The sequence below is a fragment of the Brienomyrus brachyistius genome, chromosome 11, assembly GCF_023856365.1.
Source record: "Brienomyrus brachyistius isolate T26 chromosome 11, BBRACH_0.4, whole genome shotgun sequence".
Taxonomy (NCBI): domain Eukaryota; kingdom Metazoa; phylum Chordata; class Actinopteri; order Osteoglossiformes; family Mormyridae; genus Brienomyrus; species Brienomyrus brachyistius.
In genome coordinates this window covers 1287195-1343676 of record NC_064543.1, presented here as the reverse complement: position 1 = coordinate 1343676, position 56482 = coordinate 1287195, and the positions used below count along the sequence as shown (strand labels likewise).

At 48.4% G+C, this 56482-nt stretch overlaps 3 protein-coding genes across 4 annotated transcripts; 1 reads left to right on the top strand and 2 right to left on the bottom strand.

Annotated features, from left to right (window-relative positions):
• Positions 1–5918: 5918 nt before the first annotated feature.
• On the top strand, positions 5919–46775 carry LOC125751357 (integrin alpha-11-like). 2 transcript variants are annotated; one of them, XM_049030048.1, is made up of 30 exons: positions 5919–6045; positions 14425–14536; positions 22066–22175; positions 23317–23408; positions 23790–23904; positions 24286–24413; positions 24773–24921; positions 25158–25302; positions 25912–26077; positions 26195–26262; positions 28611–28755; positions 29753–29901; positions 30707–30850; positions 34036–34239; positions 34379–34509; positions 35046–35212; positions 37376–37515; positions 37729–37839; positions 38036–38121; positions 38982–39186; positions 39578–39676; positions 42735–42811; positions 43053–43136; positions 43269–43359; positions 43857–43970; positions 44341–44418; positions 44510–44620; positions 44709–44804; positions 45351–45464; positions 45559–46775. In XM_049030048.1, the coding sequence occupies exons 1-30, from the start codon at positions 5973–5975 to the stop codon at positions 45631–45633; spliced, it is 3579 nt and encodes a 1192-aa protein (XP_048886005.1). In that variant the 5' UTR covers positions 5919–5972; the 3' UTR covers positions 45634–46775. The 2 variants fall into 2 exon arrangements, with proteins under 2 accessions (XP_048886005.1, XP_048886006.1); XM_049030049.1 differs by lacking the exons at positions 44709–44804; positions 45351–45464; positions 45559–46775 and having other exon boundaries at positions 44345–44418.
• A 165-nt stretch (positions 46776–46940) lies between these two features.
• On the bottom strand, positions 46941–51349 carry fem1b (fem-1 homolog b). The gene is made up of 2 exons (XM_049030051.1): positions 50365–51349; positions 46941–50084 (listed from the first exon to the last, which is right to left on the bottom strand). The coding sequence occupies exons 1-2, from the start codon at positions 50610–50612 to the stop codon at positions 48449–48451; spliced, it is 1884 nt and encodes a 627-aa protein (XP_048886008.1). The 5' UTR covers positions 50613–51349; the 3' UTR covers positions 46941–48448.
• Positions 51350–54444: 3095 nt separating this feature from the next.
• LOC125751360 (relaxin-3 receptor 1-like) lies at positions 54445–56091 on the bottom strand. Its single transcript, XM_049030054.1, has one exon. The coding sequence runs from the start codon at positions 55908–55910 to the stop codon at positions 54750–54752; it is 1161 nt and encodes a 386-aa protein (XP_048886011.1). The 5' UTR covers positions 55911–56091; the 3' UTR covers positions 54445–54749.
• Positions 56092–56482: the final 391 nt, after the last annotated feature.

Sequence of the window (56482 nt, the reverse complement as noted above, 5' to 3'; positions counted from 1 at the left end):
TGATTCTTGATTAAAGTGAAAGAGGAAAAGTTTAAGTGTCGCTAATAAAATCAGAACTTGGATGGTGCTTCAAACAGGCAGAATGTTTAGGCAGCTGCAAAGTTCTCTAGCAATTATTTATTTTTCTAAAAAAACAAACGTTTCATAATGCAGGATGTTCTTTTGCAATGTGATGTAGAAAGGTCTTTCTACAAAGTTTAATAAAAAATTACACTGACAGCAGTGTACACTGGAAAGTACAATAAATGGCAGCCACAGTAAATCTCATCGTGCATTTCATTAGTGTTAAATAGCGTACTCTTTTTTTTGTTCTGGGTGGTGTGTGCTATGGGTGAGTTCCGTGGCCCTTGTGCCGATTCTGGCAATTAGTTGAGTAGGTTTGGTAGAACAAGTAGGTCGGCTGCCAGAATGGGGATTCAGCCGTCCAGGCTGGAGTCTGCGGGCCGATTTTGGGGACTTCCTGGGGATTTTGGGGACTTCCTGGGGATTTTGGGGACTTCCTGGGTGCAGAGCTGAGATTGGGCCTGTAAATCTGAAAGGGGAGAAACTATGCAGCCCTGAGAAGAAAAAGCCATTTGTAGTAAATATGGCATCTAGGAATCTGATGTCCATGACGAGGAGGATCTTGGGGCCTGGATAAAACCTGATGACAGTGCTGAGACAGTGAGGTAGCGTCCATTTCTACTTTTATAGGTTTGAGCTTGGCTCAGTCACTCTGCAAAGCTTCCATGAGACTTGGAAAAGAAAGGTCTGCTGCATGGAAGACAGATATATGGCTGCATGTGAGGAGGGGTGAACACGCCAGGCCTTGGGGGGGGGGGGGTGCAAATGCTGTGGGGGGGGAGACGTCTGTCCTGCGGCAGAACTGGAGAGTGAGACATGGTGCAGCGGAGGACGGAGCACTGGAACAGCAGGTATCAAACTATGGGTTAGACCCCCCCAGGAGGTTGCCAATTATTGCGAGGGGGCACCAGATGATTTTGTTAATGCTAAAATAAGTGACTGCAGCAAAGTAAATAGTGGGGAAACCTTCTAGCTCAGTAAATTATATTGCTGGTCTAGGACATGAACTTGCAAATTATTTCTTGCAATGGTTTGTACCTGTCGTGTGGGAGGTTATTAAGGACCTTGACTGGCGTTGTGGAGCCTATGGAGTAAGACCCTAGGAAAGATTACTGCGCACACCACGAAGAGGCAAGGGAGTAAGATGGAGTAAGACCCTAGGAAGGATTACCGAGCACACCACGAAGAGGCAAGGGAGTAAGATGGAGTAAGACCCTAGGAAGGATTACCGAGCACACCACGAAGAGGCAAGGGAGTAAGATGGAGTAAGACCCGAGGAAGGATTACAGACCACACCAGGAAGGGAAAAGGGAGTAAGATGGAGTAAGACCCTACCAAGAATTAGTGAGCACACCACGAAGAGATGAGGGAGTAAGATGGAGTAAGACCCTAGGGAAGATTACTGCGCACACCACGAAGAGGCAAGGGAATAAGATGGAGTAAGACCCTAGGAAGGATTACCGAGCACACCACGAAGAGGCAAGGGAGTAAGATGGAGTAAGACCCGAGGAAGGATTACAGACCACACCAGGAAGGGAAAAGGGAGTAAGATGGAGTAAGACCCTACCAAGAATTAGTGAGCACACCACGAAGAGATGAGGGAGTAAGATGGAGTAAGACCCTAGGGAAGATTACTGCGCACACCACGAAGAGGCAAGGGAATAAGATGGAGTAAGACCCTAGGAAGGATTACCAAACACACCATAAAGGGAAAAGGGAGTAAGATGGAGTAAGACCCTAGGAAGGAGTACCGAGCACACCACGAAGGCAAAAGGGAGTAAGATGGAGTAAGACCCTAGGAAGGAGTACCGAGCACACCACGAAGGGAAAAGGGAGTAAGATGGAGTAAGACCCTAGGAAGGAGTACCGAGCACACCACGAAGGGAAAAGGGAGTAAGATGGAGTAAGACCCTACCAAGAATTAGTGAGCACACCACGAAGGGAAAAGGGAGTAAGATGGAGTAAGACCCTAGGAAGGAGTACCGAGCACACCACGAAGGGAAAAGGGAGTAAGATGGAGTAAGACCCTAGGAAGGAGTACCGAGCACACCACGAAGGGAAAAGGGAGTAAGATGGAGTAAGACCCTAGGAAGGAGTACCGAGCACACCACGAAGGGAAAAGGGAGTAAGATGGAGTAAGACCCTAGGAAGGAGTACCGAGCACACCACGAAGGCAAAAGGGAGTAAGATGGAGTAAGACCCTAGGAAGGAGTACCGAGCACACCACGAAGGGAAAAGGGAGTAAGATGGAGTAAGACCCTAGGAAGGAGTACCGAGCACACCACGAAGGCAAAAGGGAGTAAGATGGAGTAAGACCCTAGGAAGGAGTACCGAGCACACCACGAAGGCAAAAGGGAGTAAGATGGAGTAAGACCCTAGGAAGGAGTACCGAGCACACCACGAAGGGAAAAGGGAACACTGACAAAAGCTTTTGGGATTGTGTAGCTTACAATGTTTAAAAGACTTCCAGGCCAAGAGCAAACGTTAGTACATTAAAAATTATATATTTCGTCACCCTTGATGGTTAGAATGGTTATAGCTGTATTCCGCACATGCCGTCACTGAGTGGTTGAAATAGCATCAACAGAGTCCCAAAGTACATTCCTATTACCTAATCACCATGGCTCTGTAAATCACTGGAGTTCAATCATATAGACAGCTTGTGGGATTGTCTGGAGAGCCTCCAGGGACAGTGGTTTTTGCATCCATATAACTGGTGAAAATTGAAGGACTTGTAGTAGAATAATGTAGCATTCTTTTGGAACAGCTCTAGATCCTGACTGAGTTCATGTCGTCCCATGTTCTAACACTTTTGAGGGCATACATGTCTCCAGTAGTTTGCATGTTCTCCCCATGTCATCATGGGGTTTCCTCCGGGTTCTCCGGTTTCCCCCCACAGTCCAAAAACATGCTGAGGCTAATTGGAGTGAATGGTGTGCATGTGTGAGTGAATGGTGTGTGTGTGTGCCCTGCGATGGGCTGGCCCCCCATCCTGGGTTGTTCCCTGCCTCGTGCCCATTGCTTCCGGGATAGGCTCCGGACCCCCTGCGACCCAGTAGGATAAGTGGTTTGGAAAATGGATGGATGGATGTCTCCAGTAATGCTAAGAAAATTTCTTTGACTTGATCACTTTGGTTCCTGTTCATTTTGACCCTCCTGACATGCCATAGCACCACTGAATATTCAAAGCATCGTGAGACATGATTAAAAGTCATACCCTATGAATGTTTTTACAGTACAGGTTGGGGGGCGGTCCACATTTTTCAGTTCTGATCCGATTTCGTTATACAACTGCCGATACCGACACAGATTCCGATACAGGAGGTCTTTTACTTATATACTTTATACAGTAATGTTTTTAAACTAGTAAACACATATGAAAAAAATGTACGTGAAAAAATCCTGAATTAGGCTTCTAGAAACATACATAACGTACTGTTCCACCTCATTTGTACATCTTGTTCTAAGCGTTTTTGGGGAATTTGTAGTTAGTCTGAATCTTTTCCAAGAGACGATACGCAAGTGGCGAATGCTTAAAATGCCCCACAGTTTTTCTCCGACTGGCAACAGCGTCACTTCACTGTAATCGCAGCCCCTCGTGTATCACAAGCTGCAGCCAGTGTGCAAAGCCGCCCAGCTCGCGACTCCCAAATCATCCTTTGCTTATTCATATAGTCTCGCAAAATTGCGTGAGCTTTATTTAATTGGGTTTCCCACTAAATGCTACTTCCACCTCTCAAAATGTGCAAATCAAAGATTGCAAGTAGCTGTGCTACTAGTTGCTCTTAAAAGTGTAAAATACTCCCAGACCGTCACCCTCTTATCTGACGTTCTTACGCTCCTCGTACTGCCAAGGGTATGCGCGTGACGTCACAGCAGGCAGAAGTCGCTGCGCTCACACCTGCTCAGCGGCAACGATAGCGTTCAGCTTAAATGCTACAAAACACACATCTAAAATGGGATAGAGCTGTCGTGCGATAGATTGTACAAATGGATTTAACACGAAATAGGAGCTGTCTTTTTACAGACTGACAAAAATTTAATGAGTAAGTATCAGACGTGGATCGGTCACCTGTGGCCGATGACTAATCCATCAAATAGGTCTGCATCGTTGCTGATACCGATCTGAATATTGGATCGGTGCACCTCTAGTACAGTTATTATTGTCACCCACAACAATTATAATTGTAGGGATTTCAAAGCTGTTAGTCAAGTTGAGGTGGTGATCTGACTGTTATGGAGTTTGCTGAAGTGGATTAGACTCTGGCTTTGGTTAGCACACATGATGTCCTTCACGGCTTCGACCCCGGAGGCAGCCGCTGGCTGCGGGCGACACGGCGCAGGGACAGGGTAAACCCGCTTCACCGTTGCCGTGACCCCTTGATGTTCTCAGAACGCTTGCCAGTGCTAACGCACTCCTGCCAGCTCTTACTTGATGTACCACCAAGTCGTCAGCCAACGTAGAATTATACGCATTTGCCCCATGGCTTGATTTAGCACCGAAGAACCTGCCAGCTCCGAATTATATATGTTTATCCCGGTTCTGGATATAGCAGCAGACGGCAAGCCAACGTGGAATTCTGTTACTTTACTGCCAGGATTCGTATTCTCACACACAGCTCAGAGTTGCTTAATTACTGGGTCGTGCACATTGCTGTATCTCCCTTGCACGTGTTTTTTTTTCTTTCAATTGTATTGTCAGTGCACTGCAGTGTGTTTTTAGAAACGGGAAACGTCAACAGGCATCTTTGAAAGACTCCTGAAAGCAAAACCGATTCATAAAATGAACCCAGTATTGAAAAGGATTCTTTGCTGAAGCGTAATGTTAATATGAGCAGATGGTGCGGAGAGCACAAATGCAGACCAAGGTTTTGTATCAACCAATCAGTTGGATTCTCTTTCACTGAGACTCTTTATATTCAGCGGGTTGGTTGAAACAAAACTTTGGTCTGGATTTGTACTTTCTGGACCTGAATTTTCCACCTCTGAATATGAGCGAGTAACGGGATGTAACTAAGGAAACAGGCAGGAGCATGGTGACCCTAAATGACATTCAGGCTAACGTAATCTGCCCTTAACCACCGCCCCCCCACAGGCTGTGACTTCCAAATAAGTGGTTCCTGCAGTCTACTGCAGTTTCCACCTCAGCATCTTGACTCGAATTTTAAATGGGCATTTCCAATGAGTAACGCAGCATTCATGGTGGTCACAGTATTCGCGGTGGTCAGTCTCAGAGACCCTTTAGTTTGCTACAAGCCTTTAAAACGCCCTTGTCTTCGTTTTCTTGTAGTGCTGTGGTCTCAGTATGCAGAGCAAGAAGAAGGCAATTTAATTATTCTAGTGTGATTTTCGGTGGTGGGTGTCGTTTGTACATCTGAGGAAAATTGAATGACTCCATGTCCTATAGAATGGTCTGGTTTGCTGAAAGCCGGCACATTCCAGTCTGAAATAAGGAAAAGAACATGAAAAACAAGCTCTTGAGAGGAGAAAAACTGTACACATTGTGCAAAATTAAAGGCACTTAGGGAAACGTATGCTGTTAAGGAGTTAGAGTGATATCCCACGAGTGTAACCCCTCAAGTTCAGTAGTTCGTTATAAGGCTGGCTGTGCAGTGACGTGTGCGTGTGTGTGTGTGTGTGTGTGCGTGCGTGCATGCGTGGGGGTATGTACATGTGTGTGTATGTGTCTGTCCGCTTGTGAGTATGCTTTCTGAGGAAGCCGGGGGAGGCTTGTCTGGGGGTGTGTGTGTGTGTGTGTGTATGGGGGGGCGTGTGTGTGTGTGCGCAGCTCCTCTCGCCTCAGTCCCCTCCCACTGCCCTGCCATATAGTTAGACTTTAGAGTCGTGGTGAACACAAAACTAGCAGGATCTTTAAAGCAGTCTAAGCCGCGGGGACCTGCAGCCTCACCATGCGCCCTCTCCCACACGGAGCCCTGCAGGGCTGCTGCGTCCTGCTGCTGTGGACCTTCACCCTGCTCTCAGGTGAGGCAGTGCACGTCCGCCGGGACTGTAGGTGTCTCTCTGTGTGTTTGACTGTCAGAGCCAGAACAGAACATGTGCACAGACAAGGCAGGTCGCTTTTCTTTTTTTTTTACTTTGGATTGGAAAGTGTCTTTGGAAGAAATCAAAGGGCTAGAATGTTTGAAACTTCGAAACAAAACTTTGCTGTGGAAAGTCTTTCAGCATCGCTAATATAAGCTTGGTAGGCAGATGTCCTGATGTAGGTCTGCAGGACTGAACAGAACAAGGTGGAGCAAATGTTTGTACAACAAGGTGTGATTAGTCATTACAAACAGGGAGTCTCTGTCTGCAGTGTTTTCTTTAGGGCTGTTTGGCTGCGGAGCTGTTATCCCTCAGGAGAGGGGATCCCTTCAGGATTTGGGTCTGTCAGATTCCTTCATGTGCCGCATTGCCCTAAGTTTTCCGGTCTGGTGATGCACACAGTCGGTCTCCCTCGCTGATATGAGTCTCCGTCTCGGTGTTGTCTGAGGACAGTGAATTTAATCAGAAGACTGTGTGACGTGATACTGTATGTTTGCGTGGATATGGACTGACAGTCTGTTCCACTTGGTATCCTCGCATATAGAGCAGGCTGCATGCTTTCTTTAAACAATTCCAGAGATAAAGTACTGTATATATGCACCTGGGGGTGGAGAGAGGTATCATTTGTTTTTGGCAGTTAAGTACAGCAGCATCCTCCCTAGACCCGGGGAGCACATGCCAGCTCTTCTCTGTCACTGAGGAGCTTGTGAGCAGAATCTGCAGACGAGCTCATACCTGCAGCTCGTACCTGCAGCTCGTACCTGCAGCCCGATGCATGTAGAAGGCTGGACTCTGATGCTTAAGGGGTTTTATGTTTGCAGAGGGAGGGCTGACCTTCAGCATACAGGTATGTGGGTTTCTGCTCAGTCAGGGACCGGCTTGGTCAGTCAGGCTGGAAGGAGCATAATGGACGATGTGTGTAAGATGATGCCCCCCCCCAAGATTGGCCAGGTCAGTGGGAGTGAATAAGTGCCCCCTCATTCCCCCCACCCACGTGATGGGGGCTTTCTGAAAGCAGACGTGAAGGCCCCACCGACCAGCAGTCACCGGACCAAACGGCCACTCTGTCATACCTACTCCACCGAGGGGGGTTAAAGTTTATTTTATCAATTAATTTTAATTACATCTTGGATTCTTCACATGGAAATAATGCTACCTTTTCCAGCTGATAATGACGCTGAAGAGTGTCTAAAATGCGTCATGTTATGTTACAACATCTGTATAAAAATCTGCTTCTTTGAGGTTCACCTTGTCAGGTGTCTCTGAAGGACTGGATACACGATGCAGCATATCATGGTTAGGTTATGGAGAGCAGCACTGCGGGTTAGAACCTGTCACCATGAGGCTGTGGGTTCACAACTCAGCAGAATCCTCTCGCTGTACGTAAGTCCTCCGGAATATCCAGCTGTTTAAATGCATAAAGCCGCAGGAAATGCTTTGGTGTCTACGGAGCCATTTGGATGCAGTAATGACATGTCTGTGGAGCGCGAAGCTAAAGCCTGGCCAATCACGCGCAGCTGCTGTCTGCTGCGCACATGGGCGGGATGCCATGCGCCTTCGCTACGCCGCCGCTTCTGGCTCGGTTGCGTGCTGCACGTGCTGTCTGCCGCGACGTGCATCTCTCACCGGAGTTTCGCAGTGATTTCTTTAGGTTCTTTAGGTTCGGCAGTGTTTCACTTTTCCTTCATGAATAGCTCTGTAAAGTTAGTTTAGTCAGTCCACCCGCTCAAAGGCGTTTCTCTCTAGGTGTTTATCGGTGGTCCAGATTGAATCTCTCTGCAGTTCCTGCCCCTGGATGATGGCAGTGTTGATTTTTGCAGCCTTCAGGCTTATCAGCATTTAAGCCGCTGCTGGCAAGGAGGTGTGAGGATACATGTGATTCGTACGCCACTCCTCGCTGACTGTTCGCGATATCGCTGAATAACCGGTGGCCCAGACTGCTGCTCCGGTCCTCTCACCTCTGCCGATCTGGGACCAAAGCCCCCCCCCAGCTAAGCGGAACAGCAGCACGTTGCTTTGGCGAGGCTTCTACAGCCTGACGCGTGGCCAAGAGCAGCACGGGCGCAGTTCTGCATCTGGGTCCAGGAATCCGTACACAGGACACCCAGTGAGACTCGCCCAGCTTCAGGGGCTGCTGATATTACGCAGTGTATGGAATCTTACAGCCACACTGGGATTTCCTGTGGGTGCCCGATTTCCCCCCCCCCCCCCCCCCCCCCCAGTCTCCCTTTGCTTCTCCCCTCGTTCTGATCTTTTTCTTTTACAGGCAAAGCTGCTTTATAATCGAATCTGTGTAACAGCCCTGCTTTGTCAGACGCGCTGGGAATCGAGAAAGAAATGAGCCGTGCATCTCAAGTGTTTGTGTGCTCTCCAGCCTGCGCTCGTGTAAACGATAAAAATCGCACGTGGAAATATTTCAAACTTAGACTAAACCAAAGCTCTGTGGCCACATTCCGCTCTGCCTTGCTTTTTTCTGTCCCTCTTTGGTCCGATTGGTGAGATTCTTTATTTTTAAAGCGCGTTTGTATCAGCAATAAGCTATTTCTGCCCCCCTTTTAATGTATCACTTATTTTTCACAGCGGCGGATCGAGCCGCATGTGAGACTGATTAGCCACAGACTGACAGATACCGTGGGATAAAACGGCAGTGCAGCAGCGAAGCACGAGACCGTAGTCTCACGTCCCCCGACACGCATGCACACGCATGATTTACCGTCAGAATCATGTCCGTGGGTTCTGAGATGATTCATGTGCGTTTGAGATGGAGGGGTGAATGCTGAATGATGGGGGGGTAAAGGGGGACACGTTAAACCGACACGGGCGACGACTCGGAAAAACCTCGACGTTTGCTGACAGCGTGAGAGGCGGTGCTGTGGCAGCTTGCCTCGTGCTGCCATTCTCGACCCGAAACTTGAGGTCAGCTTGAGCGATGGCTTGGGGGGAGGGCAGACATCCTCACCCGGGCCGCTCTCGTACCTCTCCTCCTGGGTTTCTGCACCCGGGCCGCTCTCGTACCTCTCCTCCTGGGTTTCTGCACCCGGGCCGCTCTCGTACCTCTCCTCCTGGGTTTCTGCACCCGGGCCGCTCTCGTACCTCTCCTCCTGGGTTTCTGCACCCGGGCCGCTCTCGTACCTCTCCTCCTGGGTTCCCTCACCCGGGCCGCTCTCGTACCTCTCCTCCTGGGTTCCCTCACCCGGGCCGCTCTCGTACCTCTCCTCCTGGGTTCCCTCACCCGGGCCGCTCTCGTACCTCTCCTCCTGGGTTCCCTCACCCGGGCCGCTCTCGTACCTCTCCTCCTGGGTTCCCTCACCCGGGCCGCTCTCGTACCTCTCCTCCTGGGTCCCCGCACCCGGGCCGCTCTCGTACCTCTCCTCCTGGGTTTCTGCACCCGGGCCGCTCTCGTACCTCTCCTCCTGGGTTCCTGCACCCAGGCCGCTCTCGTACCTCTCCCCCTGGGTCCCTGCACCCGGGCCGCTCTCGTACCTCTCCTCCTGGGTTCCCTCACCCGGGCCGCTCTCGTACCTCTCCTCCTGGGTTCCTGCACCCGGGCCGCTCTCGTACCTCTCCTCCTGGGTTCCCTCACCCGGGCCGCTCTCGTACCTCTCCTCCTGGGTTCCTGCACCCAGGCCGCTCTCGTACCTCTCCCCCTGGGTCCCTGCACCCGGGCCGCTCTCGTACCTCTCCTCCTGGGTCCCCTCACCCAGGTCGCTCTCGTACCTCTCCTCCTGGGTTCCTGCACCCGGGCCGCTCTCGTACCTCTCCTCCTGGGTCCCCTCACCCGGGCTGCTCTCGTACCTCTCCTCCTGGGTTCCCGTGCAGGGCCTCATCCTGCCACATAGGTCTGTTGGCTTGGGAATCGTGCAGAACAGTACTGGAGACAGTGATGCAGTGGGTGGCAGCATTTTATATCTGCAATTATGGTGGCAGTATTACCCACCATTTGAAAAAGGAAAAGAGGAAAGTTTGGTGTGGTTGTACATTGAAATGTTTTGTATCGCGGCTTGGTTTTATTTTTACACATTTTACATTTTAAAAATATATTTCAGTTAATGGAACATAAACTCCGCTTGGCTTACAAATTAAGTTCTAAAGGTTTACAGGCTTAAAGGGAAGTGCATATTCATTCAGCTCTGTGAAATCTTTGTGGGTAAATAGCACAGTGTGTCGAACTTCGGTGTTGCTCCATTACACCAGACTCACTGGGTCCCTGACCTCACAGGGAGGTGTTTGTCAGGACACGCCTCCCCTCTCCACTCTCCCGTGTTTAGTCGCCATGGTGGACACAGACTTCCAGGACCTTCACAGTAGACTTGCAGTCATTTAAATAAAGGAGAACCTTTAAAGCCTGAGGTTTCATTCTGCCGAATCATATGCAAAAAGCGTGTATCGTTTGGAAGCCAGAAGCGCGGGGCTTGCATGTGCGTGTGCCTCTAATACGAACATGTGCGTGTGCCTCTAATACGAACATGTGCGTGTGCCTCTAATACGAACATGTGCGTGTGCCTCTAATACGAACATGTGCGTGTGCCTCTAATACGAACGTCTCCCAGTCTAGACAATACCCAGAACACATCGGAACCCATACATCAAACAGATATGGGCACAGACCGAATCGCAGACTGCCCTAAGATGCAGGAAGGGGCACGGGGGGGGCGGCAAAACAACATACTGGAAAGGTTAAGCAGACTCGGAAGGTTATGGAGACACAACTGTTAATCTCCACAACATGGTCCTTCTGGGTCAAAGTCAGGGCAGCCAGACCTCCAAATAGCATCCATCTGTCCATCCACCTTCCAGTTCTGCATCCAGTACATGGTCACGGAGGCAGCAGCCATGAATTTTCCAGTATTAAAGAACAAACACCTGGCGAGTGATGGTTGCATCCATAAATCCTGTCTGTTTCAGTACTTCGCTTAACTTCCCCTCCAGTCCATATTAAAATGATGTTGCTACCTTGTTTTTTACTCATTTTGATAAAAACCCTGTTCCAATTAAATATGTTTTATTTTGCAATTACTGATCCATGTATAACATATAAGCTGCACCCGGTTTTCAGTGGTTCCTGAATTGCTTTCACCTGTCCCAGCTATTTGTGTTCACATGAGACTGTAATCAGAAACACTTATCTAAATATCTGGCTTTTAAAATGGTGCATGTAGAATTACTAAATATGAAAGTCGTCTGTTAAAACCCAACGTGACACATACTGTCAGATAAAATCAGTTAATGCTGTTTGTACTTTGGGGATGTTCCTCAGAGTCCATTTCTGTACCTTCACTTCCTACAGCTAAGGGTACAACTGGCGGACCCTTAAGGGCACTGCCCCAGTGACACGCACAGGTATAAACTGGTACTCTTTTTCTGACAGTTCAGAGACTGACAGGATGTATAAGTCCCTCTTATTTAAGCTCTTATCTTCATTAATGTTGTTGTCAGTGAACTGCTTAGAGACCTTAGCTACATTGTCCAGCAGTCACGGCCTCCGTGTTCTGTAATCATCTTGCTACCTGTCACACCTGAATGTGCAGCTTTACGTTATGCGTGTTAAGGGCTGTAGGGAGACCATGTGCATCTGGTGAAATGGGAGTCAGTGCTTTCCAAGAAGAGATCCCTGTCTCTCTGGTGGCGAGGGGGGGTGTCTCAGATGTCATACACATCAAATGATGGGCCTTGCGGGGCCTGGTCTTTTCTGAAAGCCTCATCCCACTACAGCGGTATTCTTGGCCGCCCCCCACTCTACATGACCGTACTGGAATCACTGGTGTGGAATTTGTATATTCTTGTCATTCCATGTCAAGCAAAGCGTCCATCCCCCCACCTTTCTGGCATGTGCATTTTTGTTAAGCCTTATGTTTATTTTCGCCGACCCCCAGGATCCCGCAGCCAGTCTGCAGAGCTCCCCCCGTCGGCCAGGCTTCACCTCTCTGGCTCGCCGGCGCACTTCCCGGGTGCGGAGTAACGGCAGGGTGCCGTGTCTGCGCAGGGTGCCGTGTCTGCGCAGGGTGCCGTGTCTGCACTGGGTGCCGTGTCTGCGCTGGGTGCCGTGTCTGCGCTGGGTGCCGTGTCTGCGCAGGGTGCCGTGTCTGCGCTGGGTGCCGTGTCTGCGCAGGGTGCCGTGTCTCCTCAGCGGAATTTATCACGCCAGCTCACTCGAAGGCCCCTGAATGTGAAACATATACTTTTACAGTAATAATACACCGCTACTGACAGACTTAGAGGGATCTGTAGCTGATTAAATTTGATTACTTTCAAAGCTGTCTTTCTCGCTCTCTCTCGCTTTCTCACTCTCTCTCTTTCTCTCACTCTTGCTTGCTCATTCTCTCCTACTGTCCAGTGTGAAAAGGGCAGAAATGCACTTTTCATTGGTTCTGTTTTTTCAAATGATACATTTTCTTCCTTCATGTTAATTGATCGGACACTCGTGGCAACCTCCACCTCTGTGTTGCCATCACCTCTGGCTTATCGTTAGCTGTGGTTTTATTCGGTAGTGTTAGGACGTGACGATTCGCAGTGACGGCCCAGTAACAGAAGGGGAAGCTGACTGAGAATCAGGACGGACCAGAAGATGGAAGGAGAGAAGGAGTTCTCCCCGTCTTTGTGGCCCAAGCTAACCGGCATTTTTCTATTTTCACACCTGGTAAAAGCATGTAAACTGTCACGCATCCTCTGCTGTGTACAACTGGAGAACAGCAGCGAAACAGACTGGCGTGTGCATGTTCTCAAGGGGAGTCTGTGATCCATTTCCATCTTGTTTTTTTTCGTCTTTCTTTTGATGTAATTGACGTCTGGAAAAGCTCTGGCAATTGTCACGTTTTTAACTAAGCGATTTATGCTGCTTTGCTGTGCTCATGTTTCCTCGTCAGAAATCGCCCGTCTAAACGAGAGGAGCCTTTTCCCCCCTCCCCTCTGTAAGTCACCACTGCACTGTTTGTAGGGAAATTTAGCCTTTCAGTGAAGTGCAGCTGACACTGGCCATTTGTTCAGCTGCGGGTCCCTTCTTCCATACCGGCTCTTTCCCCAACCAGCAGTGCACCCACCAGCGTCACACCTTTCCTGCTTAATCCCCGCTTTCTGCCCGCGTTCATAAGCAAACCTAGGAGCCCAAGTGTCCCGCCGTCGTTTTCCAGGGAGGGTGTCCATCTGCTTGAATGCATGTCCATAAACAGCAGAAAAACGTGAGCCTGATTTAGTGGAGGGGTGTCACCCGCGCAAAGGCAGCTTTATTGATTGGTATTTTGTCAGACCTGCCACATCTTACACTGCTCCCCTTTTCTTGTGGACTTCAGAAAGCTTCACAGCTCTTAGCTTCCGTTTTGCCTCGGTCTCATGTTTTATTATCTATCCTGTGTGACCTGCTACGCTTCTGCCCTTTGCATGCCCCCCATCCCATTCCTACCACCTCAATTTTCTGGCTTATCAGCACCCCCCCTCCGCCCAGGTCCCTGCTTTCGGATCTGATAGGCATCACAGATTTGTGTTGTTTAGTTTTCTTTGGCCGGCATGTAAATGTCCCATTTATCCGAAGCGATTTCCAGTTAAGTGTCTTTCTGCACTGGGGTCTTTCAGTTTTTCTGCCGTAGTTCGCTTCTGCTTCCGCGTCCTGCACCCTTTCTTGGCTGCCCACTACACCCAGCCTAACCTCTTGCCACACATCCTGACATTTAATGTCCTAGAATATCTCCGGAAGAATAACATTTTCTCACAGTGTGTACAGCCAAAATTATACCAGGCGTCACTGAAATCCCCTGATATGTTTGATGCGGAACACGAGCAGAGCAAAGCTCTGTCCCGTTATAATGACCCTGTTTCTCGTGCCTTTCCGGTCTGCCTAAGCTGCGTGGCGGGTGTCCGTTCATAGCGCTCATTCATCGTTTATATTCCTAAGGAGCAAAGGCGGGACCCGCTGTTAGTCCTTTGCCTGTGTTTATGTACCATGCATGATATATCTGGCCTCAGGACGAATTGTAAAACAAGCCTTAAAACGTGGCCTTTTGGAGTGAATGTGCTCACTCTGGGAATATGGTATCCACTGTCACGTCATGTGTTGGGGTCAAGCGGAGCCCCTAGCAGGAAATACCGAACATTTTCTAACGGTGCTTCAGGAGACCACGGCCAAAATGGTTATTGCTGCAGACTCAGGAAAGCAGATCTGCCGCTGATATTTAGTTGATTCCACGAGCTGGATAGCATGTGGAAGGTGTCAGTCTGAAGAACGGTGCCAGAGTTTTTATAACGTCTAACGGCTAGAACTTGGGAAGCTTTGGAGCTTCAGCAGTTTCTGCTGTCAGCTTGACTCTTTGTCTTCTTCTGCTTTTCCAGGACTTCATGATTGTTTCAACATAGACACCCGCAGCCCCCGCATCATCAAGGGCTCCAAGGCGGCACAGTTTGGCTACACAGTGCAGCAGCACCAGGCCGGCGGGCAGAAGTGGTGAGTCGCCCCCTCTGCCCCTGCCGTCCAAAGGGGGGCTTTGGGCTCCCGTGCCAACGCCGCACGCTCACTTCCATGAAGTCACGTCAGTTTTATTGAGCTCCTGATTTCCTTCCACTTCATCTCCAAGGGTTTGTGGTCTTCAGTTTTGCAGAAGTAGCCGGTTTTCCTTAGCATTGTGTTAACCCTGCGCTCCCATGCTTCCCTTTTCCTTCAGTCACCCACTGCCTCTATATGTAAATGCTGCCCTGCAGAATAGGCACCTTTATCTTCATCCCCTGCATTGGTCATCTGGCCCATTATGGCTTCAGGCTTGTCTGCTGCTCACTTTGATGCAGGGCTGTGGGCCAGGCCTGTAGTTGCCCCTGGGCTGTGGGCCAGGCCTGTAGTTGCCCCAGGGCTGTGAGCCAGGCCTGTAGTTGCCTCAGGGCTGTGAGCCAGGCCTGTAGTTGCCCCAGGGCTGTGGGCCAGGCCTGTAGTTGCCGCTGGACTGTGGGCCAGGCTTGTAGTTGCCGCTGGGTTGTGGGCCAGGCCTGTAGTTGCCCCAGGGCTGTGGGCCAGGCCTGTAGTTGCCCCTGGGCTGTGGGCCAGGCCTGTAGTTGCCCCAGGGCTGTGGGCCAGGCCTGTAGTTGCCCCAGGGCTGTGGGCCAGGCCTGTAGTTGCCGCTGGGTTGTGGGCCAGGCCTGTAGTCGCCCCAGGGCTGTGGGCCAGGCCTGTAGTTGCCCCAGGGCTGTGGGCCAGGCCTGTAGTTGCCCCAGGGTTGTGGGCCAGCCCTGTAGTTGCCGCTGGGTTGTGGGCCAGGCCCGTAGTTGCCGCTGGGTTGTGGGCCAGGCCCGTAGTTGCCCCTGGACTGTGGGCCAGGCCCGTAGTTGCCACTGGACTGTGGGCCAGGCCTGTAGTTGCCCCTGGGCTGTGGGCCAGGCCTGTAGTTGCCCCAGGGCTGTGGACCAGGCTTGTAGTTGCCGCTGGACTGTGGGCCAGGCCTGTAGTTGCTGCTCTCTGGCTCCTATGGCTTCCTCTTTCCCTTTCTCTCCCTCAGCCTGAAATATCTCTCTAACCTAAATGCATACACCACGCTCTCCACTTACCCTGACAGATATTAATTAGAAGCATAACACATTGTTGTATGAAAGCAGGCTTTAATGCATTTCTGCACAAATCGTCTCATCGTGTGATAGTATAAAGTTACATTTTCATGGGTGCAAAACTTGAACAACTATGAGCCAAGAACCACTGTAATAATATAGTTATATCTGATAGTGCTTCTTAATCTAATACATCTTCTTTCCTGAGCAACTGTTGCCAATCCTCACATTACATCATTGCTACATGCTCCAGAATGATTCATTGTTCGCTGCGTAGGCTTGTGCAGTTCCAATCTGGGGCTGAACTAATGTTCTGCTGATCATGCTCATCACCTATGAGGAGGAGAAACTTCTTGAGCACTGGTAACGGCATCCTGGTACCAGAGGTGGGCAGTGTGACTAATTTATGCTTTAGGCTGATATTTATGACTTTTTTATAAGACTCATTATTAACTCCACAGACCGTATTATCCTCAAGGACATTGTTGGATGGATGTTTTCTAAGAAATGTTATATGTAACAAACAGCACATTTAGATACATGAAACAACAAGCACCTCAATGAGTTAGGGGCGTACATCTTAATTAAAATGTTTATGTGTTTCTTCAGTCAGTCCTTTGGATGCCTGAGCAATGCTGTCTCCCTCCTCACGCTCTGTCAACAAGAAGCGTCTAAGCAGAATTTCCGTGGAAGTGTTTTTCTGTGATCTGGAAGCAATTCTCTAGTTGAAGGAAAGTATGAGTGTAACCTCTGTGTGTGTGTGTGTGTGTGTGTGTGAGAGAGAGAGGGCAGGTCTATATGATGGCTGGCGCGGCCCTCAGGAATGATGAGAATCCTGGCCTCATACAGTGGCACAGTTCCCACAATCCCAGCCACAATGTGTTTATGGAGTGTGTGTGAAGCTCTCCAATACGTGCTTCTGAAATATGCTGCCATTGGAAACATAATTACGAGACAATGGCAATGAAACATGTCAGGCTGTTAAGGGTCGGCTCTCATTTCAAACAGTCATGGCTGGTATTCTGCAAAAAAAAGGAAAAAGGGGAGATCATTTTTGAAAAAGACTGTATATACTGTGTCTACCAAGCTAATCCCTCTCCTACTGTCCTCATGCGCTCAAGGCCTCTCTGTCTTACTATTTAGCAGAACAGGTCCTGAGCCTCGGATACCACGTGACAGCCGAATGTGAGAGGGCCTCGAGGCAGCAGGATGCGAGGGGGCCGTCAGGCGGCAGAATGCGAGGGGACCCCGAGGTGGTGGGATGTGAGAGGGCCTTGAGGCAGCGGGATGTGAGGGAACCCCGAGGTGGTGGGATGTGAGGGGACCCCGAGGTGGTGGGATGTGAGAAGGCCTTGAGGCAGCGGGATGTGAGGAGACCCCGAGGTGGTGGGATGTGAGAAGGCCTTGAGGCAGCGGGATGTGAGGAGACCCCGAGGTGGTGGGATGTGAGAAGGCCTTGAGGCAGCGGGATGTGAGGGGACCCCGAGGTGGTGGGATGTGAGGGGACCCCGAGGTGGTGGGATGTGAGAAGGCCTTGAGGCAGCGGGATGTGAGGAGACCCCGAGGTGGTGGGATGTGAGAAGGCCTTGAGGCAGCGGGATGTGAGGAGACCCCGAGGTGGTGGGATGTGAGAAGGCCTTGAGGCAGCGGGATGTGAGGGGACCCCGAGGTGGTGGGATGTGAGAGGGCCTCGAGGCAGCAGGATATGACCATGAAAGACGTGGGAGGTCCAGCAAAGGAGTGTGTGACCAATAAATGGTGGCAAAGACACACATTTACTGACAGTCAATTTCCCATTTTGCCTGTTTTACTTTTAACTTTAAACCCATATATGAAAAACTATGGCTAGGTATTGAATTATTAAAACAGCACTTTGATAAAAGATGTTTCAGGCCAGACTGCTATTACGCAAATTCCAAAGTGATTTTTTCCCCTGCTATTAATACTTGAATGTTTAGATGCTTATCTAAGCAAACTGTGATTTTATGGACACCTGTTTCCCTCCTTTTATCTAACATCTGAATCTCCAAACATTTCATGGATCTGGGGGGGGGATTTAGGTACCATGGATCTGGGGGAGGGTTTAGGTTCCATGGAACTGGGCTGTTCTGCCGGGAAGAGCAGCAAACACATGGATGGGAAACTATGGCAATTTTTATGGGTGTGACTGGGAAGCAGCCTCTGCTGCTTGATATCAGCCGGCGTATGTGACTCAGCGAGAAGGTTCTAGCTGTTTGATGTCGGAGACAAACAAGCGGAAAGTATTCCTGTGTGGTTTCGAAGCCTCCTAACAAGCTGCTTGTAGCTGCTGTTTTATGGGCCTGGAGATTGCTGCTATTGTCTTTGGAGAATGTGTTTTTCGGCTCGGTCCCGACCGGCCTGCTCCACGTATCTCATCACAGCCAGAAGTAACACAGACCTGCAGCTCTGAAGGAATGCGACTGCAGTTCCCTCTGCCTCCCACGGTTCTCGCTTTGTCCCCATGCTTTCTCATCCCTACCTGATATGAAGACGTTTATGTCGTTTTTTATTTTGTGATGCTGATTTCATATTGGATGTAATAAACAGCGACCTCCTTAAATTCTAAACCATCTTTAATTGCCAAGTAATTTCAATAATCAGTTTTAACTTTTTTGGATTATAAAATGTCATTGCTTTGCATGGTTCCCAGTGTCAGTGGTCACTTAACACTACTTAACACTGAGGATTTCATTGTCATGACTTCATGAATGTCCCAGTTTTGCTTTTCTGCTGGGCTGTTGGACAGGTTCTTTAGATTCTGTCTGGGGCAAACACCAGTTTGTACCTTTGCTTGCCTCTGGGGCTGTACCGTGCATTTCAGTACCTTTATAAGGTACAGTACATCTAAATCTCCTTATAAGGTACAGATATGAGGTACAAACAGCATTAATGTAACCCCATTCTCTACATAGTACATTTCTGTACCTTAATAGGTATAATTACCAACAGTTAGTGTACAACTGGCAGACCCATGTGGGTGCAGCACCAGTGACAAGCAAAGGTACAAATTGGTATCCATCATTCTGAGAGCATACAGTGGAAAATGTTCCTAGATATGTGTCCCGGTGTCCAGGTCAGTCTGCTGACTCGTGGATGTGTCTGCAGGGTTTGTCGGAGCTCGTGGCTATAAGCTGGTGTTGATATTCTTGCCATTGGGGTCATGCAGTACTCCCCCCCTCCCCCTCCCCCTGCCCCTCCCCCACTCCCCCTGCCCTGAGGCTGGCACTCTGACGCCAATGTGCGGAAGCTGCCCACACCTTTCCATGATCCCAATTTCAGAGATTATCAGCTGTATAGAAGGATTCCCTGTGGGAATCGTCCCCTTTTCCGAATGAGGATAAGGACTCGGCTTTAATGAGCTTCAGCGCTGATTATTTTAGCAGTTTGTTATTTTATGTGGCCTGAGATGGGCTTCAGCTTCCAGCTGAATATGCAGAGTGACTCCCATTCTTACAGTGGGACCCTCAAATCACCCTCCGGGTGCGTAATGTTTGGCCAGAAACATAAATATTAGCTGTAATTAAAATGTAAGCCCTATGGGGACAATTAATCTGGGAAAAAGGCCTTGTGTTTGACACAGAGAGCATGTATGTTTTACTCGCATTTATCAAGCACATTGCCACGTGCTTTATTACTGTTAAAGTTTCAGTGCTTGACAATGTACAAAAATGTAGGGACTGGTGCATTGTAATATTCGCCATATGATGTGTGTACACTCAATGGATGCAACATGTTTTTTTATGAGTTAATCATAATTATTTAGCAGAATAAATGGAATTATCACTAGAAATTCAGCCAGAAAAAGCTTTAAAAAATCACTTTATGCTGCCAACCTAACCTCAGAATTGCATCATAATATGATTTAAAGAAAGTCAAGCAAAAATATATGTTATGATTTTATAATGTGGAGCTTCCAAATTCAGTAGTAACCAGCACAAGCGTGATGTGAAATCCTTGTTTGAGGTCTTTAAAAATGTAATTGGTGGCAGTTACATATGGTCGACTTTTTAACTGCTTTTATTTGTGGCTGTATGGTTTTTTTGGTACGGTGGCTATGAAGCAGCGTTTCATGAAGAATATTACTGACGTGACGTCGTGTCTCTGTTGTCAACGTGAACATTACTGACGTGACGTCGTGTCTCTCTATTGTCAACGTGAACATTACTGACGTGACGTCGTGTCTCTCTGTTGTCAACGTGAACATTACTGACGTGACGTCGTGTCTCTGTTGTCAACGTGAACATTACTGACGTGGCGTCGTGTCTCTCTGTTGTCAACGTGAACATTACTGACGTGGCGTCGTGTCTCTCTGTTGTCAACGTGAACATTACTGACGTGACGTCGTGTCTCTGTTGTCAACGTGAACATTACTGACGTGACGTCGTGTCTCTCTGTTGTCAACGTGAACATTACTGACTTGACGTCGTGTCTCTCTACTGTCAACGTGAACATTACTGACGTGACGTCGTGTCTCTCTATTGTCAACGTGAACATTACTGACGTGACGTTGTGTCTCTCTGTTGTCAACGTGAACATTACTGACGTGACGTCGTGTCTCTCTGTTGTCAACGTGAACATTACTGACGTGACGTCGTGTCTCTCTGTTGTCAACGTGAACATTACTGACGTGACGTCGTGTCTCTCTGTTGTCAACGTGAACATTACTGACGTGACGTCGTGTCTCTCTGTTGTCAACGTGAACATTACTGACGTGACGTCGTGTCTCTCTATTGTCAACGTGAACATTACTGACGTGACGTCGTGTCTCTGTTGTCAACGTGAACATTACTGACGTGACGTCGTGTCTCTCTGTTGTCAACGTGAACATTACTGACGTGACGTCGTGTCTCTCTATTGTCAAAGTGAACATTACTGACGTGACGTCGTGTCTCTCTATTGTCAACGTGAACATTACTGACGTGACGTCGTGTCTCTCTGTTGTCAACGTGAACATTACTGACGTGACGTCGTGTCTCTCTGTTGTCAACGTGAACATTACTGACGTGACGTCGTGTCTCTCTATTGTCAACGTGAACATTACTGACGTGACGTCGTGTCTCTCTGTTGTCAACGTGAACATTACTGACGTGACGTCGTGTCTCTGTTGTCAACGTGAACATTACTGACGTGACGTCGTGTCTCTGTTGTCAACGTGAACATTACTGACGTGACGTCGTGTCTCTGTTGTCAACGTGAACATTACTGACGTGACGTCGTGTCTCTGTTGTCAACGTGAACATTACTGACGTGACGACTTGTCTCTCTATTGTCAACGTGAACATTACTGACGTGACGTCGTGTCTCTCTGTTGTCAACGTGAACATTACTGACGTGACGTCGTGTCTCTCTGTTGTCAACGTGAACATTACTGACGTGACGTCTTGTCTCTCTGTTGTCAACGTGAACATTACTGACGTGACGTCTTGTCTCTCTATTGTCAACGTGAACATTACTGACGTGACGTCGTGTCTCTGTTGTCAACGTGAACATTACTGACGTGACGTCGTGTCTCTCTATTGTTAACGTGAACATTACTGACGTGACGTCGTGTCTCTCTGTTGTCAACGTGAACATTACTGACGTGACGTCTTGTCTCTCTATTGTCAACGTGAACATTACTGACGTGACGTCGTGTCTCTGTTGTCAACGTGAACATTACTGACGTGACGTCGTGTCTCTATTGTCAACGTGAACATTACTGACGTGACGTCGTGTCTCTCTATTGTCAACGTGAACATTACTGACGTGACGTCGTGTCTCTCTATTGTCAACGTGAACATTACTGACGTGACGTCGTGTCTCTCTGTTGTCAATGTGAGGTCATCTTAGAGGCACTCCTGTTCTCACCATATTTCTACACATTTTTCATAATTACCCCCCCCCCGTTTTCATGCACAAAGACTTCTTTTCTGAGCCCAAACATAAAAGGATTCTGTAAATAATAACAAACAAACAAAGACATAAAGCAGTCGCAGGCCTTGGCTGCCTGTAGCAGTTGGAGCCTCGTGACGACTCCCCTGCGTCACCCTCGTACCCCAACAGCGAGCCCCCGCTCTTCATGTCAACCTTAGGAGTATAAACTCTCTGGTCTCTGGAGCCCAGCTGCCGGTGGCGGGCCCCCCTCCCCCACAGAAGCACACAGCTGTTGCCTGCTTTCCCATGCTATTCAGGGTCAGCATGACGCATTGGCCTCTCTTTGAACGTGCGTGTGTGGGATAGACCGGCTCGTGGGCTGAAGTCTGAACCGCAGGTCTGCCACGCCATGACCCCTCCTCTCCCGTTAGGCTCAGGGCCTCCTCTGCTTAGTCTCTTTCTTAACTGGGCTCCCTAAGCAAATCATTTTTTTCTCCTTAATGTCTGATTTGTATTTTTTGCTTTAAGGAAATAAAACACTTTGTTTTAGCTCATGTTTTGTCTTTCTAGGTTACTGGTTGGAGCTCCACTCGAAACCAATGGCCAGTACCAAACTGGGGATGTCTACAAATGCCCAGTGAGCCGGAGGTCCAGGGGGAGCTGCTCCAAGCTTAATTTAGGTACAATGTTATACTGCTATACCTTCTGCCTTTCTGTGCAATGGAGTGGCGTGGTGGTGCAGTGCTTAGCAGGGATCCCTCACCCTCTGGGCCGCTGCCATGGCTCATGGGCTCCCATCTCTTCATGGGGTTTCCTCCAGTTTCTCCTTGCAGTCCAAAAACATGCTGAGATAATTGGAGTTTCCAAATCACCCATTGGTGTGAATGGTGTGTGTGTGTGTGTGTGTGTGTGTGTGTGTGTGTGTGTGTGTGTGTGTGTGTGTGTGTGTGTGTGTGTGTGTGTGTGTGTGTGTGTGTGTGTGTGTGTGTGTGTGTTTTGTGACTGTGCCCTGCGAAGGGTTGGTGCCCCATCCTGGGTTGTTCCCTGCCTTGTGCCCATAGCCTCCGGACCCCCGCAACCCTGAACTGGACTAGTGGCTTCAGAAAATGGATGGATGGATGTAATTTTTGGAAATGTATGATTCTGTTTTCTTAAAAGAGCAATTCACACCAAAACAAGTTATTTTTAGTGGTATCTATCTTTCTATCTAGGTTGTTCTGCTGGGATTTGGCTAATTCTTTTGTGTATAATGGGAGTGAATGGTATTCTTTCTGTGGTGATTATAACGCCAGAAAAATACATTTGAAAAATTCAACAGCAACGTCTCTTACCAGAAATAAAGACCCGGTTACTGAAGATAATCCGCAGGCTTTGCAGTGAGCAATTTAATGTAGGAACTATTTTGGTAGAACAAAATATTTCCTACATTAAACCGCTCACTACAAAGTCTATGAAATGTATTCAGTAACTAGGTCCTGATTTATGGTAAGAGACATTGCTGTTGAATTTTTCAAATCCCCTCTGCCTTGTCCCAAAATGCATTTGGGTGAATTTGTGTCTCTAAATGGCCCTTAGTGTGTGTTTGTGAGTGTGTGGTATGTGATGGACTTGCATGCTGCCCCCACCTTGCTCCCAGAGATCTGTATGCTTCTGCGTGTCACCCTGGGGCCCCCGTACCACTGGAGCCCACTCTTCATGCTGCTCCTTGAAACCAATCCAGCTGGCACCAGTTCGCACTGTAATAAATTCTCCTCCTCAGAAACAGCAGTTAAGCTTGTTTTCTGTTGCAGTTTTCACTGCTTGCTTTCCTTTCCCCCAAAGGTAGGATATCCCTGACCAATGTATCTGAGCGCAAAGACCGGATGAGGCTGGGGATGTCTCTGGCCTCCAACCCCAAGGACAGCAGCTTCGTGGTGAGCGCACTGCAGAGCACACTGCAGAGCACACTGCCGTGGCGACCACAGTGAACGCCACATGTGCACCGTGGATAAACACCGGGAGACTGAGCTAGGCTGAAACTGTCACATTCACCTTCAGCGCCGTTTCACTAATAATACTCCAGATCACGTCCCACTCTGCAGACAGTGATTTACACACTGAGACGAGTTTTAATCGGTACAGGGCTTTGGAATAATTTAAGAGAACTCCTGTATTTTTAGACTCCCGGTGTTTACACTGGAACAGTCTGATGATGGAAGGCGATCTGGCAGCTCGGTGCTGCCACTGAGCCTGGCCCTTGAAAGGTGCCTTTTCAGGGGCCGCTTGTGCTGAGCGAGGCCTTTGCTGTGCTTCAGGCCTGCGGTCCCCTGTGGTCCCACGAGTGCGGCAGCTCCTATTTCAGCACCGGCATCTGCTCCCGGGTCAATGCCAGCTTCAAGTTCTCCCGCACCATAGCTCCCGCCTTCCAGAGTAAGCAGCATGTCATTTTGTTTCCTTCTCACACTCGCAATGTTTCTTTTTTATTTATTATAGAAATGATGTCAATTAAAGTTTCACATAAGCGTAGTCAGTAAACCCTTCTGGCTCTGTGTGGCGCTGTGGGTTGGGACTGATTGGAAGGTCGTAGGTTCAAATCCTGGAGTTGTGCGGATGATGTCATCAGGGGGCCCTTGGGTAAGACCCTTAACCCCAGTTGCTCCCGAGACTGTCCGACCCTGCTCTCTGAATTATGTGTCACTTGCATAAACGTCTGCTGAGTGAATGAATTTCCTTTCTGTTAGTTGAGTTCAGAAGACCCATAAGTTCTTAAAGAGCTTATTAATGACATGGCTGCCTCTGTTGTTTGGGAAGGATGTGACAACTACATGGACATTGTCATTGTTTTGGATGGATCCAATTCCATCTATCCATGGACCGACGTGCAGGAATTCCTAATCAACATCCTGCAGAAGTTCCACATTGGACCAGGCCAGATACAGGTGTGTGAGCTTGCCGACTGCCTTCCTGCCTTGGTCTGTTCTTTATCCCTCACCATCAATGTTGTTATATACATGATGATATTTATTCTTTCCACTTCGTTTTCCATAATTTGGTCTTTATGCAACAAATATGATTATCAAGGGAAAGTTTGTAGTGATTAATGGCAGCCTTTATTCAGCCAGTCATTTATGTGAATACGTAAGATTTACGCTTGTAGCTAAGTGTCAATTGAGTAGATTAATCGTCTTTATCACTTGCATGCAGTGCTGCATCACCTCAGGCTGTGAGGCTGTATGCACGTTCCCATGGTTACAGGGGATATGACACTCCTGTTGAAAGAACCCTTGTCCCAGTGTAGGTTGGAGTAATACAGTACGGTGAGACAGTCGTCCATGAGTTCCACCTGAATGACTTCCGCTCCGTGGAAGAGGTCGTGAAAGCTGCTCGCAAAATCGATCAGCGAGGAGGGGAGGAGACACGGACGGCCTTGGGCATCAAAGTGGCACTGTATGTCAGCTCACTGCCAACTGGAAACTGCCAGATGTGTGGAGAGCGTCGCGCACCAGCTATATCCCATTAATCTTTCGTTTGAAACTTCAATGTCCCATGAGAACCTGAAATGTGTCACTTGATGGCAGCGGCATGTTCAGAATGTATCACACTCTGCTTATTGAGAGCATCAAGCTCAGTTTGGCTTAGGATTTTCATGGGTGCCTGAGGCCGATCTGCCTTCTCGCTCACAGATCCAAGGCTTTTAAACAAGGAGGGCGACGCGGTGCCAAGAAAGTGATGATTGTGGTCACGGACGGAGAGTCGCACGACAGCCCCGACCTCCAGAGGGTGATTGAGGACAGCGAAGACGATGACATCATCCGCTACGCCATCGCTGTGAGCCTGCCTTGCCTTGGCTTCCTCTGGCTGCCGATGGTCCCATTCCTCTCGCCACTTTATTCTCTCGCGGAGGACGGACAGAGGGCACCGCTTACTACCTACTAGCTAATCCAACTTCCACATGACCCCACATCAGTGCTGTGATTATGACAGTTAATGGTTATGGAGAAAAATTAGGTTTTGCAACCCAAAATCACTAAAGACTGGGATTATTGTGTGCTGTCAGTCACAGACTGGAATAAACAGCCACCCATTAATATTTTTGTTGCGTTAAATTGGGTTAAAGGAGGCAGTGACTTGACAGCACATGCCAACCCAGTGCGCAGTGCGTTTCAAAGCCTCGTTTCCCTGTGTGATGTTAGATGCTTTAGGCACCTGCCTTGAAGCGGCACGTCGGATTCTTATTCACCTGGGAAATGGGATGAGTGCAAAAGCAAGGCGTCATTCTGCGGCTCTGCCTGAAACTCCACCTTCTCAGCCGGTTTTCTTTCAGATTTTGTTTTATCCTTCAGAGTCTCTGTTAATGTGTACAGATGGGTGACTTGTTGGGCATCTCAGCCAATGCAGAAGCTTTAAAATACCCCCCCCCCCCCCCCCCCCCGCCAGGTGCTGGGATACTACAACCGACGTGGCATCAACCCGGAGACCTTCCTGAATGAGATTAAGTACATCGCTAGTGACCCTGACGACAAGCATTTCTTCAATGTGACAGATGAATCTGCGCTGAAAGACATCGTTGATGCCCTGGGAAACAGGATTTTTAGTCTGGAAGGTACTGGTCTGCGGTGCCGGGCTGGGAGGTGCTCTGCATGCCCACGTGTGGCTCTTATTAATGCCAGCCATGCCGGAGGACTCGCTTTGTATTCTCTTGCCGTTCCCCCGCCTACAGGAACCAACCAAAATGAGACGTTTGGCCTCCAGATGTCCCAGGCGGGCTTCTCCTCTCACGTTGTGGAGGTGAGTTTCTCCGGTCCTCCCCCCGCAGCCGCTCCACGGCCCCGGCTCCGTTTACATGTTTCCGTTCCCTGTCGGTGCCGTTCCCCTCTGGGCTTTGGGTACAGTTACTGCAAACTGAGGTTACATGACACCTCCCCCCCCCCCCCGCACCCCCCTACACCACATTTTGGTTTCTTCTGAAAGGAAAGATGTGTTTCCCAAGACCCCTCACTTGCCAAACCAGGGGTGTGCTTTTCTCATCAGTGTTTGTAAATAAACTAATTTGGAGGCTGACTTGTTGCAGGGAAGTAGACTGAGCTCTGTATTGCATAGCAGAATATAGTATTTTCTGCATGTAAGACACACCCTGGTCACATATAAACACAATTTTCTAAACGTGGCCACAGTACCCCCATTCTCTGTTTTGAACCGATATATTTCATTTTTGCCATTTTTATTAACACAAATCCTTTGATATTTATATTTCAGCCTGATTCATCCATATAACGTGTAAATATGATATAATGTGATTGTATTTATTATATAACTTCAGGAAAATGAATGTCCTTTAAACGGTAACTGGACTCGTCTGGATTGTGGAAACGCACGGATGCAGCTATTTCAATAAAGGCCGTCTGAGCATTGCAGGGAGAATCTTGGGAAATATTCCAGAGCAGGAATAACTGCCTTGTGAGCACATATGGTTTTGCTGAAGGAAGGATTTTCCAGTTTGTCTTTCCTCTAACACCCATCGAGGTTCCGAGGTTCTCACTGTTCCGCCTGCAGGTCTGATTTATTTCTGTTACCGTCACGCTCTGTCCGGCAGACACAGTGGCAGGGCTGCTTATCGTTTGTCACGCGCTTCGGAATCATAATTGGCCATGATGTCTGTCGACGGGTCTCTTCACTTTTGCTTCACCGCAATTTGCTTTCATTTGAAGGCTTTGCTGAAATTCCACACAGACTGAATACTGTGGCTGTTGCGAGGCCTGTGTGGCCTTTTTTGGTTCCTTTACAGCCACGAAGAGCTTCAGGCTTTGTACCTGTTTTCCAACAATATTCCTGATTCCATAATCCAGTGTCCTTGACTGTTGCGTACAATATATCCAGGTCTCTGCAAGATTAACACTGCCTTCACGTGCCCATTTTCTAAAAAGTCTTTTTTCTTGGAAACATGAACATTACTGATTAGCTGATTTGCCCTAATGTGGGGCCATTTGGTGTACAGGCCCCCGTGTTTGCCAGACCTGATACAGCTCCCTGTAAAGTTACCAGATTGTAAGCACTAATGATGTCGTCCTCGGCTGGCTTTTCTCTGGTTTTTCGCTTTGTGAAATGTTTCCACAGTGGCTCCGCGTTGAGGGAATATTTGAGTGCAGCTCTGTCGTATCTGGCAATGGGCCATCAATTGGCGCCGCGGAGAGTGCCAGAACGCGTCCGGCATGTGTGGGCGGCCCCGCTCTCGCGCTGCAGTCTCCCCGGACCTGACCGTGCATGAGCGACCGCTGCGGCCGGCTCTGCGTGATGCCTCTGCACATGCGGAGCCTCGTTAAGCATATTGCACTGCTTCCTTTGGGGGCCCATGAACTCAAAGTCTGGCTGTATTTGCCAGGCTTTCAAATATGTCTGCATCTCCAGAGAGAGTCCTGTTAGCACTGTTAGCACTGCACTCAGTGGAGGCTGTGATTTTCATCATGGCTTATTCTGTTTGTACTCTTAAGGAGTGAAACCGTGTAACACCTTTTGTACATTCCATTTGGGAAAATAGATGTTAATTACTTGAGTTTTGGAGTGAGCTGCTTTCAGCTGTCTCTGGACATCCTGCCAAAGCAGAAGTCCTGATGTGTTGCTTGTTGGTTCCTTCCGGGTCCCTGTTGCCACTGCAGCTCTGCGCTTTGAGCTCTTGTCATGTCTGTGTGTTGCCTGTCGGTTCCTTCCGGGTCCCTGTTGCCACTGCAGCTCTGCGCTTTGAGCTCTTGTCATGTCTGTGTGTTGCCTGTCGGTTCCTTCCGGGTCCCTGTTGCCACTGCAGCTCTGCGCTTTGAGCTCTTGTCATGTCTGTGTGTTGCCTGTCGGTTCCTTCCGGGTCCCTGTTGCCACTGCAGCTCTGCGCTTTGAGCTCTTGTCATGTCTGTGTGTTGCCTGTCGGTTCCTTCCGGGTCCCTGTTGCCACTGCAGCTCTGCGCTTTGAGCTCTTGTCATGTCTGTGTGTTGCCTGTCGGTTCCTTCCGGGTCCCTGTTCCCACTGCAGCTCTGGGCTTTGAGCTCTTGTCATGTCTGTGTGATGCCTGTCGGTTCCTCCCGGGTCCCTGTTGCCGCCGCGGCTCTGGGCTTTGAGCTCTTGTCATGTCTGTGTGTTGCCCCTGCAGGATGGGATTTTAGTGGGCGCAGTGGGGGCCTATGACTGGAATGGAGCTGTGCTAAAGGAGACCCGCATGGGGAAGGTGGTGCCCCCAAAATCCTCCTACCAGAAGGAGTTTCCTGAGGAGCTGAAGAACCACGCCGCTTACTTGGGTAAGATCCAGACCAGCGTTTGAATGTCTGTTCAGGCAACAACCTGACTTTAGAAAGCTTGCCGGAGTTTTGAAGCTCTAAAGTATATTCACATCCTCATGCTCTTTTTAATATTTAGTTACTTGTTCAGAATACCTTAATTAAATTGCACGAGAGCCACCCCAGACAGGCTACCTCCATTCCCCAGGCCCAGTGCATCCTGGGATAGAACCGAGACTCATCGTCACTCTGTGCAGGAGGTTATGGAAAATGCATTGGATTAAGTTTCAGGATAGATCTCTGATGATGGGATGCACAGCTTCACAGAGCTGATAGTTATTGGTGGATATTGAGGTCGATTTTGCGACAAACGCGTAGCGCTGGTGGGCGATCCATCACTACCGCCTGGTCTCTCTACATGGTCACTGCGCTGTGGTCTGGTGCTGTGGTGCTGTCTCCCCCTGTCCCCCCCTCTCAAAAAACCACCTCCCAGCCCCTGCATCTTCCTGCCTCTTGGTTTTCAGTTCCCTCTGCCTTGTTAAGGAAGCGTGAGTTTGCTCCCGGGGGAACCCAAAGCCTGTCAGAAGCGCTGTGAGCCGCATGCATGCGACGGAGCGGGACCCCTGGCCAGAGCTTTAAATGCATGCATGCGACGGAGCGGGACCCCTGGCCAGAGCTTTAAATGCATGCATGCGACGGAGCGGGACCCCTGGCCAGAGCTTTAAATGCATGCATGCGACGGAGCGGGACCCCTGGCCAGAGCTTTAAATGCATGCATGGTCTTTGATGAACTGGCAGTGCAGTCAGACAGAAGGAGCTTCAAACGCTTTTCTTACAAAATAAATTTACATGATCTGTTAAAGAATATTCACAGGACAGCGTGGAAGCGGAATCTAAGCCCCCTAAGAGGTGGAATAAGCGTCTCTTTGGACCCTGAGTGGTCCTGCACAGAGAAATGGGAGGCTGGGAAATGCCAGACGGTCACGTGACAGGCATGAAGCCCTGCCTGTGCCCACAGGTTACATGGTGACGTCGGTGATGTCTGTGAGCAGCGGGCGGCTCTATGTGGCAGGAGCCCCCCGCTTCAACCACACAGGCAAAGTCATCATCTTCTCCCTGACCAACAACGGCAACCTAACCATCCTGCACTCGCTGAAGGGGCAGCAGGTACGGCCTGGGGGGGGGGCGCCGTCCCTCACACACTGGAGTGCAGCCATGGACACACAGGTCCACACAACCAGATCTTTTATATTTGAAGCCCGTGATTCAGGCTAATTAACCTTAATTCACCGTTGCTGAATCTGTACCCTCCCACTTTATGCAGACATACACACGCACATTTACACACACAGGTAAGCACAGCCAGGCCCAGCAAGTCGCCCATCTGTACACGTTAAGCCAGTGGTTCAGTCTAAGGGATGCTAATCCCCGTTACACGCCCAGGCTCGGTACGCTTAGTCTCACACCATGGTTTGGAAGGACCCAGTGGATGAAAGCTGCCACTTTAACCTGTACTGACTAGAGACCCCCCCCCACCGCTAACCGCTTTATGCTGTTCATTGGCCTTTCCCCCACACACATGTGCAACATTTGAGTGACATCATGACAGTCTAGACCCCATGCCCCCCCCCCGGTGCCCCCATTACAGGGCCCATGTGCTACACATCTGTCTCTCTAAATCAAAACAGGATAACTAGGTATTTAAAAACGGGTAAACAACTGTGTCGTATAAAAGGGCAGCAGCTGCATTCTTTGGGCAAATTGATTGTTTACACTAAAGACAAAAAAGGAGGATTTACCGTTTTTGTGGAGCCAGAATCTGAGCCACCTGTGCCGGGACTCGGGAAAGCTGGGATGTTTTATGGGATCAGAAACGGGAAAAACGCAAACAAGGCCTGGAGCCGTGAACAGATTGCAGTGGGAGTTCTCTTCTGCCACCTGTGCTTCTACACGTGCTTTGCGGTTCCTGCAGATCGGCTCCTACTTCGGGAGTGAGATGACACCGGTGGACATCAACGCAGACGGGGTGACAGACCATCTCCTGGTAGCAGCTCCCATGTACTTTGGTGGGGGCTGGGAGCGAGGCAAGGTCTACATCTACAGGATGACGGAGCAGGTGGGTGCTGGTGTGAAAGGGGGGGTCCGCCTAGGGCTGGGCTACGGAAACGATATAGAGACTTACCTGAAATTTAAATGATAAGATGATGAGCAACACTGATAAACTGCCGATAAGGAACATTGCTCGGTGGCACACATCAGCCGATCACATCGCCTAAAGCAACGCAATTCCTGCCAATCATATCGTGTCTTGAAAACAGACAACCTATGGCCAACAAGCGCACAGCAAGGTTGGTTGAGTTAGCGGAACACGCTACACGCTGTGGCTTTGATGACACGTGTGAGTAACGGATGGTGGTGAGCACTTCCACAGAGGAAACTGTGTCGCTGTAGAAGGCGACAGCTCAGCACACGCAGCATCTTTAAAGAGTGAGATATTGTGGATCAATAATGTAAAAGATGTCGATGATGTGGCAGGACTTTTGCGATTTAAAGTCTGACTCCACAGTCTGCTGCTGTGTACTATGTACTGTGTAACACTGCAAACTTCTTTCAGCACCTGACATATCACCGTCCAGTAGGTCATACAGCATGCAAGCGCTTACAGTCACAGACCAGTGCTCAACACCGGACATCTTGGTGAAAATCACGGCATATCGGAACAAACTGCATTCCATATTGGCTCAAAACGGGACACCGCATGTTATTTTTCGATGTTGATCCTGTTAAAGACATGATGGGTGGGGTGTCTGTCAGTCTCCTCAGTCTCCTTTAGGGTCACACCTGATGACAAAAAAGTTTCTATTTCCATTATCAGAGCATGAAAAAAGACGACAAGTTGAAAGCACTGCAAACCGAAATGTAACTTTAGTGAATTGCAGCCGCTTAAGGGAAATCCTGAGGGAATTTAAGACAAAACGGAGCCAAAGACACGAATGACATCGTGATAATTATCGATTTCGAGTGATATAATACAATTATCGTGGTAAAATATTTTTCCATACCTCCCAGTCCCAGGTGCACACAGGAATAACCACCTTTTTATTTAACCTAACCACTGGAAAATGTTACTCCATCCCCCAGGGCCGTCGCTGCCCCCCACACTTCCTGCCCCGCTGTTCTGCTCCGCTCCCCCCGATAGGTGGAATGCAGGCAGACATCGGGCACCTGCTGTCACACTCATCAAATGGGGGAGCAAATATTTGGGCCAGACTTTGTTCATTAGATGCAAAGGGCTCGATGAACTCAATAGGAAAACATTCACCCACACCCCCAGGAATAATTATGCACAGGTTCCGCATGAAAGCTCCAAATACATGGAAACTGTAGGAGTGAGGGTGAGAAGTCCCCGGTCGGTGCGGGCCTGTGTGGCTGGCCTGGCCCCCTCCCACAGCTTTTATGAGTGGCCCCCCCCAGCTGTAGTACAGCTGACGGGAAGGCTATGTGACACACATGATCGACAGCCCCCAGGCTGAGAAGACCCTGGACCCCACCACCGCCATTACCACCCCGCCTAGGGGTCCTGATGTGGTCTGGCTTGTACTGGGGGGGGGGGGTGCCGCCCCGCACTGCTTGCCCAGCTAGGCTCCATCCACAAAACACCAGTGACGCCACCTGCTGGTTGTGGCTGAGTTTGACCTGCAAGCTTCCCGTCCTGTCTGCCTAAAATCCTTCACCCTGATGCTGCACCAGCACGTCCCTCTTTCAGAAACAGCAGATTTCTGCACATCGAGGTGACGGGCGAGTGGAAGAGACGAGCGTCGGCCGTCGGACGCCGGACTCTCGTTTGCACATTGACTCATAGGAAGGATGATGGTCTTGGAAACCCCAGATATTTTCCTGCTGACTTCGCAAGGTTGAGGATCAGCAGCAGAACTTTTCCCTAAAATATTCAGCAGTCACATTTTTGCTTTGATCATTAGATCTTGCCATTACATGGGCAGCCTTCGTGTTGACAGAGGTCAGAAATCATATTTCCTTTGGGTGCAGCTGGGGGAGGGAGAAGGACTGGGATGGGATATGAGAGTCTAGCTGGAAAGTAGACTGCAGATCGGTCTTTGCTTCTGGGATTCTGTGTTTTATCACTTTTAATTCGGTCTCTTTTACCATGGATATTCTTTTCTTTTCAGTTTTTACTGTTTTTCTGCAAAATTAGTTTGCAAAAGTACTTTGTGTAACTGAAACACCACACAGTACTATAAAGACGCCGAAGCAAAGGTCATGATCTTACTAGACATTCTTATGTTATAATTAAATGACCAGTTGATTCCATTGATTAGGATCAGGGATGCAGCCTGACTGCAGTACGTGCACATGCATTTTGGGGACACACAGTGGGCTTTCTGTCCCCAGTAGGATGGGTGAATCTGTCTAGCATGATGGGGGGGGGATTAGCTCACGTGTGAGATGCAGTTAACAAGAAATGGACACAGGCAACAAAAATAGTAGGGCTGAGTTGTCAGCATAATGCCCTTGTAGCTGTTCCATCCCTCTGGGTGCCTGCAGTGGGGTGGGTCAGATAGCCCCCTACCATCAGGGTTTGCCCCTCCCCGCCCAGCCTTGTGTTACAGGCACAGACCTCCTCGTGCTCGTGCCTCAGAGTGTATCTGAACGGCGTCGCTGGATGTAAATGCTGAATGATCTCAGAGCTTAGCTTTGGTCGTTAGAGTTCCATCAAAGCTTCATGAACGCATTACATTGTGTTCCTCATACTTTTAAAAGGACTTTGTTGTTAATTATGAGACATTCCTGTTAATTATGACTTGTCATTAGTCGGTTTTTAAAAAATAAAATTGTGCGTGTGAGTATATTCATAGTCTATCAAACACTGCGTACACTTGCATTCATAGTCTATTAAAGTAATTGAAATGGTAATTGTAACCATATTAATGTATAATAAGACTTTAGAGGCAGTACTTTACAGATGGAAGGAAAAATGTCGGATCCCAGACAAAGTGGGTCCGAGGGGCGTGTCCCAGCGCCAGATGACATCCTTCATTAATTCTGGTTTTAATTTTCCTCAGCAGTCTCAGAAATCCTGTATTCCTAATATACACACGGCCTACAGCAGGCTGAGTATGAACATGAAAAAAGTGCCCCTATTTTATGTACTTTAATTCAATTATACAGGTTTGTTCAAACTGCATGAAATGCATGAAAATGTCTTACACTGATTAGAAATTAAATGTACATTTGCTTCGGCATTTTCTTCTGTCTGTGCTCACTGTCTCTCTCCCCTCTTAGCTTCAGTTCATCTTAGATGGGGCCCTCGAGGTTCTGGACAGGGGGCAGAATTCTCGCTTTGGCTCGGCGCTGAGCCCCATCCCAGACCTCAATGGGGACCAGTACAGCGAGGTGGTGGTGGGTGCACCTCTTGAGGACGACCATCGGGGGGCGATCTACGTCTTTTTCGGTCAGGATAACAGGATACCGCAGAACTACAAGCAGGTAACACTGGTGAACATGACGGCAGTTCACTGAAATGTGTGTGTATGTTTTCGTAAACAGGTTTGAAGACATCGAGGTATGATGCTTATTCTCTTCTGTCGCTTTTTCTTCTTTCTCTATTCGTTTTCCTTTCTTTCAGAGGATTGCTGGGGCTGATCTTTCTCCTGGCCTCCAGTACTTTGGCTGTAGCATCCATGGGAAGATGGACCTGAATGAGGATGGGCTGGTGGACTTGACGGTGGGCTCCATAGGGGCGGTTGTGCTCCTCTGGTATGTAGACCATCCCAAAGCCCCCTACATATGTGGTCACCACATTCATATGTACGTCTTCTTACTGTATGTCCGGCTGTAGCCTCCAGGGAGCTCAAGAAATTTCCTGGAAAAAAGGAATCTGGACATAATTGCGTGTGCCAGAACAGATGTTACTTTTTTATTGCGAGAACAAGGCACAGGAGGATTTGATTGGCATGAAAACGTTATCGTAGAAGAAACAAGAGAAAGTAAAAAGATCAAATATCGGTACATTAAAAGCTTTTTCATTGACATTTAAGTTGTATAAGAGTAACCTGTTGACTTGATACAAAACGAAACATTAAGTTCCCTTTGAAGTATTTTTTCCCAAAAGAATGGATGTTTTATCTGCTTTTCATTCATGAGATCATCTACACATGGAGTCAAATCAAATCAATACAAAAGTCTAATGTCAGGCTCCATGGCTGCAAACCTAGATTTATGCAGCCGGAAGAAATCCAGACGTAACCTGAGCCGTTGTGGTCCCGTCGCAGTGACGTGCAATCTGCCCGCAGGTCTCGCAGTGTTGTGCGCATTTATGCCAACGTCCGTTTCGAACCCTCCAAGATTAACATATTCAACAAGGATTGCCGCAGAGGGGGCAGGGAGGTCAGCTGCATGTCAGCCATCGTGTGCCTCAATGTGACGGCCAGAACACCAATTCTGCCAACAAAGGAAGTCGGTAAGTAGCTCTCGCCAGTCGCTTGCAGAGCCTTGAATTGACTGCAGATCTAAATTGGCTTTTAGGGCTTTACGAAGTGCTGCTTTAGCACAGTCAAAGTCGCCTAAAAACCCTGAAAACAAATTATGGCTCAAGGAAAGACAGGCCGCCCCAAACACCATTCATCTCTTCAGGTTCAACACACCTTCTGTTTTGGAGAGAGAACTCATTTATACACATCTCCTGCTAATAAGACCATTACTATAATATAACAGTATTATAACTCTTTCAAATAATCCCCCTAGAGCACAGTAGTTAAATACAGTTTATACAATATTTCTGTAATTTGGACATTAAAGGCAATACTGAAAACTGTCCAGGAGGACAGATGTTTGTAATGTTGATGCTGGTGACCGTATGCTACTTGAGCAGAGAGCTTGGGCTGCTGCCCATGGTGTAGAGCATCCATGGAATGCCACAGTCTTTATGCTCAGTAGACGAAGCCTGGACCCACCCCAGACAGGCATACACCCCTCAGCACAAGGGGGGGCACCGGCAGCAGCCCACCCACCACCTGACCTTGCCAGACCACAGTCTATTGTGCTGAATGGGAAACAGAGCTCCAGTTTCAGGCCTGGGGGGTGGCGCACGGTGCTGTGTATTTTTCCAATGAACCTGGTGACCCCAAGCAGCCTTCAGTAGGTCCACCGTGTAAAGCATGTCAGATGGGTAGTGAAATACGGAGAGAGATGGGGAGTGAGACAGAGAATGAAAGGTGGAGGGTGATGGGGAGAGAAATGGGGTGAGATGAGGAGTGAGACAGAGAGAAAAACAGGGAGTCAGACAGGGAGGGAATTAATGGTTAGGGAAGCGCACGTGTAATTGAAAGATTGCAGGTTTGAATCCTTGACCAACAAGGTACCGCCCCCAAGCCCTGCTCCCCGGGCGCTGAATTAGCTGCCCCCTGCTGTGTCACATTGTCACATATGGGTTAAATGCAGAGGACGCATTTCGTTTTTTGTGCACCGTGGTGTGTCAACAATGACAACTAATCACTAAATTCTAAAAAACGTGGAGAGTGATGGGGAGAGATGTGGGGAAATGTGGAGTTGGATAGGGAGAGATGGGGAGAGAGACAAGGAGTGAAGTGGGACAGTGAAGCGTGGCGACAGACCCCGCTGCCTGTTGAATAACCCCGCTGCCTGTTGAATAACCCCCCTGCCTGTTGAATAACCCCCCTGTCTGTTGAATAACCCCCCTGTCTGTTGAATAACCCCGCTGCCTGTTGAATAACCCCGCTGTCTGTTGAATAACCCCACTGTCTGTTGAATAACCCCGCTGCCTGTTGAATAACCCCGCTGCCTGTTGAATAACCCCCCTGCCTGTTGAATAACCCTGCTGATGCGTCGACCCCGAATCCTAATCAGATGTGTTGGAGCAGAAAGTCTACAGCTAACCCTCATATAATGGGATCCTTCTTTTGTAAAGTGGTGAGCTGGGGAGTCTGCTTAATACCCTATAACACATCCGCCTTTGGAATGCTTAGCAAAGATTTATCTTGAGCCAAAGGATGAAACCCTGTCTTATCTCTGTCTGCCCTTAACTTCGTCTTTTTCTAGCCTGGTGCCTGACAGGTCACAGGAGCAACAGACATTTACTGAGATCATGAATAGAAGATGTAGGCAGACATCGTGTCTCAGCTTTCCCTTTGACGATAGGTCGCATGCATCTGCTGGCCAGTGCAGATCTCTTGGATAAAGGCGCCTAGACTCCCTTTATGATAAAAATAATCCTCTGTCTATGAACACCGAACTGTAAGTGATGTGTATAAGAAGGAGGATGGAAGAGACATACAAGCTGCTGTTACTGTATCAGTCTCAACTTGATCTGGCGAGTTTGAGCAGAAGAAGATGCCCACAAAAACAATCTCCTTCATTAGGGGGCCAACTGATCATTTGTTGCAGACGTACTATTAAAGGTAAAGGAAAACGTCATTGTCACAGATACGGATGTGGCAGGAGCGACTGCTCAGCTACAGCTGTTGGGGATTCTCATTATAACCATCATCTGTTTTATCTCTCTTGGGATCTTCCATGCTTTGCTTGTAGGTCTTTGTGTACAGATGCAGGGACAGTTTGCATTTCACAGAATAGAGCTGCTTGCCTTTTCTGTGGTTTCTTTTAGCGCTGACTTACAGCACCTCCATCGAGGAGCGACGCTATACTCCGAGGGCTGTGCTGGACGACAGCGAGAAGCATCAATCTCGAAACATCAGCTTACTCCCCGGGATGGATTCCTGTGAACACGTCTACTTTCACGTCTTGGTGAGTAGCCATGGACCAGGTCACTGAGCTTCTCAGTCTCCCTTAGAGTCTCCAGAGGCCGTCGTGCATTTCTGCAGCGTGACCACGTGTCTGCGCTGCTGTGTGTGTGCACCGGTGAGGAGCAGCAGGGTTCACATGGGGAATCTCTTCATGTCTCAAGGTTGTTTTGTGTTTTTAGAGGAGCTCACTTCATGTTTGATCTGCTTGCTGCAGGAGTCGACAGACTATGTCCGCCCCATAGTTTTTACGGTGGAAGTCGGTCTTCAGGACCTGCATGTGGGCCCCATGCTGGATGATGGCTGGCCAACCACAGTCAGGACTGAGGTGACGGGCTTGCTTCCCAGCCTCTGCCATTCCGTCAGACCCATAGCGTGATCACGCTGCATGGTTTTCCAGTCGGTTTCTCCCTGTTTGTTTATGAGGCTATAGTAACTAAAGAGACCGTAATCTGGTTAAGTCCAGATTCCATCAATGCCTTGCAAAAGCAATAATATAATTTTTTTGTGTATGATTCATTTAGCTGCCCTACTGGAATGGCTGCGATGACGATGACCACTGCATTCCCGACCTCGTGCTGCAGAGTCAGTCTGACCTCTTGGACAGCAGGTTGGTCTTGTCCACCCTGAAACCACAGCAAACCACATGCACATGCCCCTCACTCCAATAAGCAGCTACACACCCCCCCACACTCCCATAAACAGCCACACGCCCCCCCACACTTCCATAAACAGCCACACGCCCGCCCACACTCCCATAAACAGCCACACGCCCCCCCACACTCCCACAAACAGCCACACCTCCCCCCACACTCCCACAAACAGCCACACCCCGCTCCCATAAACAGCCGCACACCCCTTTGCTTGGACTGCCATTTTCATCCATCCATCCATCCATTGTCCAAACCGCTTATCCTACTGGGTCGCGGGGGGTCCGGAGCCTATCCCGGAAGCAATGGGCACGAGGCAGGGAACAACCCAGGATGGGGGGCCAGCCCATCGCAGGGCACACTCACACACCATTCACTCACGCATGCACTCCTATGGGCAATTTAGCAACTCCAATTAGCCTCAGCATGTTTTCGGACTGTGGGGGGAAACCGGAGTACCCGGAGGAAACCCCACGACGACATGGGGAGAACATGCAAACTCCGCACACATGTAATCCAGGCGGAGACTCGAACCCGGGTCCCAGAGGTGTGAGGCAACAGTGCTAACCACTGCACCACCATGCCGCCCCTCTGCCATTTTCAATCTCAGGAAAAACAAGTCCCATTGTAGATGAATTTTGCTCAGTGGGGGCCTCCAATGGTACATTTTGGGGCCCCTATAAAATATTGAGCCCTCAAAATCTGCCGGGCATCCATGGCCCCTGATGCACTGTGTTAAGGGAATGTGAATAAAATGAGCATGTGACACATGCAGGACTCCCTGACTCCTGAGGGACATGACATTTCCACTGTCCTGCAGGCAGTTCTGTGGGCAAGCGGTTCGCTCCAGAGCGGCCATCTGCCGGCAGCTGTCGGCAACGAGGGGGTCTGAGCGGATGGTGGAGGGGACACGCAGGAAGATGCTGATGGAGGTGCGTCTGGAGAACCGAGGAGAAAATGCCTACAACGCCCACCTCAACATCTCCTACAGCCCCAATCTGCGCTTCTCCAGCCTGATAGTTAAGGTAGGGAGCTGGGGATAGAGGCCGGCCAGGAGGTCGGTGACCGGACGGGAGCTGAGTGGTTATGTCAGGCAGAGCTGCCCTGCATGGCTTGTTGCTTACGATCAGATCCAGGCCAGGACTCACTGACTGTCCTGCTTTTAGATGACAACTTCTAGAGATTTGATGCGCCATTGGATGGACTATTTTCACTGCTTTTAGTTGTGGTCTCTTATATTTTTCATTTAAATTGCTTTTATGAAACCAAAGAAAAATGGCAGATTTCTTCTACCCACTTCCAGGTTCAGCTGTCTTCTTCCACAGACTTTTATTCATGTTTTACTGTATGCCTAATGGACGTGGGAAGCAGAGAAGGAGGAGATGTGATAGATTTATCTTACTGTTTCTCTTCCAGGACAACTCTGACATCAAGATTGAGTGTCGTGGTGAGGGCAGGAAGAGGAACGAGAGAATGTGTAACATCAGCTCGCCCTTCATGAGGTCTCAGGCTCAGGTGTGTGTGTGTGTGTGTGTGTGGATTATGTTTATATTACATTGTGGGAACCAAATGTCCCCCAAAATGTAATAAAAACTTATTTTGACATTGTGGGGACCATTTTTGTAGTCCCCACAAGGATCTGTGAATGTAATCAAAAAATTTAAAATGCCATAAGTCTTGTATTTCGTTTGGTTACTTATGGTTAAAGTTAGGGCTGGGTGGGGGTTAAAATTGTCACGTTGGGATTAGGGTTTTCCCCATAGAAGTGAATGGAGAGTCCCCACAAAGATATAATTACAAACCTGAGTGTGTGTGTGTTGGGTGTGTGTGTGTGTGTGTGTGTGTGTGTGTGTGTGTGTGTGTGTGTGTGTGTGAGTGTGAGTGTGTGTGTGTGTGTGTGTGTGTGTGTAAGACCCAGCATCATCTTACTGCACAAGCATGCACTGGAATACAGCGGGCAGTCCTTTGTATAATGCACTGGAATACAGCGGGCAGTCCTTTGTATAATGCGCTGGAATACAGCGGGCAGTCCTTTGTATAATGCGCTGGAATACAGCGGGCAGTCCTTTGTATAATGCGCTGGAATACAGCGGGCAGTCCTTTGTATAATGCGCTGGAATACAGCGGGCAGTCCTTTGTATAATGCGCTGGCATGCAGGCTGGTTTTCTGTGCTGCACACACACTGCAGGGCACTGAAAACATGAACTCTGATGGCTTCAGGTTAAGACTGAAAGGAAATCATCCGTCATGTTCATGAAATATTTAAGCCCCTTCATAAAAGCAGCCCTAAAACCCCGCAAATTTATTGCGTGATCTTAGCAAAGTTCAGCTTGACTTAGGAGGCACTTAAAAGAATTGTTGGCTTGAGTGACTTAAAATTCTTAAACCAAAATTACAAAGTAAATATAATTATTTCATTTTAGCTGAATTTATATAGATCCTCATGTTCGACATCAGACATGGATAAATTAAATAGATCCAAAAAAGCATAAATTTAATATTGAGAATGATTGTTTTTAATGATCTGATTATCTGCCATGCAGTCATGCACCAGCCTCTCGTCTTTTTGGGGCTGTTTGGGTTCTGTGGTGGAGACTCGGAGACATTACCTTATACAAATGAGTGGGGCTTTTAAATAGAAGTATGAGTTAAGCTCTCTCCCTCACACCTACCTCTCCTTCCTTACAGCTCTCTCCCTCACACCTACCTCTCCTTCCTTGCAGCTCTCTCCCTCACACCTACCTCTCCTTCCTTGCAGCTCTCTCACTCACACCTACCTCTCCTTCCTTGCAGCTCTCTCCCTCACACCTACCTCTCCTTCCTTGCAGCTCTCTCCCTCACACCTACCTCTCCTTCCTTGCAGCTCTCTCCCTCACACCTACCTCTCCTTCCTTGCAGCTCTCTCCCTCACACCTACCTCTCCTTCCTTGCAGCTCTCTCCCTCACACCTACCTCTCCTTCCTTGCAGCTCTCTCCCTCACACCTACCTCTCCTTCCTTGCAGCTCTCTCCCTTTGCCCTGGTATTTAGTTTCTCTATAGTAATTTTAATTTATCTATAGTAAACTGACCAGGCTGCAAAATAATTTCAGCAAAAAAAAAAAAAAAAAAACTGGAATGATGCAGCTCTGCTTTTTTCAAAGGACTCTGCTACTGCTGCAGATCTGAATGCTGAGTGATCACATAGTCAGTGTCACACGTGGGATGCAAGATCTTCACATATCGAGACGGATTTCTGAGAAGGATGTTCTGGCTGCTCATGGTTGAGCTGAGCGGAATTCAGCAGCAGCCAGAGCCGGGAGACCTTGGCCCAGTGCAGGGGGAGTTTCATTTTTTCCATGCTAAACTGTGCCAGAATACGGAGGAGATGAAGCCATTACCAACATTCTGCAGGCTGATATTTTCCAAATCTCTCACACTGGGAATGACTGTTAGTGCTAACCCTGCCCCAAGGACCTCGACTATACCGACCCAGGGCTGCAGTGCGCGTCGCTTCAGTCAGGGGCCTTTGGAGGGAGCGTTCCTCTGCAGTGTCTAATGCCGCTTATGTTTTGAGGCTTAGTTTCAGACAGCGCATGTCCATGATTTTGCCTATCTTCCCCTTGGTCAGTGTAAAGTTAGTTGTTTACCCTAAGGACGATTTTTTTTTTGCGATTTTTGTTTATCCGTCGGACATGTGTCAGGAATTTATATCTGGAGCAAAACAGCCCAGTATAGATGTGCTTATGTTGGTTTAAATGAACCGTGCTGACTGTCTTTGATCCCTGTGAAAAATGGGCAGTGATACGACAGTGACAGGAATGCACTGTAGAATTATCTCTGTGCTGTATGTATTTGTGTGGGTGTGGGTGTGTGTGTGTGTGCATCTGTGTGTGTGTGCATCTGTGTATGTGTGTGGGTTTGCATAGATCACATTTGGGGACCAGAATTTCCCCAAAGTGTGATAAAACCTGAAAATTCTTTACTTGTGGGGACACTTCTTCTGAATGCAATCAAAAAAGTAAAAGTGCCAAAAGTCTTGTATTTTGGTTAGTTACTTATGGTTAAGGTTAAGGTTAAGGTTGAGTGTGTGTGCGCGGGTGGGGGGGGACAGATGGGCAGCTCATAGGTATCTACAGATGTACACGTCCGTGTTTAAGCTCATTTGGGTTCAGTCATCGCCGATCTGGAGGCCATGGGAGAAGATGCATTTTAGGCCATGTCCAATGTGTCAGGATTATTATGTGACATCGTCCCCACAGAGCTGCAGACTAGTTTAGTGTGTGGTGGTGGTGGGAGGGGGGAGGTAATCTTGTGGTTTTGCAAGCCAAGAACTTGCTGCAGGTTAGTACTGACCTTTCGGTCTGCATCTGTTGTACATCAGATGGTATTGTTTTTGGAAACAGTAGCTCGTGGAGATGACCTTGCCGGCGCACAGTAAGGGGTCTCCATTCAGCCTCCCACTTATTCAGAACTTCCTGTATTCTTTTCTGGCTGAAGGTGGATGTCATGGCAGAGATGTGTGTTGTGTGTAGCCCCTGTCCAGCGCGTGACGCTCCGCCTCCGATTTCTGACCCTCTGACCTTCTGATGCAGGTATCTTTCCGGCTGGAGTTTGAGTTTAGCCACTCAGTGTTCCTCGAACACGTACGGGTGATGCTGGAGGCAGCCAGGTGAGACCAGCTCGCTCCCGGAAGCGAATAATGCCAACATCATCATATGGCAGCCTAACAATACGATATATAGGCAATCTATTGTATCTGTTGATCTAGAATCGATAAGCTATGCTTGGAAAAGCACCTCTAATGCTGAATGGGTATTCATCACCCTTCAGATACGTCTCATTGTATTATGCCTCACTGTGAAATTAAGCAGTAGCACGTCCAAAAACGTGGGCCCATTTGTCCTCTGCAGTGACGGGGAGGAAGTCAACATGGCTGACAATTACAATGACATATATCACCAGCTGAGATATGAGGCCGACCTTCTTTTTACAAGGTTTGCTGTCTTATCACCTTGCAGTCTTCCTCATTGCAGTCAAATACCAATAAGTCTCCAAGACACACTGCAAAGTCCTTCCACGCTGAGCTTGTGGGTGGTAACACCCATCTCCCCCTCCCCTGTTCGCAGGGACTCCTCCCCCTCTCGGTGTGAGATTAAAAGTGAGCGTGCCTTGGAGAAGCCCACCAGCAGGAGGGCCCCCTTTAACTTCACCTTCCAGGTCAGTGCTTCCTACCCGCTGAACAACACGAAGGAACTGGCTAAAACTGGTTTCGCTGGTTCTGCAGCCGATGCTTCAGATATTCCGCCGCATCTTTGGCACCAGCACTTCTGAACTGTATATGAATTGCTGCTCTGCGATTAGCTTGTCCAGCTTGCACCTCAAGGGTTGTGGGTTCAAATCCCCCCCCCCCCTCCCAGTTCTGTGTTTGCGGAGTTTGCATTTCTTCTTGCATTTATATTCCTCTGGGTTATCAAGTTTCCCCCTGCAGTCCAAAGACATGCAATTAGGCTGAATCGCCCATTGAGTGTAAGTGTGTGTATGTGTGATGGACTGGCGTCTAGGGTGAACCACGACATGCAGTACACTGCCTGGGAGAGCCAGCAGGGCCCACGACCCAGAGCAGGCTGAGTGGTTAGAGAATGGAATGATGATGTCCATTTCTCTGATACTAGCCTACTAATGCTTTTCTTATCTGTGCTCCTTGCTCACCATAGATACAGAATCTGGGCTATTTCCCTGTGAGAAACCTGCATCTCAGCATTGAACTGCCCCAGGTGGTGAAGAGTAAGATGCCAGTTTTACAGATAAGTGACTTCCACATCGATCAGGTGAGAGACCCACATGCTGCTTACGCGCCTCCTGACTGACTGTGCTGCTGCTGCATCAAACGCTGCGCTCTGTCAGCCCCATAGCCGCTTCCCCCTGAGCATCGCAGCTGCGATTCCCCTTTAACCGCTTTCCAAGGAACGGCTCAGAAACAATGGAAATGTCATTATCGCAGGCCTTGGCACATGGAATTGGGAAGCCCTACTGCTCCAGCCAGCCCCCCCCCCCCCCCCACCATTTAACTCCAGAGTTAATGGGCGCCTCATGTGTTCCAAACATCTTGACATGGAAAGGAAGCCGTTCGCTGTAGCCGGGGCTCGCGTTTGCTCCCTTGCGAGGAGCATCTCCTAACGAGACCTTGGCTTCCATCAGACAGACGGTGCTCGCTGCATCCCCCCTCATAATGTGACGCAGGGTCAGGACCCCCCCGAGGACCTTTCCCCACAGCTGGTAAAGCCTCAGTTGACTCTTATTTTTAGCTATAATGACCCTCTCGTTCCTGTGTTCTGCAAGCTGTTAGCGTTCTGCGTCCTGCCCGCAGAACGTGTCCGACAGTGTACCGGTGCCCGTACAGTGCAGCGTCAGCCTGCCGGCCTACAGAGGGGTCACCATAACAATCGGCGGCCTGTTGCTCCTGGACAGTCTGAGTTCTGTGAGTCCCCAGCTCACTCCTTTAATTGGAGGACCCACTACCGCCCCCTGCTGGCTGAGCTGACTTGCTCTCAAACTTGTCCCGACAGCTGAAGTTCAGGAGCATGGAAGTGGTGACCACAGCATCCATAGAGCTAAGTCCATCCAGCCCCATGTTCCTGCTAGAAGACAAGCCAGTGCGGCACGTAAGTGCCTGAAGCTTTATGTCAGAATGGCTTGGGTTTCGGTGTCGTCGACACACACACACACACACACACACTGTTAATCTAGCTGCAGCTTGTTTTAGTCTGGCGTCTGTCTGACTGCACAGCACATATCGCTAAGCTTAAGGACCAAGGATGCCAGGAGAAAGCTCTACTATTTTCAGATAGGCTGCTCTGTGCTGCCACCTTTTGGAGAGTAGTAGCTAACAGCAGTCACTTACCTCAGCACTGCGGGCCTCTGTTTGCCCCAAGGACAAAAAAGGGCAGCAGTATCAAATCTGTGCTTCAGCTGCAATTCCTGCAGAATGGCTATATATGGAAGAACCATTTTCTGTCTCTAGGCTTGAACATATTCATTTTATTCCCCAGAGTGTGTGGTAAAACAATGAAATGGGATAAATTCTTTGAACGGCATATAAAATATCGTTTTGAAACGATGTTTTATCCTTGTAACACTTGCACAGACAAAACACTGTCAAATCCAGTTAAACCTTGATTACCTTTGGGGTCCCTTCCTTGCCACCTCAGATAATTCTGGAGGTTAGAAAAGAGGAGGATCATCGTGTTCCCGTATGGATCATAGTTGGGAGTACCCTGGGGGGGCTCTTACTGCTGGCCCTGCTCATCTTGGCCCTGTGGAAGGTAAGGCAGGCTGCACTGGAGTGGAAAGGTTACCGTAACAGCGTCACGGTTCCTTCACTTTATTTCCTCGCACCCCCACCCCCCGTCCTCCCAGCTCGGGTTCTTCCAGAGGCAGAAACGGCGGGAGGAGGAACAGGAGGCCAACGGGAAGGCGGCGGAAGAGCGGTAACAGAGCCCGCATCCCGGGAACAAGCTGGCCCAACACTCAGGGACCATCCAAAACAGAGTCCGCCGACAGCTCTGAGTCCATATGAGACGCAACTGCTTTTTGTGCACTGGGAGAACTGGTCCTCCACCAAGACTCACTGCTGACCCAGAAACAGCCAGACATGCGCAGCTCAGCCCGCCTCTTTTCACCTCTGCACCAATCAGCTCCCACCCATACTGTATTCCCTTCACCAGAATCTCATGGGGTCGGATCCTCATTACCTCAGCTACAGAGGAAGTGTTTCTGCGATTGTGAGGAGGCTGTAATTTGTCCTGACAAATCAGGAGGTAATTTATGAAACGCCCTTCTGAGGATGGTGACCTCCCTCCTTTCACATTTGTGTCCATGTGTGGAGCAGAACCCCTTATGATCCTTCTACAACTGGTGGGAGAAAAGCAGTTCATTGCTGAAAGGAGTGAACAAATGAGGGCCCTACCAGAAGGAGCACATGGCCACACTGCAGTGGACTGAAGACGGGCACTGGACTAAACTGCAGGCCTTTCTGCTGTGCAATCAGAAGGCCACAGTGTCTTCAGCACAAGGAAAGTGCACGAAATTGCAATGTTCCCCGTCGATAGCCCTGAGAATACTGGTATCCAGATCTCCCCTTTTTAGTAACAGATACCTCTCAGTGGATGACGAGTAGTTTCCTAGTTTCTTAAATTGGTTTTTACATTCTCACCTACCTGATTTGTAACAATGTATTAATAAGCTGCGAAGACTTTGCAGATCATGCTTACATGTAGATGCACTTTTACGATGTATAAACTTGAATTTTGTAAATAGCCAGGTACCTTTTATACATTTTTTTACTTCCACAAGCACTGCGGCGTAGCTTTCCTGTTTCTGGCGAGTTAGTTTGTACCAAAACGCTTCACACAACAAATACCCTTTAACTAGAAAGGATATGCACATTGAACACAGTTAAACCAGTTGATTTTTTGATGGACACAGCCTTTGGATTTCTGGAAGATCATCCATGCCATACCCGCTTAACCACAAATTTGTGCAGTCAAGCAAAACAATGTTAAATATTTATTCTTTATCTTGCCCACGTTCTCAATATGTATGTTAATAACTTGGAATATAAAAATGTAAAAGTATTTAATGTGCCCCTAATTGTTTTAATTTGTATACTAATCTGGCAGACTGAATGTAGCCTGACTCTGTTATAGGTCTGTTGCACTTGAACACCATACACCTTAAATGGGTGTCTTTTAATTGTGATTTTTATCTTAATCACAAAGTACGCCATGATAGCAGAGGACTCCTTTCCTTTAAATTCTGTATTTCTCATACTCCATAAATGACGACAATTGCATAGCGTCAAACACCGAACTGGGGAACCTAGGACACCAAGAATTAGTGCCTGTTAATTATCCCCCAACAATGGATGGCATTTGACATCTCAACAACGGGAAGAAGAAAACGACATCAACCGCTTTTGGATCCTTAAAGACATTTCAGTTAGTAAGAGACATCTTCATCTTTCCATTTTTTAATTTCTGGTAATGACCTGTGAAAAAAACACCACAGCCCAAGTTACAAAATGAGAATAAATATGAGTCAAGCCCCCGCCCCGCCCAGCCCTTGTGGCTCCTGTGCTGGAGGCCCTAATGGACGCAGCGTCTCTGATGACACAGAGCCAGACCTCTGCAGCACAGCTGTCACCTAAATGTCTGCCATTTCAGTTTTTCATGTTAAAGCACAACATGAATCCTCTTTTCAGAAAACATTCAGGTGTTTTTTCAAAGCATAATCGGACAACCTTAAGAAGTGAGGTGCACAAGCAGTATGAAAGGGGATGAATCTTAGCTTTGAGGTCTTCCTGCGAGGGTTTTACAAATTTGAATCAAAATACCTTTCAATCTTAAATATATATATATATATATAGGTTACCAAAAAAACAAGAATAAAGTGCAATCTAGATGTATACAAAAATCTGTTTCCATCAATTGAGCATGAAGACAGCTGTGCTCTGTATTCAAGACCAGTCTTGAGAAAAATGGCAACCAAACATTTCATAATTAAAACATCAAAGAACAAGTACCAGAATGAACAGAAATGCCAAAGATTCAACCTTTGCAACCATTGAAAATTATTTACCTAAAGGAAAATATGTAGACAGTAACGTGAAATTGGCTGTGATCAGTACATTCATTTTTTTTCTTTCAAAATACAAACATGCTCTCCCACGTAGGCTGATATTCCCGCACAGCCACAGAACGCACACACACTCCCCTTGTGTGGGGCTGGCCATAACACAGGCTTGCCCTCACCTAAATTAACCCAAACTAACCAAAACAAATCGGCCCCGAATAGCGCCATACTATTTTCATGCCAAGCCACAGTTTTAATAAGCAACAGTTTTTCTGCAAAGCAATGTAGAAAAACACATTCACATTAAAACCCATCACACAAGGCCTTTGCTTTGCACGGAGTGGAAGCAGGATGACTGTGTCTGAGCACTTGTTTGGATTTTGTTAACACCCAATGTGACGTTTACACCCACTCAGAGGTGAGCTGTTAGGTTTCACCGGTAAACAAAACTATCCACAGAGTGATGTTACTCACCGTCTTGGTATGTTTGGTATGCAAAAAAGTGGCATCGCTGAGATCATGGTATTAAAGAGACCTGGTACTTGGTTCAATAAAAACAACCCCCCTCCCCCAATCCATCATAAAATAAAGCATGTTATTAAACAATGCAGATTTTGATAAAATATTACCAGCCCCAGCACCATTTGAATTAATTTTAAAAAGAGTTTGTTCTCCATCAGTGAAACTGCACAAACTCCTCCAGGGTTTTGGGGATTTGGTTGCGGTAGCTGATGCGGTGTTGCTGCACAGCACGCGCTGCCAGGCACTTCAGGCTGATCTTCATCTGAGTTTTCAGGAGGATCTCCGAGACGCCCGTGGTGCTCTTGTCCAGCGGGGTCTTCTTCTGTTTGTTGGTCATGTCAGTGTGTGCCCCAGCCTCCACCAGGCTGATGATGATGGCGTGCAGCGTGAGGAAGTCACTGATGGGCCGGTTGTACTGCACGATGATGTGCAGGGGGCTGTTCCCCTCCTGGTCCACAGCGTTTACCTGGGCCCCGCAGTCCAGTAGCAGCTTCGTGACCTGCGCGCTGGGAAAGCTGCACACATCGTTGGTGTGGAAGTCATCCACGGGCGTGCTGGAGCTGATGGCCAGGTGCAGCAGTGACGAGCCGTCCCGTGAGCGCGGGTCCAGTTGGATCAGGTTGTAGATCTGCTTGTTGATGCGTGCCCGCTCCTCATCGCTGCACTGCGTCTTAGTGGAGATGCACACCAGGTAGAGGAAGGTGAAAATGTTGGACTCATAGTTGTCGACGGCTGAGGGCACGTCGGGGTCCTGCGAGGTCTCCAGGCGGGCCATGCTGCGCTCGATCTCCAGCACACTGCAGCGCAGCACTAGCTCCACGTCGCGTGCCTTCACCGGCTCGTTCAGGTGGATCATCTGAGAGAAGACCTGGGCAAAGCGCAGCAGGTCCTTGTGGGTGTTGCGGTTGCCCTTCTGGCGCAGGTGCAATGCATGCAGCCACAGGCGGATGCACTGGTCGAACTCCATGTTGTCGGCATAAACGGCGCCGCGGTAGATGATAGGATGTGAGACGTCGATGTTGTCTGACCCCAAGATTCTCTCACGTACGATCAGCCCCTCCATGTGCAGGGCGTCACGGTCCTGCCTGATGGCCTCCAGCTCCTGTGGGGTCTGGCACTCCCTGCGCCTCCCGTACGCCTCGATGGGTGGCAGTACCTCCTTGGGGATGACACGGGACGAATCCCGGTGACGCTCCAGCATGGCAAGGTACAGGTAGTGGTACGTCTTGAGGATGTCATAGTTCTCGCGGTCGTTGGCGAAGGAGGCGCCCAGCAGCTCCAGGGCCTCGATGCGGCTCTTGGGGTCGCAGTCGGCATGGGAGAGAAGCAGCTCTACCACGTCGGCCTTGCAGCTTTCGGCCGCGACCTTCAGCGGAGTCATGCCGTGGCCATTGACCACCATGGCAGCCTGGTAGCTCACAAGCTCCTTCACGATGTCCAGGTGGCCTGCCTCCGCGGCAAAGTGCAGAGCCGTGGCCCCGCAGTGGGCCCTGGCGTTTGGGTCGGCCCCCCGCTCCAGCAAGAAGCGAACTACGTCCGCATGGCCCTTGTAGGCAGCGATCATCAGGCAGGTGTTGTCGTACTTGTTGGCGATGCTGATGTCGGCATGGTGGTCCACGAGGTAACGCACGATGGCCAGGCGCCCATCGAAGCAGGCGGCCCGCAGGGGCGTGGACTTGGTGACCGTCGTATGGTTCACGTTGGCCTTGTGTAAAACCAGGAGGTGGACCACCTCAAAGTGACCGGCCCCTGCTGCACACCACAGGGCTGTAGCACCATCTATCACATACCTGAGAATCAAAAGGAAAAGACAGACAGTTCCTGTTTAACAATCAACCAGGCAGATCAGTCTATGCTTCTGCTGTACCTGAATGGCGAACGTGTAATCCTTCATAAACATAACTTACAAGGTATTTGTGTACAAGTTTCCAATATACTATTTTAAAAATGCACCCCACGGAAGCACCTGTGACTCAAAGGGTAAACCGTGAATTAATTTCGCAAACTTAAGTTTTGATAGGCATGATAGGTGTTGAAAGTGCATTTTAAACTAAAAAAAATACTACCAACCCATCGAATCTGACAGTGCCAGTTTGCTCCGTATCCACCCCATAGTGGTCCAGGAGCAGCCTGACCACCTTGGCGTGGCCGTTGCGAGCGGCGATGATGAGCGGCGTGGAGCGCTGGCCTGCGTGCTGGGTCACGTAGCTGAGCAGGTACCGGGTCTCAGCCTCCGAGTGGTTCAGCAGCAGGGCGGCCAGCGTCAGGACCCGGCCCTCGCTAGCCGCCTTGTACACATAGCCGGCCAGCGAATCCATTCCGGCCCGCCCGGTCGCCGGCACCTCCGCCTTCGTCGTAAGAATAGTCCGCTGGCTTCAGCACTACTCAGGCCGCCTCCCATTAAAAACCTAACGCGAGCCCTTGCGCTGAGGCGAAAGCATTGCAGTGCTGGTGAGCCGCCGAATGCCCGCGTCCCCCGGCGGTCGGACAGCAGCCAGGCAGCCGGCTGCTCTCCGGCTCTTCCGTGTTCGCTCCGCCTGAAACAAAAGCTTCGCCGCCTTCCCAGAACTGTCCCGCAGTTTTCAACAAACAGAAATAAAATTATATAAAACAGGGATAAAATTAACCTTTGGAGATATTCCAGATAAGCTCTTAATGATGCGGAAGGCTCACGAGCTAGCGCGCGGGGCGAAAAGTGAGAGAAGACGGGCGGCGCTGGCGGGTGCGCGTGCGATCAAAGCCCGCGGATCGGGACGCGCTTGCGTTTCATTCCGCTACAGCGATGCTTCAGTTTCTTGTCAGTCGTTCACCGACAGACGGATTTATGTCAGTGTTGTAGTTGTTATTCCTTTTCCCTTCCCCAGGTCTATCAGTACACTCATAACACCTTTCACCTTTGCCCAGGAAGCAGTTGTGTAACTTCGAAATGCCCCCGGCCTGCAACTAACGACTAAACTATTTCTCCTGGAAACCTAGAGGGCGATAAATAGGTTGGGACCTGAATATTTAAGATAGCATAATACTCTATTCATCCAATCCTGGTGGTAAATACTGGGAATTACTAAAATTACATAGTTATATTCCGGATTCAATGATTGACGTCGTTCAGAGCCAATGAAAATGGGGAGGGGAGGGGCGCTATTCTGTCTGGGGCCTCCCTTTGCTTTCCCATTGGCTCCCACTCTGTACCGGTGACTATTCTCAGTTATCACATTGTATTTATTGTTAGTGGTTTATTTACAATTTATCATATTCAATGTATGATTCTGTGAACATTGTCGGCCAGGGATTTTTAATGAAGACATTTGGTAATAATAACTGGCATTCACAATTCAGCAATAAGTCAATGTAACACTAGAATAGAATAGAATAGAATAGAATAGAATAGAATAGAATAGAATAGAATAGAATACCTTTATTATAACTGCACACATATGACTGTCACTGCACATGTCTAGACAACATTGAATTTGCAGTTTCTCGGTGCTATTGCTGACAATAAATTAACTAAAAGTTAATTAACAAATGACAGGCAAAAAGGGCAAGAAACCAAGAAATCTGAAGTGCATCTATGCACTCACAAATCCCTTGGTTTATTGAGATGGGCTAAGAACAGCCAGCTGTGAAGAGCAGAATACAGGTGTTCGCTTGTAAAGCAAGTGAGCCTATGGATACGCACTACTGAAAAATGTTACATGGTCTTTAAGGAACAATAACTGCGCTGTGAAATATTTTAATTGAAGTAATTATTTAGCATTCTGCAACCTTGGGTCATATGTAAATGACACACTAATACCTTGGGCTATTTTTAGTCAAAGAATTGAGAGGTTTGGCAAGGATGCCTCCATCTAAGTATGCTGGCCTTCGTACTCCATCTGGCGTGCTGCTCACCCTTTCAGACTCTCACACATCTGGCGTGACGCTCACCCTTTCAGACTCTCACGCATCTGGCGTGCTGCTCACCCTTTCAGACTCTCACACATCTGGCTTGTCTGAAGACTTGTCTGAAGCTGAAAATCTCACTCTGGTTGATTCTCATATTTGGATATGAATAATTTTTGTTTCATCGTCTAGATACCGTCAATTTTGACTAGTAATTGGTCAGTTAGTGGTAAAACTGCAGCTCTCTGGGAAGGTAGATCTTCAAACGAACAATAAACGGCTTAACCTCAGAAAGGTCGTTATTCTAAGCACGAAATATTATTTAGTACTGAGAAACAGTAAGAAAATGTAATCATTTGGATATTATCAAAAAGCATGCTAAATACTCATAATGTAATCATCATAATGTAATCATCATAATGTAATCAATTATCTATGTAAGATCAAACATATTGTCATCCCTGAAGCTAAGAAATGGGTAACCCAGCTGGAGTTGCTAAGATTTGCTACTGGAGAGAAGGGAATTGTCTGAGTTCGCCAGACAGTGAAAAGAAATGATTGACAATCTTATCACTTAGGGGTGTGGATTAAGGGAGAAAACAATGATGGTGAATGGTTGAGGGAGTGATGATGCTTAAGTGATGAGATGTTGTTAAAAGATTATTCATTGTTAAAAGATAAATGTATTACAATCAGTGTAAAGCAACATGTGACACATTGTTGTAGGAGTCCAGCCTTGGCTGTAACGAAAAAGACTGAAAAAGACTGAATTGGAAGATTTACAGGAGAGGCTCCTGATTTGGCAGGTCAAGGAAAAAGCAGAAGACTGTAGCCTATGTAGGGAGTGGTGGTTCAGAGGCCCCGGAGAGCTGTGTAGCTTTGCTCAGCAGGGTTTGACTCATGTTCAGTATATTTATGTAATTACACTGGATGCTTTCAATTGTCCCAGCAAAAGGAGCAGATGCTCAGGCATCATGAGGGCTTCTGCCAGCACTGATTAAACTGCTGATAGTATTTAAAGAGTGTCAACAATATCTTCATTTTATCTATTTTCTGAGACTGTTCATCAGATTCAGGGTTGCAGGAGGTCAGGGGCTTATGGGCACAAGGCTGGGAACAACGCAGGATGGGTGCCAAGCCATCACAGGGCACCAACCCAGGATGGGTGCCAAGCGATCACAGTGCACCAACCCAGTATGGGTGCCAACCCATCACAGAGCACCAACAGGACACTCTCTCTCACACACACACACCTTTGGGCAATTTGGCAAATGCTATTAGTTTCAGCATGTTTTTAGACCATGGGGGGAAACCAAAGTACCGGGAGGAAACCCCACAATGACACAGAGAACATGCAAACTCCACACACATGGAACCCTGGCAGAGACTTCAAAACGGATCCCAGAGGTGTGAGGCAACAGTGCTAACCGCTATACCACCATGCCGCCCCAAATTCAGTTTATATAAAATTAAAAGTAACATACAGTTTAGCTCAATGCAAATTATAGGTTATTAGTTAATTATAAAGACCGTTGCGGCACAGGGACCGAGCCCCCCCAGAGGTTTTACCTGGCATTGCCATTTTACCTGCCCCGCGAAAAGTCTCGGCACGGCCCAGCCAGCTATGCTTTTGTGCGGCAAAATAAGTCCTAAAAAAACTTTTTATTGTCGGTTAAACATATTATGTCACAATTAAAACCTAATTTAAGTAAAATTATGATTGCATACTGTTCCAATCTCTGTTTTGTTTTAGTGTTTTTCAGCACCGGTAAGTCTGCTTTATTAAAGACATGCCTAATTAACGCCTGCAGTCCGTGTCGCAGTCTAGCAGCCTAACAATTGAAGCTGAATCATTTCGCTGTTAGTCGAACGGCACGTTATATCATCCGCGCAAATGGCAATATTATACTTTTTAAGGTGAGTAAATCGATGAGTGGGGGGAAGTAAGAGCGTCTGAGCTGCTACGTCCGTCTAACGTTTGAAAACGAAAAGACCGCAAATAAAAAGCAGCAAAGCGTCACGTGGACATGGATGATAAAGAAAAACTTTATTATGCAGCTTTGTTTCTTTGACTCTCTTTACATTCGTTTCACTCAAGAGTTACACCTTTTACAGTTAGAGCTGAATCATACTTAATGCAGAATATGATGTCAGATATTTTCGAAATTTACACAAAACATGAACGCGTATCTGTCCCTCTGTCGTAAGCCTATAAACCTTTAATAGCATACGAGAACATTGTTTAATACAAAACTTAAGTGTGTAGCCTGTTTGGTTTAATTCCTGTATATGATAGAAAATATGGCTGGATTCAGTATATGGATTTATTCAGTTCAATCATAGTTTTCGGCTCTTCGATCTTTACAGCATTTTTTCTAGCTCTTCCTAATATTTTTTTTTCTCCAGAAAACAAGATAAACACTTTATGCTAAAGCTCCAAAAAGCACAAATAAACGACTCAAATGCAAACTCATGTATTTGTCTACAGTTTGGCACATAATATAGCCTGTTGTTCAAAAGGTTACCGTCAGCTATGCTTATCCGTTTAAATACTGAATGAATTTACACGCATTTCATTTGTTTATATCTGTTTCCCATTGTCCATTAATAGTGGATAGTCTGTACTGATCGGTGGCAAGCACATTGAGATGAATAACGTTTGGTGTGTTTTCCTGTTGTGGTTGGAATTCGTCAGAAAAGGGGTGCATTGGATTATTATTGTTATTATTATTATGTATAACAGGTAAAGAAATTCGCCAGAACAAATCCTTCAGCTTCCGTCTGAAGTCCCTCCTCATGAGACAGTACAGCAGCGGGTTTAAGCAGCTGTGGACGTGCGCTAAGCAGACCGACAGGGGGAAGAGGTAGGTGTGCACCATGTAATACGCCGAGTCCCAGCGTGCCATGTTCAGTTTAACCAAGACCCCCCAGAAGGTGATGGCATGGTTCGGCATCCAGCAGAGGAAGAATGAGAGAACCACGATGGTGACGGTTTTGGTGACTTTGGATCTCCTCTTGGGATAACTGCTATTCATGCTTCGCTGTCGGATGAAGCGCAGGAGCAGCAGGTAGCATGCAGACACTATTAGCAGAGGCAAGACGAATGCCAGAAGTATCTTCTGCAGATGGTAAAGAGCCAGCCAGTACTGGCCGTCGGGGAACCTAAGAAGGCACAGCTTTTCCCCGGCTATACTTGTCACTGTGGAAAATATGGAGGTTGGTGCAGTAGCCGCGGTAGCGCAGAGCCAGAGCAGCGCGGCCGCCCAGCGCACCGAGCATCGCAGCCGCCCGCTCCGGCTCCGCGGGACTGAAGCGACCGACCGGTAGCGGGTGATGCTCATGGCGGTGAGGAAGAAGACGCTGGCGTACATGTTCATCACAGTCACCGAAAGAATGATCTTGCACATCGCATGGCCAAACGGCCAGCTGAAGTCGAGGGCGGTGTCTACAGCCCAGAAGGGCAGAGTCAAAACGAACTGGAAGTCGGTAACAGCCAGGTTAAGGACGAAGAAGTTTATTGTGGATCTCTTACTGCCCTGCTTGGCTTTCATAAGGAAAAATACAAGAAGGTTTCCCACTAAGCCAGCAACGCATACAGCAGAATAAACTACTGAAATGATGATCCTGAGGAGCGGAGTCCCGTCGGCAATAACATCAATGTCCTCCAGGCTGCTGAATCTCTCCTGGTCCGAGAAAGACCTGTTGAAGATGTCAGTGCAATTGATATCCACCATCCTTTTTGTCAGGGACGATGCCCCAGGTGCCTTCACTAAAACCAAGTTGTTCTGGATTAAGTTGCATATCAGGGATCAGGTTAAAGACCCGCGCTTCCTAATAAACAAAGTCGAGACATCACACACAATTGCTGATGTATTTCAGAAACGGAGCATCGTCCAACTGGACCGATGGTTGCTGCAGTTTATAGGTCTGATTGTCAGACCGCCGCCGCTCGGGTCTTTTTTGTACAAGCGCCCGTTGTGGGCGCCGGCCCCTGGAAAACAAGGATTGGTTCGAAGCTTTTTGATTGACATCAAGTTTACATTGGTGTTGAAGGGAATAAAGGCAGAAAAATAACTAATGGAGAAGTATTTTCTTAGGGCTATCTTCAGTTTTTAGGGCATTACTATCATTACAAAAAAGCACGGTTCTTGTCATTTAAAAAAAAAATTATTTCAGTCTACATCCCACTACCAAAATATTAACTTGCTTTTTCTTCTCATGCATCTACTTTGGCTATACGGTCTGTTAGAAGTTTCCTCCAGATACATGCATGTTCTGTTACAGGTGCAGCAGCCGCACGATCCAG

Excerpts from the sequence above, each read along its gene's own strand:
- LOC125751360 (XM_049030054.1), bottom strand. The coding sequence starts at position 55,910 with ATGGTGGATATCAATTGCACTGACATCTTCAACAGGTCTTTCTCGGAC.
- fem1b (XM_049030051.1), bottom strand. The coding sequence starts at position 50,612 with ATGGATTCGCTGGCCGGCTATGTGTACAAGGCGGCTAGCGAGGGCCGG. Across the intron at positions 50,085-50,364 it reads GGCACTGTCAGATTCGATGG|GTATGTGATAGATGGTGCTA; the intron begins GTTGGTAGTATT and ends TTTGATTCTCAG.
- LOC125751357 (XM_049030048.1), top strand. The coding sequence starts at position 5,973 with ATGCGCCCTCTCCCACACGGAGCCCTGCAGGGCTGCTGCGTCCTGCTG. Across the intron at positions 23,409-23,789 it reads CCAAGGACAGCAGCTTCGTG|GCCTGCGGTCCCCTGTGGTC; the intron begins GTGAGCGCACTG and ends GCTGTGCTTCAG. Across the intron at positions 44,419-44,509 it reads AGGACCTTTCCCCACAGCTG|AACGTGTCCGACAGTGTACC; the intron begins GTAAAGCCTCAG and ends TCCTGCCCGCAG.